Source organism: Zingiber officinale, chromosome 2B (genome assembly GCF_018446385.1).
Source record: "Zingiber officinale cultivar Zhangliang chromosome 2B, Zo_v1.1, whole genome shotgun sequence".
Lineage (NCBI taxonomy): Eukaryota > Viridiplantae > Streptophyta > Magnoliopsida > Zingiberales > Zingiberaceae > Zingiber > Zingiber officinale.
This window is the reverse complement of record NC_055989.1, coordinates 43126336-43198424: the sequence shown is the minus strand read 5'-3', so window position 1 is coordinate 43198424 and position 72089 is coordinate 43126336. Positions and strand designations below refer to the sequence as shown.

Here is a 72089-nt window from a genome sequence, read left to right as displayed (position 1 = left end):
AAGAAGTAGCAAAATTAGTTTTTGCTTTCCTTCTCCTTAGCCTTTTTTTTCTATTTTATTTTTATTTTTATTTATTTATTTATCCTCATCATTCATGGTGAAATAAGGGGGAATGAATCCCCTTAATTAGCCTCTTTTATTTTCGGCAAGAGAAGAGAGAAAGAGGGAGAGAAGGAAGGAAGGCAAGTTGCCTTTCTCTTGCTCTTTTCTTGTTTTCTTTTGGCTAACTTTTACTCTCACCCTTATCATGAGTTTCCCTCCTTTGCTATCAATATCTTCTCTCTATCCCAATTGGTTTCTACTAATTAATTCTATAAATTATAATATAAGAGGTTCAAGGTTCAATCCTTGACCTCCTCTTCTTTTTATTTCATTTTATTTCTTTTTGCTTCAACCCACTTCCTTTTATTTTTCTAAGGAAAAAATCCTACATTCATATGTTTATCTTAAAAGCTTAGTGGGTGTTACAGAACCATCAGAGCAAAGCTGCCCCTTTTCCTCAGAGACTTACAATGCTCAAGAAAGATGAAGAATTTGGCAAGTTTTTAGAAAAAGTTAAGGAAATTTGTGTAGAGGTACCTCTTATTGATGCTATTCTTCAAATGCCTAGATTTGCCAAATTCCTGAAGGATCTCATGTCAAACAAGAGAAGAAGAGGACAGGTTGAGACCATTGCGCTTAGTGAGGAATATAGTGCTATTTTGGAGAAGAACACTTCCCCAAAACTAAAGGACCCAGGGAGCTTTTATATTCCTTGCAACATAGGAAAAGAATTTTTTGAAAAATATTTTTGTGATTTGGGGGCAAGTGTTAGCCTCATTCCCTATTCAATTTGTAATAAATTAGGTCTCAAAAACATTAAACTTACTGCTATGGCACTTCAACTTGCCGATCATTCCTGCAGGTACCCTTTGGGTATTATAGAAGATGTACCAGTAGAGGTGGATGGGAATGTTATTCCCACAGATTTTGTCGTATTGGACATGGAAGAGGACCCTAGGATTCCTATCATATTAGGAAGGCCTTTTCTTGCTACAGCTGGAGCTATAATTGATGTCAAAAATCATAAGCTTTCTTTGGTGATTGGTAAGGAAAGGTTGGAATATGATTTATCTAATATCTCTAACCATGTCTCGTCTCTTTTAAATGCTTGTAGCAGGACAAGCACTTATAAACTTGAGGAATGGAATTTCCATCCTCATGGAAGGCCACCAAACGAAGGAGACAATGTGGTGGAAGATGTTGGGAGAAGATCTCCCAACAAAAACGAAAGTTATATCTGTCCTCCAAGGGCGAGGAAAAGAAGTGAATGATCAAGTTTGGTCGAGCTAAAGACCTTAAACAAGCGCTTCTTGGGAGGCAACCCAAGGGTTCTTTTGGTTAGTTTTGATTTGTATTTTAATTTCTTTTAGTTTGATGCATTCTTTTGATTTTGTTTTCAGGTTAGGTGCAAAACAGAGCCCGGCCGTGTGCTATACACGGCCAGGCAAAGGTTGCAGAGAAGGGAAGTGCTTGGGTCGTGTCATCCAAACACGGCCGTGTAAAGAATCCCGAGGAGAAAAAGGTCTAGGCCGTGTCCCAGACACGGCCCGTGTCTGGAATCCAGAGAAGAAAGATGGACACGGCCGTGCGAAGAATCCAGAGAAGGAAGAGGGGGAGGCCGTGTGGATCTGCACGGCCCGTGTAGGAGAGTTATTTAAGTCTTCTTTCTACCTTACACGGCCAGATCTTGGCCATGTTCCGCACACCCCCAACTCTCCAAAACATCTCTTTCTCTCCCAATCTCTTAAAAACTCCTCTCTAATCTCTCAAGATCTCTTAGATCCGGATTCTCCTCCTCTCTAAGACTTGGACTTTTTGTTCTTCTAACCTAAGATCTTTGCTCTTTGAAGTTTTGTTCTTTGAGTTCCATTTTTTCCAACCCTAGATAATTCTTCCCCTATCTAAACTTATCAAGATGTCCAACATTTTGAAGAAACTTCGCAAAGGAGGTGGTGGATCCAGTGGAGACAAAGAGAAGGAGCCATCAAGGGACAAAGGAAAACAACCAGTGAAGGGCAAAGGCAAAAGGACTTCACGCAACGAAGGTAATGACAATGAATTCAATATTGTGTTTAGAAATGATGATCAAGTAACTAGATTTGCAATTCTTGTCAATAGAAAGATAGTGTGTACTAGATATATGGACCCAACTGTTCTTGATATGCTTGAAATTAGGGAAGATGTAGATTTGATGATTGGGTTTTTGGATTGGAGTGATATTAGATACACACATTTGCCTACATATCCTCGTCTTGTTTTGGAATTTTTAAGTTCATTGGATGTCCATTTTACTAATGAAGATGATTATTTTGGAAAAATCTCATTTAGACTAATGAATCAAGAATTTCTATGGGCATTTAGTGACTTTAATTCTTGTTTTGGATTAACCACCGGTAGCCCTCGTAGGTTTGATCCAAGGTTTAATTGGAATCATTTTTGGAATGCAATAACTGGGTTAGATACACCTTATGAGCCTTCAAGAGCTAAGGCCTCCCATATGCAAAACCCCATCTTTAGGTATCTACATAGAGTCATGAGTAAAACTATTTTTGGTAGGGGAGAGAGTGATGGGGTGGTTAAAAAGATAGAGATTTATGCTTTATGGGCTATGCTTTATAAGGTTAAATTTGATTCTGGTTTTCATTTTGTTCAAACCTTATTAAGATCTGCTAGGGCATCATTGGGATCAATTGTTTTTGGTGGTTTGATTACCCGAATAGCTTATAATTTAAATCTTGATGTTGATGGGTTGGAAATAATTCATGGTAATGACATGATTGACATTGATGCATGTCTTGATATGAAAATGATCGTTCGGGATAAGAATGGTTTTGCGTTTCCTAGGAGGAGTGGTTCTCCTTTACCCCTTCCTTTTCCTGAACGAACTACTATTCGTAACCCGGCTAATTGGGTAATTTCTGAGTTAGATTTTGAGGATAACCCTTCTATACCTGGAGACACTGAGCCACATCATGAGCCCTCGTCATCTGGACACCCGCAGCCTTCTAGTTTTATGGAGCCTGCTAGGCATTCTTTTGCATATGGCACGGGATCTTCTAGGTTTGATTTTTCAGATTTTCGTACGTCTCTAGAATTACTTCATGAGAAGCAAGATGCCCAACGAAAAATGTTGGAGGGGCGCTTCTCTTTATCTGATGATCAGTTTAGGGAGGTACAAAATCATTTTCAGTTTACGAGGAATTTTCAAGGTCAAGTGGCTGAGTTTGTGCAGGATTATGATACTGATCAGGCTAGGATGAGAGATTTTATGCAGAGCATGACACTTACTAGCCAACAAGTAGATGCTTTATATGAGTATCATAGATCCTTGGATGAGATTCCAGGTTTTCCTAGTTTTCCTATTGGCCAACCACGTCGTAGACCTCCTTTCCCTCGTCCACCTCCTCTACCATATTGATTTCATCGGGACGATGAAAAGTTTAAGTCTGGGGGGGGTGTCATGTACTGTTTAGTTTGGTTTTCAGTTTTTAGTTTTTGTTAGTTTTTCATGTTGGTTCATATTTTCATTGCTTGTTGCTTTATTTTTCTTGTTTTTGAAATAATCATGGCAAAAATTTTTTTGAGAACATCAAATCTTCACTTATATGCTTTCTTGGATTCAAGTGAAATGTTAGCACGATTATTATCTTGATTCATGATGTTCGAATGATGCTAGTAGTAAACTTTGTGTAGTTCTTTTTTCTATCTTGGGAAGCATTAATAAGCTAAGAATCTTATGGTGATGAGTTTTAGTTTTGGTTCAACCTTAAGGATTTTATCTTCACTACACTTGTGCCTGATGCTTGAATAGTTGATGTCATTGAAATAGTCATGATTCATCTTATTTGCTTAGTACTTGATTTCCATGGTGATTTCTCAACTTTCATTTTGGTTACTGGATGAGGCTCAAATCATTAAAGCTCATTTGGAAAAATCAAAATATCCCAACATGTGTGCTAAAAGTACATTTGTGAATAAGTTTTGCACAATGCAAACACTTATAAAAAAATAATAATAAGGGATATAAAAAATAGTTGTCATGAGTGGAATCTAGCAAGTCACCCCTTTGAGACCGAGTTAGGTTACTGGGGAAATGACTGTTTAGCTTCCCTTGAGATTGAGCACACCTTTGAGACCTTGGGTTAGTTGAGAAATATGAACCAAGTGAATGGTGAGTAAGTGCCTATCACTGGTTACTTGTCTTTCACTGGAAACATTAGGAATTCAAATTTGATGACGACTTGACTAGGACATGGATTAAAACTTGAAGGGTGTTGAGTTACTTTTACACTGTGCACAAGATTCTTATGCTTGAACCATACTTACTTGTTTCCATGATCACGCTTGTTAATGAAACTTTTTGATAGAGTTAGGAAAGTGCACTAGGTTTTATGAATGTGTTGTAGAACATATGAATTTAGACTGCAGCATTTTGCTTGAGGACAAGCAAAGGTTTAAGTCTGGGGGTGTGATGTGCGTAGATTATATACTCTTTTATGCATGTTTTTACGCACATTTACATACTTTGAGCATGCTTGATCTATGCATTTTTATACTTCCAGCTTTCCTTTTAGCATATTTACTCTTTTGGTTCGGAGATCTGCTTTTTGTGCATTTTCTGTACACAGGAGTCGAAATTGGTGAAGATTATGCGTCCTCGGACAAGCTTGGAAGGAGTTGAAGGGAGAGAGCATCAGGCTGTGTACCACACACGGCCGTGTAGTTTTAACAAGAAGGGAAGAGGACATGGCCGTGTGAATCTCACACGGCCGTGTCTTGATTTGAAGATATTAGAGCAGATGCCTTACATGGCCATGTAGATCTACACGGCCGTGTGAGGTTTCCAGAGGCCAAGCAGGTGGTGGTCGTGTGCACCACATGGCCGTGTAGCATTTCCAAAGAGCAGAAGGGTCATGGCCGTGTAGATCTACACGGCCGTGTGAGGTTTCCAGAGGCCAAGCAGGTGGAGGCTGTGTGCACCACACGGCCGTGTAGCATTTCCAGAGAGTAGAAGGATCCTGGCCGTGTGAGTCACACGGCCATGCAGCTTTGGCAGAGAAGGAACTGGACATGGTCGTGTGAATCTAACACGGCCGTGTCACGGGGCCGTGTGGCGCCCAATTTCCTCCTCTATTTAAACCCTCCTTCATGAATTGAAAGGGGATCTCTTCCCCTTTGGGAGAAGGCAAGATTTGGTGGTATCCTCCCATTCTTGGGAGGATTTCTGGGCGATTCGAGGGGAGTTCTTGACGATTTCGACTCCGGAGCGAGGATTGGATCCGAAGATGAGGCTTCTTCGTAGATAAGTTTTCTCTTTTCCCCTTTTCTTGGTTTCTTGGATTGGGGATTTAAGAAATGCTTGTAATCTTCATTTCTTCGGGTATTCTTCCTCGATTCATGGAGTAGATCTTGTATTCTAGGATTAAGGGAGTATTTGTATGATGGATTGATGTAATCTCTTATGGATTTGCCAATTTCTTGTTTCAATGACATTGTCTAGCTTGTATCAATTAGATCTTGAATGATAGATGGTGATTTGTGCTTAATTCTCATTCTTGATTGATTGTTTGGATTTCTTGTGGACTTAGTAAAGATAAACTCTCACTCGATCATCCGAGGGATCCACGTGACAGGTGCAAGCCCGTGTAAGGACGTTTGAGAGATAATCTTGAAGAGGAAATAAGAATATTCAAGAGAGTAGGATGGATCTTGTGATTAGTTTCTTGTATCTTGATAGATTAATAAGTTGTGGGCTTCTATGTTGATATCCGAGGAAGGCATAGTAATATGTGCGCTTCTATGTAAGGACAACGTAGGTTCACGTCTAATTGATCATATTTAGATACATTTCTCAGTCCTTAGCCGGTTATCTATTACAAGAGAGAACCGGCAACTTTTGTAACACCCGCCCTCCCTGCTAACCCTAAGGGACGGGGCTACGATACTCTACGTACGTATTACAGCGGAAGACTTAAAATTATTTTTCTCAACTTATTTCAAACCGAACTACACTAACATGGTTTCATAACATGATAACAAAATCAATAAAAACTTAACATCAAGTCACCAATAGTGTATTACATTTCACAAAACCAAAGCATAGTTCTTAAAGGTTTTAAAGCAGGTTCTTAATTAGTTGCCTTGCCATCGCCACACACATCTTCGTCGCCCCTCCTGCTGCTCCTTTAACTCATCCAGATTTTTCCTTTATCTGTGGTACAAGGAAAGTAAGCTATGAGCACTCATGGTTCAGTAAGTTCCTTTCCTACTCACTAAAACCAAGAATCAGCACATAATCAAGAATGTATCAACATGTCATAATCTCAACTAATCATGGCATAACCTAGCATTCTATTCAAGCATATCACGCATCATAATATAATCACCACTAGTCATGGCATATCAAACATCATCATGGCTGAAACATATACCTAGTGCATTGCATAAAACATAGCTAGACATGGCATAACAACCAAGTATCATGGTATATCAAAGCATGGCCGAAACATGTATATCAAAGCATCATAACTATGGCCGAACATGTACATCAAGGCATCATTATATCCATGGCCAAAATCTATATATCAAGCATCAACATATCCATGGCCGAAACATGTCTATAAGGTATAGCATGAACATAACATAATCATACCTTATCATGGCATATCATAATCAAGAGCATAGCATGAAACATAGCATAATCATAAGGTGTATGCAATATGATTTTGGAAAACATGTATCCGAAAAACATGTGTATGTCTCATGATCTTTAAAATCATTTTCTTTTACATATATATACTTGAAAGTAATCTCAACATAAGGGGGATCCCGGCTATGTACCACTTACATATTGCGCGCAACCTTGTAGGTCCAAGGTAGCAAGTCTTGAACCCTACGAGGCAAACATACTAGGCCCTTAGTCCTAGGGGCACTTAGGAGCCCATCCCTAACGAGGTCCTTAGTCCCCGGGGCGCTTATGGAGCCCACCCTTGGTACAAGCCACTCACACATAAAGTAAAGTACATGTCATACATATCATGTATCATAAAAGCATGCATCACTTAGGCACACATCATATCATAAAGGTATGCATCACTTAGGCATACATCATGTCATAAAAGTATGCATCACTTAGGCATACATCATATCATAAGGTATGCATCACTTAGGCATACATCATGTCATAAAGGTATGCATCACTTAGGCATACATCACATCATAAAGGCATGCATCACTTAGGCATACATCATGTCATAACAATATGCATCACTTAGGCATAGATCATAAAAACATGCATATCTTAAGCATAAAGCATATCATCAAGCATGCATGATTTAACCACATAGCATATCATGAAAGCATGCATATTTTAAGCACTAAACATAGCATTAAAGCATGCATAATTTAACCACATATCATAACATAAGCATGCATATTTTTAGCACAAAGCATATCATATCCTAAAAGCATGCATATCATATCATAAGTCATAAATCACAAGCATACATATTAAGCATAAGGGTGTATCTTGTAATTATCCTATCATAGGAAACATGGTATCATATTCATCTTGGTTCTAAGCTTCCTAAACCCTTGTGGCCGAAACCCCTTTAGAGCTTAATTTAGGTTAAACACAACATCCAAGCATGTGGCACCTAAATTATCATCATAACATTTTCATAGGAAGCATTATAAACATGATTAACTTAGTTTATAAGTTCTTCAAGTCCCTAATTTCATGTGGCCGAAACCTTAAGGTGTGAAACAAGGTTCCATATGACAAAAAAGCATGGACAACTTTAAATCATATTTATAACATTTTTACCAAGGAACAAGGTAAACACATTTGACACATTTGAATTAGTTCCTAAGTTCTTTAAGCCCTTAACATATGTCATGGCCGAAATTTAACAAGTTCTCATTAGGGCTACAAACAAGCATACAAGCATGTGAACTTGGACTAACCTTATGTATAAATTCATACAAGGCATCATACAATAGTTATGGCCGAAACATACCCTAGCATCATTTTAGGTCATAAAACAACATATAGCAATTGAACCTTGGCTTTCTACTTATCATATTTCATGTAGAGTGACATGAGCATATTTAATTTAAGTCCTAGGGTCCCTAGGGCATCTAAACCTTCATGGCCGAGACTTACAATGGTCCACTTAGGTCATGGAAAAATTATACAAGCATGTGACACAAGCAATAGGTTATCATATTTTCATAAGAAGCATTTTAACACCTTTGGTTTAAATTCTAAGGCCTCTAGGTCATTTAAACCCTACTTGGCCGAAACTCATCAGTGTTTAAACTTGCTTCAAATAACATAAAAACATATGAAGTCATACGAGTTTCATAGCATATGTAAAGACAAGCATAATGAGTATACATATGAATTGTGTCTTAGGCTTTCTAGGTTTCTTTTTCTCTTTTTCTTTTATTTTTTTCTCATGGCCGAAACCTACCATTCTTTAGCTAGGTTCTTAAGTGGCCTAAAGCATGAAAAACCTAAGTAAGTTTCATGGCAAAAGTTACTAAAAACATATATACAAATTGGTTCATGAATAAGCTAGGACCCCTTGTGGTCATACATGTTATATGTCATGCAACTAATTTTTCTACACCCTAATTAAGCATGAGGGCATTAAACAACTTTCATATCTAAATAGCACAGAGGTCTTGAGCATACTAAAATTTTTTTTAAGCTTTTCTAAGCTATCCATCTCATCATGGCCGAAAAACCTAAGAAGGAGTTCATGAAATTCTAGCAATATTCAAGCATACAAATCCTTTAAGATCTTTGTATTCTATCACATGAGCATGGTTATTTAAATTTAAAGGTCTTCCTAACCCTAAACCCTTTCTTGACCGAATCATATGAGTGGGTTTTCTTTTAGTTTCAAATATCTTCTAAGGAAGAAAAACTAATACATGATCCTTAATATTTCATAGGGAGAACCTTGTACTAGTTGGGTAAAACAATAAATTTCCCTAGCCTCTCAAGAATATTTTTGGCCGAAATTCTAGGGTTCAGTACTCCTCTGATCAAGCATCATATAGGTATAAAAGCATGAAGAAGAACCCCTCTACATAGCATAGAAAAATCTATCATGTAGTGAAGACTAGTTTAAACATCATTAGATTTTTGAAAGCCCTTCTTGGCCGAATTTTCTCAAACTTGTTTCTAGGTTTTAAAATCTTCATAAAATCCGAAAAACACTTAAAATGCCTTGTACCATAGGTGAGGGGAAGCTTACATCCTTTTCGCTTGTGGATCTAAGGTATGGTGAAGAAGAAGTAGTCTCTTCTTCTAGTTCCTTTCCCTTGATTCCTTTGCTAAGTCCTCCTTGTATCTTAGGCTTTCTTAGGGAAAAACTTGGCTTTGGGGCCGAAGATGGAGGAGAGGGGACTGTGGTGTTCTCGGTGAGGAAGAGGAAGAATGAGAGAAAATGAGAGAAAATAGAATTTTCCCTTTACATATTCTCTTTTATGTTAAGGGGGAAGAGGTAGCAAACTTGGTTTTTGCTTTCCTTCTCCCTTAGCCTTTTTTTTATATTTCTTTTTATTTTTATTTATTTATTTATCCTCATCATTCATGGTGAAATAAGGGGGAATTAATCCTCTTAATTAGCCTCTTTTATTTTCGGCAAGAGAAGAGAGAAAGAGGGAGAGAAAGGGAGGAAGGCAAGTTGCCTTTCTCTTGCTCCTTACTTGTTTTCTTTTGGCTAGCTTTTACTCTCATTTTTATCATAAGTTTCCCTCCTTTGCTATCAACATATTATTCCTATCCCAACTGGTTATTACCCATTAATTCTATGAAATATAATATAAGAGGTTCAAGGTTCAATCCTTGACCTCATCTTCTTTTTATTTCATTTTATTTCTTTTTGCTTCAACTCACTTCCTATTATTTTTCTAAGGAAAAAAAAATCCCACATTCATATATTTATCTTACAAGCTTAGTGGGTATTACAGTACCCCGTACCTCATAAAAAGTTCATCCTCGAACTTTAAAATAGTTGCATCAGGTGGCACTGAACTTTCGGCTGAGTGCATCAGCCACTTTGTTCGCCTTTCCGGGGTGATAAAGAATCTCGCAGTCATAATCTTTAACTAATTCGAGCCATCGGCGTTGCCTCATATTCAGGTCTTTTTGCGTGAAGAAATATTTCAGACTCTGATGGTCGGTATAAATCTTACACTGAGCTCCATATAAATAATGTCTCAATATTTTGAGAGCGAAGACCACGGCTGCTAGTTCTAAGTCGTGAATGGGATAATTCTTCTCATGTTCTTTAAGTTGTCTAGAAGCGTAGGCAATGACTTTGCCATCTTGCATGAGTACAGCTCCAAGTCCTGTGATGGAAGCATCGCTGTACATATCGAAGCCTTTGTTGATTTCCGGAAGAGTAAGAATCAGAGCACTGGTCAGTCTCCTTTTTAATTCCGCGAAACTCTTCTCGCAAGCTTCTGTCCATTCATACTTGGTATTTTTCTTGGTGAGGGTTGTCATAGGGGCTGCAATTTTGGAGAAATTCTCTACGAATTTCCTGTAATAACCTGCTAGTCCAAGAAAACTCCTGACTTCGCTGGCATTCTTTGGTCGGTTCCAGTTATTTATAGCTTCGATTTTACTTGGAGCCACCATAACTCCATCTTTAGAGATGACATGACCTAGAAATATTACCCGGTCAAGCCAAAACTCGCATTTGGAGAATTTTGCATATAGTTGTTTCTCTTGAAGGATCTGTAGTACAGTATTCAGGTGTTCAGCATGTTCTTCTGGGGTTCTTGAGTAGATAAGTATATCATCAATGAAGACAATTACAAATTTATCAAGATATGCCATAAATACTCGATTCATCAGGTCCATAAATACTGCAGGAGCGTTGGTTACTCCGAAAGGCATAACTATGAACTCATAATGTCCATACCGAGTTCGAAATGCTGTTTTCGGTATATCATCTGGTTTCACCTTCACTTGATGATAACCGGATCGTAGATCTATTTTTGAGAAAACGGTCGCACCCTTCAGTTGATCGAACAGATCATCGATCCGTGGAATTGGGTACCGATTCTTGATCGTCACATTATTCAGCGCTCGGTAGTCTATACACATTCGCATAGACCCATCCTTCTTCTTTACGAATAGCACTGGAGCTCCCCATGGAGAGTGACTAGGACGAATAAGTCCCTTGTCGAGTAATTCGGATAACTGTTCCTGAAGTTCCTTTAATTCAGCCGGAGGCATACGATAAGGTGCTTTTGAAATCGGCTGAGTACCAGGAATCAATTCGATTCCGAATTCTATCTCTCTGTCAGGGGCCAACCCTGGTAGTTCATCTGGAAATACTTTTGGATAGTTGCATACTACTCTGACATCTTCTAACTTTGGATCTTTGATTTGATTGGTATCAACCACTTGTGCTAGAAACCCCATACATCCTTTATCTAACATCTTTTGTGCTTTAATAGATGACAATAACTTCTCTGTTCCTTTTGATTCTCCGTGAAATTCAAACTCTGGTTCATTTTCGGGTCGGAAAATCACTTTTCTTTTGCGGCACTCGATTGATGCGCCGTACTTACTAAGGAAATCCATGCCCAAAATTATGTCATAATCCTGCATATCAAGTACTATCAGATTGCAGTAGAGTTCTCTGTTTGCGATCCGAATAAGTACTGCTTGCAGCATATAGTCCGATGGCATAATCTCCCCGGATGGTAAGGTTGTTAAGAACGTGTCCTCTAGAGTTCGAAGTGGTATGTCTAGATTCTTCATAAAAGGCGTTGAGACGAACGAGTGTGTTGCCCCGGTATCAAATAATACTACAGCATACTGATTGTAAATAAGTAGCTGACCTGTGACAATAGTAGAAGCATTCGCCACGTCTTCCTTGGTAAGAGAGTAGACTCTAGCATTGGTCATAGTGGGAGGGGCCTCCAATCTTCCTTGGCTGATTGAAGTCCCTTCTATGGCAGCTTGCATCTGGTGAAGCTGTGCGGGGGCACTCCTGTTCTGGAAGTTCTGCGAAGGTGGTGCTTGGGACTGAGTAGGGCAATTTCTCGCCAAATGACCTTCCCCTCCGCAGTTGTAGCACTTTTTGGTGCTCAGAAGACATACTCCAGAATGCATCTTCCCACATGTGGCACACTGAGGGTACTTAGTCTGCTTATTGGCCGGACCACCTTTTGTTTTATTCCACTGTTTCCTTTTTCCACTTGAGTTTCCTTTCGATTCAGTTCTAGTACTGTGCGATTTTTGTCCTCCGGTCAGTGCTTGGTTCTTGCCCTTATTCATTGCTTCCTGATAGTGCTCAGTAATCAGGGCGCTGCTGACCAGCTCCTCTGCAGTCTGCGGTCTATTAACTCCGCCGGCTACGTTCAGAGCTATCTCGGGTTGGAGCATCTTTAACATCAACCGGACCCTTTCTTTTTTAGTACGGACCAGTTCTGGGCACAATCGAGCTAAGCGGTTGAACCTCTTGACGGCTTCATTGACTGACAGATCACCTTGCCGGAACTCAGTGAACTCGTCATAGTGCTTGTTGGTTACTTGCATATGGAAAAATTCCTCTAAGAACTCTGTCTCAAAATCTGTCCACTACATTTGGTTTATTTGCCTTTTCGCCTTTAATCTGTCCCACCACATCCGGGCATCTCCGGTAAGACAGAACGACGCGCATTTGACCTTCTCGTGTTCAGGCCAATCCAGTAGTTCCATTATGTTCTCCACGGTTTTGAGCCAGGCTTGCGCATCCCATGGTTCGCAGTTTCCCGAGAATGCTTCCGGCTTAAGCCTTTGCCACTGAAGTAGATAGGCCTCTTGTCGGACCATCGGAGTAGGGGATGCCGGGGGCACTGGTGCGGCTATAGGTATAACAGGTAGTGGATTCACCGGTGGGGTAACTGGGTTGCCTTGCTGACCCATTAAGGTAGTGATCAGCTGTTGTTGTTCTGCGATCTGATGCTGGAGGTCTGCAACTACCTGCGTCATATCTGGTGGAGTCACTGTCCCTCCGGTTCGGGCATTACGTGTCCTAACCATGTTTATCTAAAAGAAATAGACTAGTGTAAGTGGTTATCGATTTTAGCCAATCTAACGTACTGGTTTGTTTCTATTTATTTGTTATGGTATTATTCCTAACCTACCAATATGTAATCCTAATCTAATTTATAACTAAAAGCATAGAATAAAGCATCAAACATGAGCAAGTAAAACATAGAATAAAGCATCAACAATATAAGGAAAAATAAGGAATATAATGACAAACAATGTAACATAAGGAAATCAAGCATAAGCAATGTAGTAAAGAAAATAAAGCATAAGTTATATAATCATGAAAATTAAGCATATAACAAGAATATTAAACATAAGCATATAACAAGTAAATTTAGCATAAACATTCTTACTTGGAGCGGCAGGTAGGAGGCTTGATGTGTGTGTAGTGAGCTGGCAATAACTTTGCTCTGATACCAACCTGTAACACCCGCCCTCCCTGCTAACCCTAAGGGACGGGGCTACGATACTCTACGTACGTATTATAGCGGAAGACTTAAAATTATTTTTCTTAACTTATTTCAAACCGAACTACACTAACATGGTTTCATAACATGATAACAAAATCAATAAAAACTTAACATCAAGTCACCAATAGTGTATTACATTTCACAAAACCAAAGCATAGTTCTTAAAGGTTTTAAAGCAGGTTCTTAATTAGTTGCCTAGCCACCGCCACACACATCTTCGTCGCCCCTCCTGCTGCTCCTTTAACTCATCCAGCTTTTTTCTTTATCTGTAGTACAAGGAAAGTAAGCTATGAGCACTCATGGCTCAGTAAGTTCCTTTCCTACTCACTAAAACTAAAAATAAGCACATAATCAATAATGTATCAACAAGTCATAATCTCAACTAATCATGGCATAACCTAGCATTCTATTCAAGCATATCACGCATCATAATATAATCACCACTAGTCATGGCATATCAAACATCATCATGGCCGAAACATATACCTAGTGCATTGCATAAAACATAGCTAGACATGGCATAACAACCAAGTATCATGGTATATCAAAGCATGGCCAAAACATGTATATCAAAGCATCATAACTATGGCCGAACATGTACATCAAGGCATCATTATATCCATGGCCAAAATCTATATATCAAGCATCAACATATCCATGGCCGAAACATGTCTATAAGGTATAGCATGAACATAACATAATCATACCTTATCATGGCATATCATAATCAAGAGCATAGCATGAAACATAGCATAATCATAAGGTGTATGCAATATGATTTTGGAAAACATGTATCCGAAAAACATGTGTATGTCTCATGATCTTTAAAACCATTTTCTTTTACATATATATACTTGAAAGTAATCTCAACATAAGGGGGATCCCGGCTATGTACCACTTACATATTGCGCGCAACCTTGTAGGTCCAAGGTAGCAAGTCTTGAACCCTACGAGGCAAACATACTAGGCTCTTAGTCCTAGGGGCACTTAGGAGCCCATCCCTAACGAGGTCCTTAGTCCCCGGGGCGCTTATGGAGCCCACCCTTGGTACAAGCCACTCACACATAAAGTAAAGTACATGTCATACATATCATGTATCATACAAGCATGCATCACTTAGGCACACATCATATCATAAAGGTATGCATCACTTAGGCATACATCATGTCATAAAAGTATGCATCACTTAGGCATACATCATATCTTAAGGTATGCATCACTTAGGCATACATCATGTCATAAAGGTATGCATCACTTAGGCATACATCACATCATATAGGCATGCATCACTTAGGCATACATCATGTCATAACAATATGCATCACTTAGGCATAGATCATAAAAACATGCATATCTTAAGCATAAAGCATATCATCAAGCATGCATGATTTAACCACATAGTATATCATGAAAGCATGCATATTTTAAGCACTAAACATAGCATTAAAGCATGCATAATTTAACCACATATCATAACATAAGCATGCATATTTTTAGCACAAAGCATATCATATCATAAAAGCATGCATATCATATCATAAGTCATAAATCACAAGCATACATATTAAGCATAAGGGTGTATCTTGTGATTATCCTATCATAGGAAACATGGTATCATATTCATCTTGGTTCTAAGCTTCCTAAACCCTTGTGGCCGAAACCCCTTTAGAGCTTAATTTAGGTTAAACACAACATCCAAGCATGTGGCACCTAAATTATCATCATAACATTTTCATAGGAAGCATTATAAACATGATTAACTTAGTTTCTAAGTTCTTCAAGTCCCTAATTTCATGTGGCCGAAACCTTAAGGTGTGAAACAAGGTTCCATATGACAAAAAAGCATGGACAACTTTAAATCATATTTATAACATTTTTACCAAGGAACAAGGTAAACACATTTGACACATTTGAATTAGTTCCTAAGTTCTTTAAGCCCTTAACATATGTCATGGCCGAAATTTAACAAGTTCTCATTAGGGCTACAAACAAGCATACAAGCATGTGAACTTGGACTAACCTTATGTATAAATTCATGCAAGGCATCATACAATAGTTATGGCCGAAACCTTACCCTAGCATCATTTTATGTCATAAAACAACATATAGCAATTGAACCTTGGCTTTCTACTTATCATATTTCATGTAGAGTGACATGAGCATATTAAATTTAAGTCCTAGGGTCCGTAGGGCATCTAAACCTTCATGGCCGAGACTTACAATGGTCCACTTAGGTCATGGAAAAATTATACAAGCATGTGACACAAGCAATAGGTTATCATATTTTCATAAGAAGCATTTTAACACCTTTGGTTTAAATTCTAATGCCTCTAGGTCATTTAAACCCTACTTGGCCGAAACTCATCAATGTTTAACTTGCTTCAAATAACATAAAAACATATGAAGTCATACGAGTTTCATAGCATATGTAAAGACAAGCATAATGAGTATACATATGAATTGTGTCTTAGTCTTTCTAGGTTTCTTTTTCTCTTTTTCTTTTATTTTTTTCTCATGGCCGAAACCTACCATTCTTTAGCTAGGTTCTTAAGTGGCCTAAAGCATGAAAAACCTAAGTAAGTTTCATGGCAAAAGTTACTAAGAAACATATATACAAATTGGTTCATGAATAAGCTTGGACCCCTTGTGGTCATACATGTTATATGTCATGCAACTAATTTTTCTACACCCTAATTAAGCATGAGGGCATTAAACAACTTTCATATCTAAATAGCACAGAGGTCTTGAGCATACTAAAATTTTTTTTAAGCTTTTCTAAGCTATCCATCTCATCATGGCCGAAAAACCTAAGGAGTTCATGAAATTCTAGCAATATTCAAGCATACAAATCCTTTAAGATCTTTGTATTCTATCACATGAGCATGGTTATTTAAATTTAAAGGTCTTCCTAACCCTAAACCCTTTCTTGAACGAATCATATGAGTGGGTTTTCTTTTAGTTTCAAATATCTTCTAAGGAAGAAAAACTAATACATGATCCTTAATATTTCATAGGGAGAACCTTGTACTAGTTGGGTAAAACAATAAATTTCCCTAGCCTCTCAAGAATATTTTTGGCCGAAATTCTAGGGTTCAGTACTCCTCTGATCAAGCATTATATAGGTATAAAAGCATGAAGAAGAACCCGTCTATATAGCATAGAAAAATCTATCATGTAGTGAAGACTAGTTTAAACATCATTAGATTTTTGAAAGCCCTTCTTGGCCGAATTTTCTCAAACTTGTTTCTAGGTTTTAAAATCTTCATAAAATCCGAAAAACACTTAAAATTCCTTGTACCACAGGTGAGGGGAAGCTTACATCCTTTTCGCTTGTGGATCTAAGGTATGGTGAAGAAGAAGTAATCTCTTCTTCTAGTTCCTTTCCCTTGATTCCTTTGCTAAGTCCTCCTTGTATCTTAGGCTTTCTTAGGGAAAAACTTGGCTTTGGGGCCAAAGATGGAGGAGAGGGGACTGTGGTGTTCTCGGTGAGGAAGAGGAAGAATGAGAGAAAATGAGAGAAAATAGAATTTTCCCTTTACATATTCTCTTTTATGTTAAGGGGGAAGAGGTAGCAAACTTGGTTTTTGCTTTCCTTCTCCCTTAGCCTTTTTTTTTTATATTTCTTTTTATTTTTATTTATTTATTTATCCTCATCATTCATGGTGAAATAAGGGGGAATGAATCCCCTTAATTAGCCTCTTTTATTTTCTGCAAGAGAAGAGAGAAAGAGGGAGAGAAAGGGAGGAAGGCAAGTTGCCTTTCTCTTGCTCCTTACTTGTTTTCTTTTGGCTAGCTTTTACTCTCATTTTTATCATAAGTTTCCCTCCTTTGCTATCAACATATTATTCCTATCCCAACTGGTTATTACCCATTAATTCTATGAAATATAATATAAGAGGTTCAAGGTTCAATCCTTGACCTCATCTTCTTTTTATTTCATTTTATTTCTTTTTGCTTCAACTCACTTCCTATTATTTTTCTAAGGAAAAAAAAATCCCACATTCATATATTTATCTTACAAGCTTAGTGGGTATTACAACTTTCTACAAGTGTTTGGCAATTGAGGGATAAGAATTGGTGAACCATTTACATTCAAGAAATCTTACAAAGAAACCGAAACTCCTAGAATCTCCCTTTATCATAACCCAAAACACTAAACTCTTGTTTGTTGATCTTTAATATTAGATTTGTTTACCTTCACTTTGCATTTGAAACAATTGGATAGTTGTTTAGTTAATTCACATTGAGACATTTCTAGTGCTTATTCCAGTCCCTGTGGATACGATAATCTTTTATATTACTTGCGACATTTCCGTACACTTGCGGAGCGTAACAAGGGTCTACATAAACTTTCGTGACTTGAATAAGGCATGCCCGAAGGATTTCTATCCATTGCCCCAGATAGACCAGATCGACCACAATATAGAGGTATATGTCAACGACATATTAATAAAATCTCCAAGAGCTATTGATCTTTGCACAGACATCAAGGAGACCTGCCAAACTCTGAGGGCTTATGGAATAAAGCTGAACCTGAACTAGTGCCTGTTCAGTGCCAAGAGCGGTCGATTCTTGGGATACATCGTCATCGAGCGGAGGATCAAAGCCAATCCAAGCAAGGTCAAGGCTCTACAAGATATAATGCCACCATGCAACTTGAAGGAAGCCCAACGGCTAATCAGGCGCATTACCTTTCTACCCATATTCATATCCAAATCATTCGACCGGGGCCTACCATTCTTCAAGGTGTTGCGTCGAGCGACAAAATTCTAGTGGGATGCGGAGTACGACAAGGCATTCGAAGAGCTTAAAGATTATCTCAACTCCTTGCCCATATTAGCTAAGCTGAGCATAGGAGAGCCGCTCTGGATCTATCTATCATCCACTGAGAATGTGATCAGCTCGGTATTAGTTAAGAAAAATGGGCAAGAGTAATAGCCCGTGTATTTTTTAAGTCATATATTGAAAGACGTCGAGTCCCGCTACACTGGTATGGAAAAGTTAGCTTACGCTTTGGTACTAGCTGCTCAAAGACTCTGCCCGTACTTCCTCTCCAATCCAATCTTCGTGATGACCAACGGTACCTAGGGTAGAGTCCTCCTCATCCTAGAAGCATCCGGTCGGCTAATCAAGTGGAGAACTGAGCTAAGTGAGTTCGACATCTAATACCATCCCCAAACGACAATAAAAGCTCAAGCCTTGGTTGATTTTGTCACAGAAATCCAGAGCATCGAGTTAGAAGCCGCTTGGAGAATATATGTGGATGACTCTTCCACCCGACAAGGCAGCGGGATTGCCATCCTGCTCATTTTACTAAGGGAAGACCGAATGCAACTTTCTGTTCGATTGTATTATCGCGCCATCAACAATGAGGTTGAGTATAAAGCCTTGATAGCCGGCTTGCAAGTAGCGACACATGTCGGAGCCACAAAAGTCCTCATTCACTTGGAACCCCAGTTGGCTGCCCAGCAGCTGGCGTGTAACACCCGTAAATTTCTTTTCCTCCAAAAAGAGCAAAAAGAAATAGAAGAAGAGAAAAAAATAAAATATGTGTATAAATGACCCGGGCTGGGATTTGAACCCTAGACCTTTGATTTAAGATTGGTTTAAGTAGCCATTAAGTGGTGGCAAAGCATCACATTGGGAAATAGGAAACAATTCATTATATGTTGACTTGTGTGAAGAGATGCTTCAACTTCCACTTAGTATAAAATGGGAAGGGAAGAGAAGAAAACCTAACTCCTCATTTTCTCCTCTCCTCTCTAGCCGAAACCTTCTCCGCTTTTCCTCTTTTTGGTTTTCGGCCAAGAATCCTAGGGTTCCAAGGTGCTAAGTTCTTCAAGGGGAGAATCTAGGAGAAGAGATTTCACAAGGATTAGGGCGCGCGGGAAGGGTGCCTTGGAGATTAAGGCGTACAAGCAAGGATTCATCTTTCCTTCCCCCAATAATAGTAAGATATTGTGAAAGGATGTAAGTACTACTCACCTGCAGTATAAGTTGTTTCGATAATACACGTGGTGCTATGTTTTTATGCATGTAAGGAAGATACATGTTGGGTTATGTTTAATGCATGATAAGGAAGATGCATGTTATGATTGTAGGATGCCCTCTTAAGTTTTGGGATTAAGAGCATGTTTAGAGTATCTTGAATTGCTTCCCATTTAGTTTTGGGGCTAAGAAGCATAATCAAGTGCCCTAAAGTGCTTCCCTATAAGTGTGAGGGGATTAAGCGCACATAAGGTGTTTGTTTAAATGATAAACAAGGGCAAGTACAAGAAAGCGATATTTAAAAAAAAGTGTTTTACTTTAAAATGGCATGTACTAGACACAAGGTCCATGGGTGGGCTCCTAGATCTCCCCTAGTCTCCTAGATCACCTAGTAGTAACTTGATAGGTTCGGGATTAGCTACCTCGAATCTCATTAAGGATGCGCGCAAAGAGGTACAATGTCGGGCCCAAGCAAGTTATTATTATTTTCACTAGTTATGTAATATAAAGTTTTCAAACTTCGTTGTTGTCTTAGTGGAAGTTTTCCCTAAGGTTGAGAACTTGAGTTATAAAGTGCAGCATTGATAAACTCTATAATATGGCAAGATTCCTGTTTTCATTACATTACTAGCATATTTTTAAGTTGATGTTTTACATGATAAACCTGTTTAAAAATACATGCTATGCACATATCTCTGAATTATGCGTTTTAGCATGAATTACTATCAAGTGCATGTTTGTGTTTTCCCCAAGCAATTTGAAAAGCATGTTTCCATTGTTTGTGTTTTCATAAGCAGTTTTTGAAAAGTCTATTCTTGTTTTAATGTTTGTTTTGTGAGTAGATGGTACTTACTAAGTATTCACTTATAGATTTGCATTTCCTTATACTACAGATAAAGGTAAAGGAAAGCTCGAGTAGGAGGAGGCGGCAGGAGCGATGTTTTGTGTATGTGTGACGGAATAATGGAAGAAGATCTGGGAACTTGTGAATATCTGAATATGTTAGAACTGATGCTAAAGAAATTTCTTCTTTTCGCTCTATAGGAAATACTATCACTATTTGCCTGAGATGAGTTGTTAAATTGACAGTATAAGGGTGGCGAAGAGGGAGAGCCCTAGGGTCTCTCCAAAGGGGAGAACAAACCCTTTTCTAGAGTGGGGTGTGACCTCCACAAGGCTCGTGTCACGGCCATGTGGATTCACATGACCCCCTACTTCCTGCTCTCGGCCAAGGTGACACGGCCGTGTGGATTCACACGGCCGTGCACCTCTTCCTCTCTGCCAAAGGTGACATGGCCGTGTGAATCCACATTGCCGTGCACCTCTTCCTCTCGGCCAAGGGGACATAGCCGTGTGGATTTACATGGCCGTGCACCTCTTCCTCTCGGGCAAGGGGACACGACTGTGTGAATTCACACGGTTGTGCACCTCTTCCTCTCGGCCAAGGGGACACGACCTTGTGAATTCACATGGCCATGCACCTCTTTCTCTCGACCAAGGGGACACGACCGTGTGAATTCACACGACCATGCGACTCTGCTTGGCTCCAGGTCATGTCCTATCAGTCGAAACAAGTTAGAGTAGATCAATGGACTGAGCAATACATAATGTGTAAGAATGTCAAAATTTAGATATACAGAAAGGGTAACGTCTGTCTTATATGAGGTAAGGGTAGAAGGTCGAGCGTTGTATGGCGGGGGCATTCGAGATTAGCAACCCTCGACTCAAGTTATATGTAGAAGCCTTCGAGAAGTTAAAGATAAATTTTCAAGAAGTCATTGTAAAGAAGATTCCTCAATCGGACAATCAAGCAATAGATGAACTGACTAAGTTAGTTAGTTCATTATCACTGGTCGTGATCAGTCGGTCGATCGAACAGGTTTCACTGGTGGCGCACATCGATCAGATGGAGGGAATTATCTTTCTGAGCGACTGAAGAACGCCATTAATTGAATTTCTCCGATCGGGAAGTACGCAGCCGACCAAGAAGCGACGCATCAATTAAAGAAGAGGGTCGGACGGTTCACTTTGGTCGGAGATCGGCTATACAAAAGAGCCTTCTCTAGGCCCTTGCTCAAGTGTGTTGGACCAGAGGACGCAACATACATCTTGCAAGTAGTGCACCAAGGATCCTGTGGAAGCCATCCGGGCGGCCATCCACTAGCTCAAAAGATTCTCTTGGCCGGGTACTTCTGGCCAACTCTCCAAGAGGATGCCGCTCGGATGACAACCTAATGCCGCACTGATCTACCGAAGAGATGAAGTCATCCATGGTATCTTGCTCGTTCGATCAATGGAGCATGGACATCATGGGACCATTTCCCATGGCAACAGGCGAGCGAAGGTTAATGGAGCTTGACTTGGTGGATGAAGCACGTGATAAGGCTGTCGTTCGGCTAATGGCTTACCAACAGTGGATGAGGTAGAACTACAACAGGAGGGTGATCCCGAAGTCTTTCCAGGTTGATGATCTGGTATGGAAGAAAGTCAAGCTAGTCGGCGATGTTACCAAACTCGAGGCACCATGGGTGGGACCTTACAAGGTCATGTAGAAACTCTGCTTAGGGGCCTATTACTTGGAAGATGAAAATGGGAGATGACCCAAGTGGTCGTGAAGTGTGAATCATCTTCAATCCTACAGGCCCAGGTGAGAGGTACGTGGGCAAATATAAAAGTACTTATGCATATGCCTTCTGAATGTAGGGCCAACATGAATAAAATCAAAGTTTTTTAGACTCTTAGCCTGATCAGGCAAACTTAAAGTTGAGTGACGACTATAAACCCCTGCCTCCATCAACGGTCGAGTGGCGACCTTAAACCCCTATCATCATCAACGGTCGAGCGGCGACCTTAAACCCCTATCATCAATGGTAGAGCGGCGACCTTAAACCCCTGTCTCCATCAACGGTCGAATGAAGACCTTAAACCTCTGTCTATGTTAGTGGTCGAGAGGTGACCTTAAACCCCTGTCTACGTTAGCGGTCGAGCGGTGACCTTAAACCCCTATTGTCATTAATGGTTGAGCAGCGACCTTAAACCCTTGTCTGTGTTAATGGTCGAGCGACGACCTTAAACCCCTGTCTACGTCAGTGGTTGAGCATCGACCTTAAACCCCTATCATCATCAACGGTCGAGCGGTGACCTTAAACCCCTGTCTGTGTCAGCGGTGGAGTGACGACCTTAAACCCCTGTCGTCATCAATGGTCTAGTAATAACCTTAAAACCCTTATCTTTATCAGTGGTCGAGCAGCGACCTTAAACCCATATCTATGCTAAAACAGTTAAGCGACAACTTTAAAAACAAAATGGATCGACCGGCTAAGTAGATAATCTGTTGCCAATCAGAAGAAACACAAGGCCGCATGAGTTTACGTGATTCTTGAAAATTGAGCTGAAAAGTTAAAATACTAAGAAGAAAATAATGGGAAGAGAACAAAGGTTAGCCGGATGGACAAGCATTCATTGAAACTTCAAAATTTTTACAAAGGCAAAACGCTCAAACTGGCTCACTCCAGATAATCTAAGACATCATCGGGTAGCGACTTAGTCAGTTTGTCCCGACTGATAACCTTTCTTGATAGAGCGGCGGGGAGGTAGCCACCTTCCCTGAGTTGGCTGAATGTCCCTTCAATCGCTAGTTTGAACATACGAAGAACCCGATCGACAACTTTGTCATTAAAAGCATCCCAATGGATGTAGGCTTGCTTCATAAGATCAAACCTACTCGACTCGTCTCCCTAATAAGTCTCTAGGGCCACTCGAGAGACCTCCAGCTCTTCCTTCAACTTGGTCAACTCTTCATCCTTGGCGTCGAGCTAGACCGTTGCTGCAGTCTGCTTGGCTGATCATCCATCTCACTTGGCCTTCAACACAGTTCAGCCTCCTTCAGATTCTGAGCTAACACCCGATACTCTTTATTTTTTATCTCTAGATCTACATTGGCTCAGAGCTTTCTGGTGTTGGCCAAGTGGATTTTTGACTCAAAGGAGGCAACTTGTTTATTAAGATGAGCTAGCTGGGTCGCCTGCTCAGTGCTCTTGCCTTTGTCCACCTTCACTGCTTGGTGCTCTTGTCCAGATTGGATCTTAGTTGAGCCATCTCAGCATTTATCTGCTCTAGTTACATCTGAGAAGCAGATGATTGGTCGCTCGACGCCTTCAACTGCTTGACTTTCTGTTCCAAAAATGTGAGCCTCTGACACATGACCAGACTCTCCACCTAATACTCCTAAGAACCAGAGAAATATAAGATGTGATTGGAGATAAATTAAAAAATATACAAAAAACTTACCCCAGTGGACATCTGGGCATGGTTGTCCGCGAGTGCCCCTGGAGGCATGACCCCTGTGCGGGCTGGGCGTCCACCCATATCTGTGCGAGCAGCTCTTGAATGATTATTTGGTGCTCGGGGCTCGGGATTTAGTGTCGTTCGACTCACGCCATTCCTCAGTCGGAAGATGGATAATTGCTGTTATGTTTCATCGGCTGCTCAGGGCAGATTGGGCTGAGGTGGCTCCGCTAGACGATCGAGACGTTGACGCCGGTTGGATTCCAGACTTTTGAATCTTCGACGGTGGCATGAAGGCAACTGGCGGTATGCAAATGGTTCCCTGGGGCAGACCAGAAAGGGATGTTGTCTGATCATATGATGTAGGGGGAACAGTCGCCATGACGGGAGCTGGCGTCGAAGTTTCAACCCGTTCAGCGGAGGGAAGGCGCGGGCTAGTTCTGGTCGGGGTCCGTGCAACGGAGGAAGCGGAGCAGGATGTAGCCTCCTCCCAATGCTTCTTGCAGCTTATCAGTGGCTCACCAGAAGAGGCTGAGCCCGACGTCCCCTTAACCAGAACCACCGGAAGTCGAGCGGGGGGAGGATTTGATGCACCAACCACTCCACCGCTGGGTGTTCGGCTAGCTATCCCTTTGTTCACTAGTGCTAACGCTCCTTCGCTCTCTCCGAGTTGGTCTTCTTGCGAGCCAATCGGTCTCAAACTGTGACTCTCCAACTCAGCCATGACCGCTGCATTGATCTCCGCATCCGCAAGCTTGGCTTTGTCAGTCAGACGTGCACGCAACATGACTTGAGCTGCAAAAGAGAAATAAAAATCAGTTAGATTCAAAAGTTAAGAAGGAGCATACCTAGGCTGGACGGAAGCTTCGTGCGGGTCGGGCTCAAGCCGAACACTTAGAGGACTCCCTTATGCAGCAATTTGTGAATATGGTATATTTTTTCCCGACCAATTGTGAAGCTGCATAGAGGTAGTCCGATCAACTCTTGTATTTATTGAGCTCTGGAGGATTTGGCGCTTCTAATTGCCATCTGGTCGGGAAGTCTGGTCGCTCGGGAAAGCGAACAAAAAAATAGTAGTCCTTCCAATGTTTATTAGATGACGACATCTTATCAAAGAAAACAAGGCCCACTCGGGCTTGGAAAAGAAAAGTTCCTAGCTCGGACAACTTGAGATAGTAGAAATAATGGAAGAGCCAAGGAGCAAGGGGAATGCCATGCAGGCGGAATAGAATAACGACCCACACAACAACCGAAAGGAGTTCGACACTAGTTGATGTAAGGAGATATGAAAATATTTACAAATGGTTGAGAAGAAAGGGTGGATCGAGAACCGCAGACCGGCGGTAAATTGGTCCCTGAAAAATGTTACGAAATCGGGCGATGGTTCGTCCGGGTGGTTAAAAGCAGAAGGAAGACCGATTTGATAGTTAGGTGGAATTTCATATGTAGCTCTCATACTCTCCGCATCGCCTACGTCGAACCTAGACTCAATGGACGTGTACCAGTGTCTAGGGACGATGGTGGGAGGCTGAGATGAGCTTGCCATCGAAAGAACAAGATCGAAGATGAACGATCAACAAACACTAGACTGAATCGATTGAAAACCTACAAGGAAGATCACGCAGAATCGATCAAAGAAGTGGAAGATTACCGGAGTATAGGAGGATCACTGGTGAATAAGCGATATGCCACAACGGCGAAGCTCGAAGACGAAGGCACGAAGTGGAGAAGATGACGACACATGCGAGGCTTATAAACCTCACAGTCGATCGTTCTCAACCGTCCGATCCAAGGTTTCAAAAACCTAGAATAAGATCTAATCATGGAATTCAAAGGGGCGCTAGTCACGTCAGCAGAGGATATCCGTCTATCTTGTTAGGCGTGCAGCAACAGAAATAGAGACACGTGACATGCGGTTATCGGGTAGCATTTATTGAATTTAATTTAAAGGGATGGTCGCGTGCTCGACCATAATTGTCAAGGATTTATATGGGCTTCGAGAAATATGGGTGACGTCAGCGATGACCAAGACTGCTCGAAGAAGCGCGTTTGGAGAATTCTCCAAGTATCGCCGCTCATTTCCCCGCGCTACATAGAGAACATGTTACTAGACACTCTGTTTGCCATGGTTAGACAATGACTGAGCAACGCTAGTTGATGCGCCGATCAGACAGTAGGGACCGAACATTCCGATCGGACGTAAAAATCACCAAGGACCAGTTGTTCAGTTATTCTGACCTATAGCCTCCTTCGACTAAATTTGAGGGGGAGGCTTGTGATGCGACGATAAGGGAGGGCCCACCTATCACGGGTCAATTGACACGGTGTTGGTTAAAGTCAAGGTGGTTAACGTCGGGCTTACGGTTATCTCGATCAGCAAAGGAGTGGCCGATTAGACATCACCCGACCGGTCAGGGCATCATTATCCGGTCAACAAGAAAACGAGCCGCTCAGATCACCGCGCAAGGAGTGACATTATATAGGAGGAGACAAGAAAGCAAAAGAGAACACACCGTCTATCATTAAATATGAAGAAGCCAAGATAAAGAAGAACACTACATTTATCATCAATGCACAGAAGTCAAGACAAAGAAGCCTTCCTGTGACAATTAATAACATTAAATAAGGGTAGATGAACGATCACAGAAAAAGGTATAAAAGAGTACGTCAGGTATGAAAAAGGCAAGATTTATCATTTTCTTGATTACTCATTCTCTTCCTGATTTTGACTTGAGCATTGGAGGACCAACGCCAGGGACCCTTTCCCTGGATTGGTTCTGTTTTGCAGGATTGAAGTCTTAATCCTATCAGCGGTCACCCCATCCCTGGCTTTCCAGCTTCCTTCATTCGGACAGGATCAACCCATTTGTAGCTTGCAGAAAGACTATATAGGATCGAGATCGACACTAGCTAAAGAAGGGCAAATAATGTTAAGAATTTTTACAATAAAAATAATAGGCAGATAGAATGAATTAATCAAAGTTTTATAACGGAAATAATAATTTAATTTAGACTAATTCAATTAAGAAAGAGAAAGGCTATATTGAAATCTAATAGTATAAGCATACATATTGATTAACCAAATTAGAAGTACAAAATTTGATTAACCAAATTAGACACGCAACAGTTAAAAAATTTGATTCTAATTTATAATTTATAATTTATAATTTATAATTTCTTAAGCACAATAAAAAGATTAAGGCAATACTAAAACAATATGAAAATATTACTCTAGGTGTTGCCGATCAGAAATTAAGTATATGTCATAGCATGTCGTAGCACAGAAAGTGAAAGGAGCACTCAAAGCACTAGACAGAACTAGATGATTGAGCAAAGGATGAATTAAAAGCTCTACCTTGAAGCTCTTTATATAGTACTCTTTCGCTCACCTGTAGCCCTCTTGGTCACTTATACAAGTGCTGATGTTGCTGCAACTTCTAGCTGTAAGATAATGTTAACGAAGCTTCCCAATAGCCAGGATAGGGGTCAAACTTCATCTTGACCACAATGTTGGGTTTTTGATAACGTTGCTATACGGTTGGCTTAAAGCTGCTCGGTCGCCCATATACTCGGTCACCTTGTTTGGACCCTACGAAATTCCTTCATTGAGAGTTATCACTAGGTTGTTGCCTCCAGACTCCATATGTTGCTTGAAATCATCTAGCATGCTTTCTTACAGTTGTTGTTGGTGCAGAGCGGACCGGCAAGAGGGCGGGTGAATTGCCTGCAAATAAAAATTACTCTCCTCAAAGCTTTTCAACTCTAAAATAAAGTAACACTTAATAGCAGAAAGAGAAGTGAAGACAGAATCTTAACCTGGTTACAACCAAGAGGGTTGTTAATTCAGGGCGATGGAAAGCGCAGTAAGAAACTATTTCTTTGAAGGCGGAGAAGCCTTGTACACTTTGAGAGCACAGAGGTTGCTTAAACAGTAATTACAGAGTTGAATTTCGTTCTTAATCATTGTAGTTCTAAGGCTGTCCGAGACCCTCTTTATATAGGGGTTCTCGAGCTTATCAAATCACCTGATCCTTCGGGATCAGGTGTGACTCGAGAGGGATCGGTCGACCGATCCCCAGGTTCGGTCGATCGAACCTGCTGTATCTGCCTATTCTTCCGTCCAGGTATAGTCTCTGTGGATTGAGCTTAGGTTCGGTCGACTGATCCTTTTGTTCGGTCAACCGATCTTTTTGTTCGGTCGACCGATCGGCCAAAGGTCTCCAGCTGAGTTGGCCCGATCAAACTGCTCGACTTGGTCTTTGGATAATCTTCGGTTCGGTCAACCGATCAGGAGGTTCGATCGACCGATCAGCTTCACCAACGATCAGCTTCTGACGTGGCATTCGACGTGTCTGCTGCGGTTGGCTTCGGTTAAAGAAGGGTTCGGTCGACCGATCATTGGGTTCGGTCGACCGATCATTAGGTTCGGTCGATCGAACCGTTGATAAGTCAACTTCCAGTTGACTTGCTCCGGTTCGGCTCCTTGGGTGATTGCGGCCATCCGGAATAGGGCTCACCCGAACCCAGTTCCCGGCCTTCTCCTTGAGCAGGCTTCCGTTCGGCTTCTCATCCATCGAACGCCGCGTACGTTCTTCTCGCTCCACCGGAGTACTCTTCCGCAGCTCTCTCGTCCTTCGGACCCACCGAGTCCGTTGGCTCCCTTCCCGTGCCATCCTTCTCGCTAACTGCATCTTCCGCTCGACTTCCTGCGCTCCTAAGTTCCTGCACACTCAGACACAGGGTTCAGACAAAACGCAGGACCTAACCAACTTGGTTGATCACATCAAAACTACCACGAGGTCCAATAATCTCCCCCTTTTTGATGTGCATCAACCCAAGTTCAAGTTATGGTTAAAAATAGACAACCGTAATTTTAAGAAAATTACTAAACTAACAAGTATAGCATAAATTTGCAATAAATAAGATTGCAACATAGTTTAGAGAGAAAACAGATTTTAAATTTCCTAACTCCCCCTAAACTTGTACTTTTCTCTCCCCCTTTGATCACAGCAAAAACGGGGAAGCAAGTTCTTAAAATAGAAAAAAATTTCTAAGCAAAATAATTTCTTAGAATTTTCAAAAGGAATTTCTAAGTAAAAATGAAGAAATATTTTTAAAGCATTATTCAAGTGTTATGAGAATTTTTCTAAGTTAAAATATATATTTTAAAAATTTCCAAAAATCCAAAACTTAGTAAAGCAAAAAAATGTTTGTACACTTTCAAAGCATTTTAATTCTACTTTTAATGCTTTTTCAGAAAGTTAATTAAATATTTTTGTTTCAATATTTCAGCTTCCAGGTCGTGGCGAGGCACTAGGCCTTCTTGGTTATTGGAGCAACAACCACTTCCTTATACAAAGCCTTCATAAAGAAAATGTTTAATTTTCTCTCTATAAAGCTTTTAATTTTAAGAGATTAGTTTAGCACAGATTTTGGAACCCAATAGAGGTTCCTTCCTACTGAATTAATCAGGAATTTAGGTGGTACATAGTTTCTTGGTATTTTCCTAATTTGACCCTGATGATGTTTAACATACCAGTTTAATTTTCCATTTAACGTTATTTTTGATTTTGGAAAAATATTTACTTTTAAATATGCATAAGATTTCAGTTCTTGAATTTCATTATTTAACTTTGCATTTTCTAATTTCAAATTTTCATTTTCCTTTTCAAATTTATCTAACTCTTTAGAAAGTGCTTTAATAAAACGAAAGGGCTGAGTAGAGGTAAGATTGCGTACCTGACTTACCTGATTTGGAGAGGCTCCCCCTTCACTGCAACTTTCCTCTTCTGATGTTCCTCCCCCTTCTTCTATGCTCATCTCTGAGCTTGACTCTTCTTCTGGTTGATGGTTAGCTAGTAGAGCTAATCCTGAGAATACTTTGACTTCTGACTCGGAGGATGAAGAGTTGTCCCATGTCACCTTCAGGTTTTTGTGCTTGGGTCGAGTTGGCTTCTTGCTTCTTTCCTTATCTTTCTGTTTTCTCTTCAATTTTGGGCAATCATCCTTGATGTGCCCTTCTTCGTTGCAATTGTAGCACCGGACTGTCCTTCCTTTTTGATGACGTTTACTTGACTGCGATCTAAACTTGTTAGATTTAAAAAACTTATTAAAACGTCTTACCATTAACGCAGCTTCGTTTTCGTCGATTGACGCTTCAGAGTCGGGATCATCCTGTTCAGCTCGTAGGGCAACGTTGAGGTTCGACTTCTCTACTGGATTTTCTGTAAGTCGAGACTCGTGAAGTTCGAAAGTTGAAAACAGGTTTTCTAAACTACTTACCTCAAAGTCCTTAGAGATGTAGTAAGCATCTACTAAGGATGCACATTCTGAAGTCCTCAGGAAGGCATTGAGCGCGTATCGGATGGAATCCCAGTTCGTTACTTCTTCTCCAAGGTTTGTTAGCTGCATTATCAGCTCCTTGATTCTCGCTTGGAGTTGCGCTACCTTCTCGCCGTTGTTCATCCGGAGGTTTGTTAGTTGTGTCCGGAGGATGTCGCGACGCGCCAGCTTCGCTTCAGAGGTACCTTCATGAAGCTCCAGGAATTTCTCCCAGAGATCTTTCGCTGAGACGTAGCTTCCGATCCGACTTACCTCCTGAGGTGACAGAACGCTGAGGAGGTGGAATTCAGCTTTTCCGTTGGCGACGAAATCAACTAGCTCCTTCTTGCTCCACGTGTTTTCTTCTTTGTCTTTAGGAGCTGTAAAATCATATTTCATAGTAATTAAAATATCGAAGTCTGTTTTAAAGAATACCTCCATTTTTTGCTTCCATGTAGCGAAATCTCCGTCGAACTTCGGGGGATGAATATTCGCGCCGGCCATTGTCTTGATCTTAGTGCTTCAGACGGCGGTTAGTCCTTCTGAGGCTGTCAGGCTCTGATATCACTTGTTGGTGCAGTGGGGACCGACAAGAGGGGGGTGAATTGCCTGCAAATAAAAATTACCCTCCTCAAAGCTTTTCAACTCTAAAATAAAGCAACACTTAATAGCAGAAAGAGAAGTGAAGACAGAATCTTAACCTGGTTACAACCAAGAGCGTTGTTAATCTAGAGCAATGGAAAGTGCAGTAAGAAACTCCTTCTTTGAAGGCGGAGAAGCCTTGTACACTTTGAGAGCACAGAGGTTGCTTAAACAGTAATTACAGAGTTGAATTTCGTTCTTAATCGTTGTAGTTCTAAAGTTGTCCGAGACCCTCTTTATATAGGGGTTCTCGAGCTTATCAGATCACCTGATCCTTCGGGATCAGGTTTGACTCGAGAGGGATCGGTCGACCGATCCCCAGGTTCGGTCGACAGAACCTGCTGTATCTGCCTATTCTTCCGTCCAAGTACAGTCTCTGTGGATTGAGCTTAGGTTCGGTTGACCGATCGACCAACGGTCTCCAGCTAAGTTGGCCTGATCAAACTGCTCGACTTAGTCTCTGGATAATCTTCGGTTTGGTCGACTGATCAAGAGGTTTGGTCGACCAATCAGCTTCACCAACGGTCAGCTTCTGACGTGGCATTCGACGTGTCTGCTGCGGTTGGCTTCGGTTAAAGAAGGGTTCGGTCGACTGATCATTAGATTTGGTCGACCGAACCGTTGACAAGTCAACTTCCAGTTGACTTGCTCCGATTCGGCTCCTTGGGTGATTGCGGCCATCCGGAATAGGGCTCACCCAAACCCAGTTCCCGGCCTTCTCCTCGAGCAGGCTTCCGTCCGGCTTCTTGTAACACCCCACCCTCCTCACTACTAGTCTATGAGGGCGGAGCGCTACTGGACTACTAACTTTACTTAACTATCCTTGTTCATATGTTGATAGTAATTCCTAAAACTCTCGGAGAACTCAAAACATACAATTAACTAGCAGCGGAAGACTAAATGACTCATCTAATACATTCTACTCAACTCTTTGTTAATAAATTCTTATGCTAAATCCCAAGGCTTCTATAGTCCAGGCATCACACATCCATCCGCACCTCCTTGTCGCCTTCCTTTGCTATAACTTTTCCTTTCCTTTATCTGCAGTAAGAGGAAATGCAACTATAGGCAAAATTGCTTAGTAAGCGCTGTCTAACTCACAAAACTCGAATATGCATGTGAATAAAATAAATCTAAAACTGAATGCTTTAAAGGAAATACTACACATGCTCATCTAATAACAAAAGAACAAGACATGCTGAAATGCTAAACATGTAAAGCTTATTTCACTTGTTCAAAACTTATCCATTTATACTTCAGAATAATAAGTTTAACTGAACTGATACATAAACTGAGCTAAACTGATACTAGGCTAATGCTGAATCTGAACTGTATTCACGTAACTAATTTGTGAAGTTTTGAAAACTATTTTCATAATAGATAAAAATAATAATCATGCTGCTGATGGGCCCGGCAACTGTACTTGCTATGCGCGCATCCCTAACTAGACCCGAGGTAGCTAGTCCCGAATCTAGTAGGGTTTACTAGGTTATCTAAACCTAGGGACGACTATAGGAGCCCAACCCAAGGACAACTGAGAGTCCAGCATACTAGGTTATCTAAACCTAGGGACGACTATGAGAGCCCAACCCAAGGACAACTGAGAGTCCAGCATAGTGCCACTGATAAAAGTAAAATACTGATTTATAAGCTGATTTATCTTAATTACTTCTTCTTTAAATGCCTTGGCATTTTAACGAGCACCTTGTGTGCCAAAATCCCTAAAGTCTTGACTTTGGGATCTACTTAAGGCATTGACATTTTTCTTTCTTTTCTTTATCTTTCTTATACTTGTTAATACCTCTAATAAAAGAATGCTTCTTTAAAAACTGAAATATTTAAACAAATTCTAACTTTGAAATGCATAAACAAAAATCTGCATACTATGCTAATCAAAATTCTGCATACTATACTAATCAAGATTCTGCATTCTATGCTACACTATTTCTGCATACTATGCAAACATAAATTCTGCACTATAATACTTAACCAAACTGCACTATAATTTTTTTCTTTAAAAACTGCACTATAAGTTCCACCAAAAATCTGCACTACAAGTTCCACCAAAAATCTGCACTATAAATTTCACCAAAAATCTGCACTACAAGTTTCACAAAAAATCTGCACTATAAACTTTAAACAAATTTGCACCATAAGCTCTTAAGAAATCTGCACTACAAGCTCTAAAGAAATCTGCTCTAAAGAAATCTGCATTTTAAACTCTAAGAAATCTGCACTATAACCTTACATAAAAATCTACATTATAAGCTTAATTAAAATCTGCACTATAGGCTTAATTAAAATCTGCACTATAAGCTTACATAAAAATCTGCACTATAAGCTTAATTAAAATCTGCACTATAGGTTTAATTAAAATTTGCACTAGAAATTCCACCAAAAATCTACACTATAAGCTTAATTAAAATCTGCACTACAAGCTTAATTAAAATCTGCACTATAAACTTACATAAAAATCTGTATTATAAGATTAATTAAAATCTGCACTATAAGCTTAATTAAAAGTCTGCACTATAAGCTTAATTAAAATCTGCACTATAAGCTTAATTAAAAATCTGCACTATAAGCTTACATAAAAATCTGCATTATAAACTTAATTAAAATTTGCACTATAAGCCTACATAAAAATCTGCACTATAAGCTTAATTAAAATCTGCACTATAGACTTAATTAAAAATCTGCACTATAAGCGCTTCTCATGCTTCGAATTCAAGAAGAACAAAGGTCCGAAACTACTCCTACTGTAGGTGAGAAGCACTTACCTTGCTTCTTGGACTCACAACCGAACAAGAAGGGCTTCTAGGACCTTGGTCAGCCGCCGGAGACAATGCCCTACTCCCTTTTGTTTTCTGCCCGAGCTCCACCGTCGCACGCAGAAGAGAAGGAGAGAATGGTTTAGGTCACGGGAATAAAACCCTTTCCTAACTTATCTTTTTTATAACCTAGTATTTCTGTTAACTCCTTAAATAAATTTTTATTTTTTTTCTAAACAGAACTGCTGCTTGGATTCTTGGTTAGCCAAATCTTTGACCGGGTCAGAGGTCATGGGTTCGATTCTTCAGCCGAACCCTTTTTCTCCTATTTATTTCCTATTTATTAATTACTGCTTAAATAAATTTCGTTCCTTCTTTTAATCAGCATCGCTCGCTGGAACACTTGGTCAGCTGTGCTTTTGCTAAATCAGAGGTTGCGGGTTCGATTCCTTAGCCGAACCCTTTTATTCCCATTTATTTTCCGTTTTCTATTAACTATTACTTAAATAAATTTCATTACCCTTTTTAATCAGCAACCTTCGCTGGGACACTTGGTCAGCCACGCGTTGCTTAAGGTTTGGCTCGTGGGTTCAAATCTCGGCTACAACCTTTTTCTTCCTATTATTTCCTGTTATCAACTTCTACTACTTAAATACATTTCATGCTTCTTTTAATCAGCAACGACTGCTTGCACACTTGGTCAGCCGGACTCGCTTAAAGCTTGTCTCGGCTTGGACATTTTTTTGTCGAAACTTCTTTCATTTAGTAAAAATACCAAACGACCTCCAAAAATTACATAAAAATACTCTAAAAATTTCTAAAAATATCTAGAATATTTATAAAGTATTTCTAAATATTTTTAACCAATATTAGGACTCGTAATGAGGAATTTTGGGTCGTTACACTTCTCGTCCCTCGAACGCCGCGCACGTTCTTCTCGCTCCACCGGAGTAATCTTCCACAGCTCTCTCGTCCTTCGGACGCACCGAGCCCATCGGCTCCCTTCCCGTGCCGTCCTTCTCGCTAGCTGCATCTTCCGCTCGACTTCCTGCACTCCTAAGTTCCTACACACTCAGACACAGGGTTCAGACAAAACGCAGGACCTAACCAACTTGGTTGATCACATCAAAACTACCACGGGGTCCAACAGTTGTTACACGTAATGAGTATGATTTAGAAAATGAAGTTACTCACACTTACTTGACTAGATTAACTCGTTTAGTTCGAGTTTGCCAAGCAATTAGCCTCTAACTGATTCCACACACTTGGGCTTTTTGTTAAGCAATCAGCCTTTAGCTGATTCCACTCACTTGGACTTGAGTTGCCAAGCATTATCACTTAGATTTGATTTACCTAGCCTCTAGCTAAGAATTTGTTTGCCAAACCTTAATCACTTGGACTTGATTCACCTAACTTCCAACTAGGAATTTGTCTGCTTGGTCTCAACCAAGACTTGAGCTCATTCCTAGATCCATCAGAACTTGATCACTGCCTGATTCACAACTAGGACTTTAACCCTGTCAAGTATCTTGCACATGTAGACTTCAAATCATGATACTAAGTTTATCAATTATTTCTAGAAAAACTTATGGGGAAAAGTAGGAACATAATTAAACTTTAGCAGCGCCTACCATTCCAGACAGATCATTAGACCAAGGTGGTGAATCAGAGTTTGTACAATATTTTGAGGTGTTTGGCAAAATCTAAGCCGAAGTAGTGAGATTTTGCATTACCTCAAGTAGAATTTGCCTATAACATATCAGGAAACAGAACCATATGTTTAACTCCTTTTGAAATTGTCTATGGGTGGAACCCATTTGGGGTACTACATTTAGACTTTGTCTTACGTATAGAACGATTTAGTCATAAAGTAGATGAGATGACAAAGTATCTTCTGGTATTTGTAAGTAGGCTAAACAGGTTATTCATGAGAATAATACCAAGTACAAGACTTGGGTTGACAGGTATCGTCGTCAAATACTTTTTGATATTGATAATTTTGTTTGGGCTGTATTAACTAAGAATCGATTTCTTGTTGATGAATATAATGAGTTTAAAGATTGGAAGATTGGGCCGTGTGAGATCTTGCAGAAGATTAATTATAATGCATACAGGTTATGCTTTCATAGTCACTTGAATACTTCTGTTGTTTTTAATGTGAATCACGTGAGTCCCTGTTTCGTGTCTGATGACACTACTATAAACTCGAGGGCGAGTTTTTTTCAACTTGGGATGACTGATGCAAGAGGCTCCGAATAATTTTTATTATTGTTTTAGGATTGTTTTTGCCTTTTTACATCTTAGGATTTTAGGTACAATTTTTTTGTCATAGGTTATTTTTTTTCATTTTTATATTTTAGGATTTTGGGTCAATTTAAATAATTTTTTAGTTGATGTTAGATGATTATTTTTTATTTTAAATCAATTTATTTCGGTTAAATCTATTGACCATTTCTCTACAGTTTAGCAAATTTTTGTATTTTTTAAAATTTCTCCTTAACATTTGGCTCTTGAATAATTACTATTCATCAAGTTAAGTTGATTAAATTTATCTTTAATTGTTCTATGCGTGTGGCGTAGTGGTAAAAGGACAACTAAAAGATTAGGGTTTGAATATTTTAATTTATATTTTATTTTAAAAAATATCTTGTTATTAAAAAAATTGATCATGTTTTAGGGGCTTGTTTTTTAAAATTTACCTCCCTGAAAGGACGACCCTCAATCAAAAGCCTCCAACACATAAAGGAAACCGAAAGAAAAAAACGAATGCGATAACTAATCAATCATCTTCTACCTTGTGTCGGAACTCATGCGAGGAGCAAGTATTCTCTTACTTATCTCCAGGTCTGTTTTCCTTATCTTTAGTATTTTTTTTTCTTAAACAAAAATAAAATCCAAGTTTGAAATCCAAGCAATTCAGGGCATCAAACGAGTCTGAAAACGATGGAGACGGCCAGCTAGACAAGAAAAAAAGAAAATTAAAGATAAGATAATGACAGTAATATATAGGATATTCAAGTGTGGAAAGAAAGGAACAGCATTAGCTTGAATTATTCTCTTCTGGACAGAGATGATAAGGCCAAGAAATTGGCCACCCTCTACAATTATTCCACTGTTCTCTATAAAAATATCTCTCCTTCTTTCCAGCAGGAATAATAATCTTGCGTTATAATATTCAGAGCTAGGCATCTGCAGAGAAAAATAAGTGGATGCCATTATGAGTTCCAGGGTGTAACGTAACAGCGACAGCAGACAGAGGGGGAGAGGAATCACAAAGGAGGAGGCATAGGGAAGGAATTTAGCCCGTCGAATTTCCATCTTTTTAAGTCAAACAGTGGAGAATTAAGCAGACACAAATCAAGAAGTGGATTTTTTTTTTTTATAGTTACAAAAGTCAAAGAACACTCTTATCTTGTTCAAATATTAAAAGGGCCATCTATTTTATTTGTTTGTATTAAAAAAACATTCCACCCTATTGTAAAAAATATAATTGTTCTTCAATATATTATTTAAAATTATTATACTATTTTTATTATTATTCCGTCTATTTCTCCTATTTAAATTTTAAATCGATCAGAAGTATTACAACAATTATAAAATTTTAGTTGTTATATATATTATAGTAATTATGGATCATAACTATTGTAATTATAATAATTGTAATTTATAGTTGTAACAGCTACAGTTTCATAATTGTTATAATAATTGTATCATCTATAATTTTATAATTACTATAACTATAACAGTTATAACGTATAATTATAGTAGTTACAATTTCGTAGTTATTATAACTACAATAATTATAACAGTTACGGTTTCGTAACTATTATAATATGTAAAATACCTTAATAAAGAGGATTAAAATTTTTCAAAGCTTTCAAAAAGACTTTAAACAATATTTTTAGGCTTAAGACTAGGCTATTATGAGTTACACATGATAACAAATATAGATATATGAACGAACATCAATTTGATATATTCTTTGTCCCGTGATTCAACTTAAGTGAAATGTTATGACCTCTTAAGGCTTATTTAATATTCATGTTGTAGTAATTATAATTTCATAGTTGCTACAATTGTACAGTAACTAACAAACTTTAGTTGCTACAATTGTATAACAACTATAAATTTGTAGCTATTACCACACACACCCCCAATTCAAGATTTAAATGAGAAATATAAAACTAGAGATAATAATGAGATTAATATACTTAAGGGTACTTGGGGAATTGTATATGGGGTGAGGGTGTCCTCGTAAAAAATCAAAGTCGGGGTGTGATAATTTCAGTCCTTTTGTTTTTATCATTTTTTTAACTTTTTTTAAAATTTAAAATTTATTTTTTATATTTTATTTTGTATATTTATGAATTTGTTGGTCGTCTTCCTCCTCGGTTATGATAGGATGGCAGTTTAATACCGCAAAGTCAACGTGGTCGTCGAGTTCTAGCGCCAGCGCCGCTCACTTCCTCATCTCAATTCCCAATACCACAAAGTAACTGCGTGTTTTTTTTCCTTTCTTTTTTGGGATAAAAATTGCTTCTTCCGATTGATTGAATGAGTTCGAAAGAGTCGGGGAAGGGAGCGCCGGAGGAAGCTGATCTGAGGGAAAGACAGCGTGGCATGGCCCCTCAGCCCAGCAGGGAGGCGGAGCAGGTGGGGGCGGCGGAGAAAGGAGAGCAAAGGCGGCTGCTTGCGCCGAAGCGGAGCTCGAACAAGGACCGCCACACGAAGGTGGACGGCCGTGGGAGGCGGGTGCGTATGCCAGCCCTCTGCGCGGCGCGGATCTTCCAGCTGACTCGCGAGCTGGGGCACAAGTCCGACGGAGAGACAATCCAGTGGTTGCTCCAGCAGGCTGAGCCGTCGATCATCGCCGCCACCGGGTCCGGAACCATCCCGGCCTCGGTCCTCGCGTCCTCCGACGCCGCCAGCCTGGTTCCCTCCTCCTCTGCGGCCGCCGCCGGTCTCCACCAGAGCAAGCTCCATGAATTAGGTTCGGAAAGGGCCAATTGGGCCACGTTCGGCTTCAGGTCGCACCCGGAGCTGTGGCTGCCGCCCGTCGACGGGTTCAACGCCGCTTTGTTCCAGTCTGCGGCGGCGATGGGGGCCGTGCCTTTGGCGTCAAATTTGCCGAGGATTGGGTTCGCTGGCCTGGAATTGCCCGGAAGCAGCATCAATCCCATGAGCTTCACGTCGCTTCTCAGCGGGCAGAAGCAGGCGATGACCGGATTGGAGCTCGGATTATCACAACACGCGCAACTTGGTATCCTTAATCCTCCCCACTCCTTCACCCAATTCTATCACCACACAGGCCAGGGCATCGCCGCCGCCACCGTATCCGCAGGTGATCACTTGCACCAGCAGGATCAACAAGAGGAAGATCAAAGGCAGCAATCTCTCACTCCGAACGAAAATTCAGAGGGGTCAGAACAGTAGCAGGCACTGCAAAGTATTGAATCTTTCTCTTTGCGCCCCCTACTCGATTGCAAGTCAAAAAAGAAATATTTTCAAATATTGGGTTCTTGGATTTGGGATTGCGAGTTGCCTTTGATTTTGGACGAACAGTCAAGCCACCATCCATTAATGGTAATTGTTTCTGTTAATATCGATTTCTCTGTTGATCAGTTAAAAGTCATCATAATTTGGTCGCAGGTGCATGCATGCAGCTGAAGGTGCTTCATTTTGAGGTTTGTATATAATCCTTGGAAAAATATTGGTCTTTTTTTTTCACTATATAAAAGTTTACCATGCATGTTTGTACTGATTGTATTAAATTTTTACTAAAAAAAGAAATTCAACATTTAAATGTCAAGTTTTAGCTTTATATATACTTTTTTTCCTTTTAATTTATCTATAAGGAAACCTTAGCATAATAATAAATTTATTACTTTATATTTATCTATATAATAGATTCTTCCTCGAATCTACCTAATGGAAGTTTCATTCAGTGAGCTATCTTTTTTATCTATATAGTAGTATGAAGAAGAATAAACTTTACACTTATGCTGTAGCTTTTGTTGGATTTACTTAAACTATTTATGTTATTTGTAGGGACATTGTTTCTTAGCTTGTAAGAAAACAGCAAAATCATTCGTCTTTTATCATTTACCATTGTTCTATTATGTCTTGGAGAGCTCCACACCATTTAAATGAGAGGTGGAATCATCAATTTAGGTTGATCCGTCGGATTGATCGGCGCCATCAAATAATTTTTCTGGGTTGAATTGAAATTTTATCAATCCATTTAAAAACGAGCTTAAACAGACCCACTTGAGCGAGTTGTGGGTTCAGGCGGGCTAGCCCGTAGTGGGCTTAGGTTGACTTGTGTGTTGAGAAGATTTTATATATATATATATATATATATATATATATATGGGCTCATGGATCGGCCTCATCTAACCCGTAATGTATCTTAGATTGGATTGAATTGAAGATTTTCTAAACCCTTCGGCCCTGCCATGAATCAATTCGTCTGACAACTTTAATGAGAGCGTCTAATTAGTCGTGTAAATTGTATATGCTACCACTCTTTGTTGGAAAATGATATATTTGTAGAAAAAAATAAAAAATATGAGAAAATATAGGAAAATATTTGAGTTGCTATAATAGAGCTCTATATATTTTTTTAAATGTATTGATACGAATTGTAACGGGCTGACCCAGGAGTTGACGTTACGGTCAAAGTCAAGGTGATATGGTGGTCAAAGGCAATGAAGAAAAACATCTCCTCACCTGGCTTTAATTGGCTGCCCAGCGCTAAGGCTCACCGGATTGGCCTGGTCGAATTCAAGTCGTGCGAAAAAAAGTCAGCTGACCCTTAAGCTGATCAAACATAAGAGATTCAATGCTTTACTCCTGAACTAAAGAGACGGCGTATTCGGACACTGAATAGCCGATCGAGTTTAAGGACAACCATACTTATAGATCGACTAGAATGACCGACCCACCTCATAGTTGACCGGCCATAACAGGTTTTATGGATCATACTCGTGTCCTATGTGCATAAGTTTAAGGTGGCTTTATAGATCTGGTTGGAATTCTAAGTGCACTTTACCTACAAGTTATTATACTCCCAGTCATACAAAGGGCCTACCGGGCCTAAGGCACTTTGGCTCAAAATATCGATCGAACCTCTCATAACACAACTTCATTTCTCTAGAGACTTGTTATAAGCTTGGCCTAACAAAATATCGACCAGGCTTAAGACGGTTAGTTTCATATTACTAACCAACCGGATTTCCAGCATGCACAGGTTATCATAATATTTCTCAAATAGACTCCCAATATGTCCAAGGCATTATATCATTCCCCAAACATATTTCTAAATAGTTTTCAATATATAACATAACAGCTTAATAAGAGAACAGTCATAAAAATGACCGGCATTATAGGTCATCTGAGATATACTCAGCTGATAACATGATCAGAGAATCTAACAACCTCTTAGAATAATAACTATATGTCAGAGAATATTCTTCTAGAATCTTCTTCAAGGACCATCCTATCTCTATCAACAGACCATTTATAACAGCATATTCCTTTAACAATCTGAGCAATGACATAAATATAAACGACAAAAGATGTATATATGTGGGCAAAGGGAAGATTCTTCAGACAATTATTACACATTGCTTAGGTTGCACACATTCCTTTATATAACAAACTATGACACACTATGCCACCTCATAATTGCGGAGGTTATGTGAGGTGGAATATAAAGGGGGAGTCCTCTCCATGGAGAAGGTACATTCTCTGAACATCTGCAACTTACTCTCGTGCGCACGTTCTCTACTCACCCTTCTGGACTTGCACTGACTTGAGCATTGGAGGACCTTCACCAGGGACTCCCCTTGGTTTCTAGGTGCTGATATTTTGTTGGATTGTCTCCGTGTGCGCAGGATCAAGAGGAAGCTTTTCTATGGAGTAAAAAGTCTTTTACCAGCCATTAAGCCACCGTTCCTAGTGCGTCATCTTTGTAGTTTTCAGACAAGATCAAATTTAGCATCGTCTATGGGAACATCCACCTAAATCTGAAGATCAGAGATGGAAGAAATCGGATGACTTACTACCGTTACCCTAACACAAGAAGATCTAGATATGCTTATCAATGCCTGGGCATAAAAATTATTACAACAACAACAACAAGTAGCTACCAGTGGCATTCTGTCGTCACCTAATCCTGTTGCATCAACAACATCCCATCAAAAAGAGAGAGGAGATAGGGAGGAAGGACCACCTCATTTACTGCTGGCGTCTCACTCACTAGTTCCACGCCATCGAGCTCTCTTTCACACGCCGCTCGAGCACATGGGCAAAGAAGAACCACACCAAGAATCCTCTCTAGAAGCACTTGTCTGAGATAGATGCAGGGGAAAAGTTCCAGCAACATGTAGTTCCCCTGAACAAATTAGCACCCCCTTTTTTTAGAGGATGCTGGAAGATAAGTTGCTGAAGAATTACCAATCCTTGGTGATAGGAGAATACTCAGGATCAACAGACCCTGAGGATCATCTCCTCAAATTTGAGCATGTCGCCCTCCTGCATCAATATACTAACGGTGTAAAGTGTCGAGTGTTCCTTACTACACTCGTTGGCTCACCTCAATGATGGTTCTAGCGATTGCCAGTCGAATCCATCTGTAATTTTAAGGATTTTTGCAAGATTTCCCTCCACCACTTCGTTAGCAGTCGCCGATACTAGAAGACACCCCTGAGTCGTTTCTCCCTTAAGAAGGGGCCTAAAGAGACGCTTAGGGTCTATATCAAAAAATTCAATCAAGTGGCTATAAATGTCCCCACAGCCCACCGAGATTCTGGTGAGTACCTTCTCCTAAGGGCTCACTGATAATGACTTCTCTTCTTCTTGGTTAGGAGACTTCCAAGGAACTTCGATCATTTGCTAGATCGAACGACTGAATTCATTAATGTCGAAGAAGCGTAGACTGCCCGGAATAAAGAAGTCACCGCACCAGTTGTGATTCTAGCACCTGAGCACCAAACATGACCCGTTCCACCACACAGAGGACCCCAGATAGGTACCTAGCCTCGTCATCAAGAACCACGACCCCAGGCCATGTAGGACATGGAAGCCGAGTGGGGAAGATATCCCGACCCCCCTTGGGGAGCTCTGTGATGGTGGTGTAAATACTATCAATTAGCCACTCATGACACCCAAGATTGTTACAATTTGACAAATCGCTAGAACAACAATCAAAGATTTTGCTAGCACTCCTTGTTACCCAATTGCCGCCCCTATCAAAGGCCTAACGGATAACCTAGAAGAGATCGGTGAGAGGTTGAGTGGCACCAAAGAACACCCCTATCGCCAACAAACTATGTGATCACCAAAGTTTAGCTAGAGCTCCCGACCCGACAGGAGGAGAATCATAATAATGTCGCCTGGGGTTATATTCGCATGATTGCCAGAGGTCCAACTGATTAAGATTCCAACTATGCAAGAAAATCACACACTCACCTCTTGGAGATTCATGATGTCGGCTGTAGTACAAAACTGGTGGCTGACCCTAAAATTAGTTTCGGGTCTTAAGACTTAGAGTGGATGAAAGTCCCCTATGATAATGCTCTAATGATTATGGTTGTTATACCAATTATAACATTTATCGTACTTTCATCGAGATAGGTAGCTTAGTTAATATCATCTTCAAGAAACATTTGAGTAGCTGCAAATAGATCCGAACGAGCTAGGTTACAGACCGTAGGATGGTCAAGTCACTTGAGTAGAGTCGTCGGATAGTAACAATAAAAAGGCAGGCTAGGTTACGAACCATAGGATGGTGAGGTGAAGTGATGAGTATAGGGAAAGGTGTGCATTGATCATAATGAGAGGGCACATGTGTTACCAATAGGAAGCACACTTTGATAATTGATGTGACAGGTACTTCGCCCAAAGCGTTAGCGATTTACTGAGGTGAACTTTGATTCTTGTGCAAGCCCTTAGGGAAGCTCGGTTGCCCTTCAACTTGATCAAGTTTTTATGGCTTTCCTAAAGGGATAATAATCAGACGTCCAACTAAACTCATTCTGGACTAATTTTAACTTCGAGCAGAGTTAAGCCCAGATGAATTTGGGGCTAAGCGATTTCTAAAAATTGTGTCCCTTCCTTAAACCTCACCTCATTATAACTCGTTTGGACTTGGGCCTGAACAGATTTAAGCCCAAACAATTTCAAGTTTTGCCTCAATAAACTAAAAGAGTATCATTTGACTATAGCTCATTCGGACATGGGCTTGGACAGATGTTTGCGATCCTTAGTTTATCACATACAAACGGTAAAAACAAAAGCCATTAGGCAATAAAATATCAACAAACATGTGACACATTTGGCAAAACTTAGTTGTATATACAACCAGTAAGAATACCTAATTTTGTCATTAATCAACAAGAAATATAAGTGCAAGGAAAATTATAACAAATTGGTAAATAGACCAGGCAGACGATTCTTAATCAATCTCATATGATCTATAAAACGAGTAAGGGCATCGAAAGCTAGATAGCCACCCCTCTTTAATTGCTCCATCGTGTCCTCAGCTCTAAGAACAAGAGCTTTGTTAATGGAGCTAGCAATGGATGTGTGGAACTTGCATGTTTGAAGAAGGGCATTTTTTTCTTATTACAAATATCTCATCCTCCCCCTGCTTGGTATCGGTAGTTCGCCAACTCCGCCTGGGCAATAGTTAATGCAACAGAAAGACCCACCTGTTGGCACTACTCGGAATTCCATTCTGTTTTCCTTGTACAAAAATTTGTACAAACACAGAACTTTTCTTAGCAACCCATGTGCTTTTTAGAAGTTAAACTTGGATTGCAAACGAAACTTAACATTATTAATCCAAGTTCAACCCATGTGTTCATCAGAAGTTAAACCATACTACAGAAGTTGATTAAATATCGATTTCAAGGATTGACTTCTAGGTCATTGGCGAGGCACTCAACCTTCTTGGGTATGAGATCATCCACCACTTCCTAGTCAAAGCCTTTCAAAGAAATTGAATATTTAAACTCCTTACAGTAAACCCTAGGTTAAACTACAGAGACATCAATCAAAGAACAAGATCATTGGTCTCTTGTATTGGTACTTCAGGATCCATACAAATGAAAAATAAACTAGTACACAGCGGAAACAATTAGCTAGTTATACCTTTCTTTGTAGCTTAAAGACCTCTTGATCTTCCGTTGTATTCCTCTCCTCCTCTTGGACGTCATGTGGGCGACGATCTACCAAGACGCAAAAACCACCCAAATCATTCTTTCTTCCAAGACTTTCGACCACCAAGGGATCAAAGCTAGGAACACCACCTCTTGTTCTTCTTTCTTCCTTGCAACCCGCCGGCCACAAGATGGTTGAAGTCTCTTGATGCCACCGGCCTTAGGTGAGAAAGCAAAGGGAGAATAAGAATATGAGGGGGCCGGCCACAAGGAGAATAGAAGAGGAATAGAAATAGTGTAGATGATTATTTCCTCTAAGGCACCATCTATCTTCTTTTATAATCCTTGGTAATGGTTAAAAGAAAAGATTTTAACAACAATTAAAATCTCTCTTTTAAATTTCCTATTGTGGATGACTATAAAAGAAAAGTTTTAAAATTAAAAATCCCCCTTTTAAACATTGTAGATGGCTAAAAAAGGAAAGATTTTTAAAATTAAAACCTTTCTTTTAAATCATGGTTACAAAAAAGGAAAGTTTTAACAAAAATAAAATGTCTCTTTTAAACCATCGTAGATGACTACAAAAGGAAAGATTTTTTAAATTTAAAACTCTCTTTTAAAACCATGTGGATGTCTTCAAAAAAAGGAAATTTTTAAAAATTAAAATATTCCTTTTAAAACATTGTAGATGGCTACAAAAAGAAAGATTTTAAAAAATTAAAAACCCACTTTTAAACCCATCTTGGTCGACCCCTTGCTTGGGCACCAAGCAAGGATGTGGCCGACCATAAGGATGACTTGGGTGGATGCGAGACTACAATAGGGACCTAGAGGAGGAATTGATTTTGACCTCTTGATGATCTTGAGCTTCTTGTGTTCAACCCGAACAACCAACTCAAGTTCATCAATAATAACTCATACCACTAAATAGTTATTATTGAATTACCGCACCAATCCTATATCACATTATGAGCTCCTTCTTATCATAAGTGTGTTAATCTTCCTATGTTTAAGATATCGAATGCCCATTAATTAAATGAGTTACTGACAACTCACTTAATTAACATCTAGCTCCAAGAGTAGTACCACTCAACTTCATTGTCATGTCGGAACTAAGTCCATATGCAGGGTTTACATGACAATCCTTATAAGCTCCTCAAGGAGACATCATCATCCTAATAAATAGGACACAATTTCCTTCTATAATCAACAACACACCATATAAATAATATTATTTCTCAACTTATCAGCCTATTGATTTAATGAATAAATCTCACCCTTTGATAAATTAAAGAAATAAATACTAAGTACATGTGCTTGTTATTATATCGGGATTAAGAGTATGTACATCCATAATAACAGAGGTTCTGTTCTTTTATGCAGTCATTATAAAAGGAACAACTTCAAATGATCCTGCTCTATACACACATAGTGTACTAGTGTAATTTTATAGTCAAGATAAATTAGTACCAAATTACACTACAACCATTCCAATGGTTTGTCCTAATCTATTTTGGTTGTGATCTTCTATTTATAATTTATAAGGAACTGATAACATGATCTTCTGTGTGACACCACACACCATGTTATCTACAATATAAATTAAATGGACAACTACATTTAATTAAATACAGACATTTGACCAATGTGATTCTCATTTTAAAATAAATGTTTATACAAAAAGCTAGACTTTTAGTAGATATTCTAACAATCTCCCACTTATACTAGAAGATTATGCTGCCATACATCTGATCCCCATCCCCTCAACATGCCCATCTAAAGCTCTCGTCGGAAGGGCTTTAGTGAAAGGATCTGTCAAGTTATCTTCTAATACAATCTTGGTGACAACAACTTCTCCTCCCTTTATGATGTCTCATATCAGGTGGTACTTGCATTCAATGTGTTTACTTGCCTTATGGCCTCATGGTTCCTTCGAGTTTGCTATTGCACCACTATTATCACAATAAATTGTGATAATTTTGGGCAAACCAGGAATCACTTCTAAGTCCATCAAGAAGTTTCTGAGTCATACAACTTCTTTGGCTGCCTCAGAGGCTGCCACATACTCAGCTTCCATGGTGGAGTCCGAAACACATTTCTACTTAACACTCCTCCATGCTATGACTCCACCTCCCAAAGTAAACACATACCCTGATGTCGACTTACTATTGTCTCTATCTGATTGGAAGTCCGAATCCGTGTAACCCACAGGGAGCAAATCATCTGTCTGGTAAACTAGCATATAATCTCTAGTCCTTTTCAAGTACTTCAATATATGCTTTACGGTAGTCCAATGTCCTTGTCCTGGGTTACTTTGATATATGCTAACCATGCCCACGAAAATTGATATCCGGTCTCGTACATAGCATCACATACATTAGGCTTCCTACAGCCGAAGCATAAGGAACTACCTTCATGTCCTCTATTTCCTTTGATATTTTAGGAGACATCTCTTTAGATAAAGGTATTCCATGCCGAAAAGATAGAAAACCTTTCTTGGAGTTTTGCATGCTAAAACGAGCTAGAATAGTATCGATGTATGAAGCTTGGAATAAGCACAACATTCTTTTCTTGCAATCCCTTATTACTTTGATCCCAAGAATATTTCCACATTCTCCCAAATCCTTCATATCAAACTTCTTGGACAACCATACCCTTACGTCTGACAACACTTTGACATTGTTGCCAATGAGAAAAATGTCATCTATGTATAGTACAAGAAATACCACCACGTTTCCGTCACTCTTCTTGTATACACAAGACTCATCTGGACACTGAATAAATCCATAAGACTGGATCACTTCATTAAACCGGATGTTCCAAGATTTCGAATCTTGCTTCAGTCCATAGACTTGTACTTCACAATTCCATCGCTTACAGTGTATATTCCACTGTCCTTCTCCTCATCTTTTAGTCTCCACTTTTGCAATTGCTCATCACCTGACTGACCACTGTGGATGAGATCCAATAGCGTAGACTGTACAGTCAGTAAATTTAGTCTCGGTGCTCCGCCTGCTGTATATACCTCTAACCCAAGACTTTGAATCTCTCGCTGCAGAGGCCCTGGAACCGACAAACATGCAATCACTGCAATCTTCCTACTTAGAGCGTCAATCACTACATTAGCTTTCCCTGGATGGTAGTTCCCCGGATGGTAGCTGATCTCGCAGTCATAATCCTTCACCAGTTCCAACCATCTTCGTTATCTCATGTTCAGCTCTTTTTGCGTGAAGAAGTATTTCAAACTCTTGTGGTCGGTGAAGATCTTGCACTTCTCTCCATACAGGTAGTGCCTCCAAATCTTGAGTGCAAACACGACTGCTGCTAGCTCGAGATCATGAGTAGGATAGTTTTTCTCATGCACTTTCAGCTGTCTAGAGGCATAAGCGATAACCCTGTCATTCTGCATCAATACTGCGCCTAGTTTATTTCATAACCTGGCCTAAGACACTTTGGCTCAAAATATCGATTGAACCTCTCATAACACAACTTTATTTCTCTAGAGGATCATTATACGCTTGGCCTAACAAAATATCGACCGAGCCTAGGACGGTTAGTTTCATATTGCTAACCAGACAAACTTCCATCATGTACAGGTTATCATAATATTTCTCAAATAGACTCCCTACATGTCCAAGGCATTATCATTCCCTGAGCAGATTTCTAAATAGTTTTCAATACATAACACAACATCTTAACAAGAGAACAGGCATAAAAATGGCCGGCCTTATAGGTCGTCCGAGATATACTCAGCTGACAACATGATCAGAGAATCTAACAACCTATTAGAATAATAACTATGTGTATGAGAATATTCTTTTGGAACCTTCTTCAAGGACCATTTTATGTCCCATCAATAGACCATTTATAACAATATATTCCTTCAACAACCTCAGCAATGACATAAGTTATAAACAACAAAAGAGATATACATGTAGATAAAGGGAAGATTCCTTAGACAATTATTACAAATTGCTTAGCTAATACACTTTCCTTTACCTAACAAACTCTGGCACACTGCTATTTCCAGAGCATATCCCCAAAATAAATTTGGTAATTCTAAATAACTCATCATCAATCTAACCATTTCCATAAGAGTCCTATTCCTTCGTTCTGCCACACCATTCTGTTGGGGTGTACCAGGTGCAGAAAATTGGGATTGAATCTCGGTCTCTGATAAGTAATTCATAAACTCTCCAAAGAGGTATTCGCCACCATGATCAGATCGTAGTGTCGTGATACTTTTACCATGACGTTTCTCCACATCAGCTTGTACTCTTTGAATTTATCAAAGCATTCAGACTTACGGCGCATCAAGTAAATGTACCCATATCTCGAATAGTCATCTATAAATGAGACAAAATATTCGAAACCACTTCTTGCCTGGATAGACATAGGACCACACAAATCAGAATGAACCAGTTCTAACACATCTTTGGCTCTATACCCCTTGGCCTTAAAAGGTCTCTTGGTCATTTTCCCTTCCAAGCAAGATTCGCAAGTTGGAAAGTTTTCCAACACTAATGAACCCAAGAGTCCATCGACTATTAGCTTTTGAATCCTACTCAAGTTAATATGACCAAGCCTTAGATGCCAAAGATATGTTTGGTTTATTTCCAAAGGTTCCTTTCTCTTATTCGAATTAGAAGATGTGCTATTAATTTCCATTTGTTGCTTTGTGGGTGAAATTGGATTTAGAGTATACAAATTACCTAGTAATGTACCAGAATAGATAATAACCCTATTTTTCTTGATAACTACTTTGTCATCAAAAGAAACAGAATATCCATCCACAAACAGTTTAGAAATTGAAATTAAATGCTTTCTAAAAGTTGGTACATAAAGATAATTTCTCAAAACCAAAGTTCTATTCCCATCGAATGATAAGTAGACGTCTCCCACTGTAACATCCGCCACTTTCATAGCATTTCCCATGTAGATGGTTATCTCTCCTTCATATAGTCATCGAGTTTCCTGGAACCCCTGCAATGTATTGCAGACATGATCAGTGGCTCCTGTATCTACACACCAGGTACTGGTAGATAACATCGCTAAACATGTTTCAACTACTAGAGAATAAGATATACCTTTATTGTTCTCTTTCCTACGAGGACAGTCTGCCTTCCAATGTCAAGACTGCTTGTAGATGAAACAGTTGCCCTTTAGCTTCTTCACTCTAGCTTTTGGTCTAGTACCTAGAGATCTATTCACCTTCTTTGCTGAGCCAACCTTTTTCTTCTTCTTCTTGCCTTTCGACTTAGAAGTAGAAATATTTTCAGCAAAGTGAATTTGAGAATTATGACGAAATAACCCTTCTGCTGCCTGAAGCTCTGTCAGTAGTTCCACCAATGAATAAATCCTTTTATTCATATTGTAGTTCAGGCGAAACTGCTCAAAACTTTTGGTTAGCGTTTGGAGAATAATATCGACCTGGGTTTCCCCATCGATTTCGGCTCCAAGGATTTGTATTTCATTCAAGTAGGCCATCATCTTTAGGATATGATCCCTTACGGGTGTCCCCTCAAACATGGTGGCTACATTAAATTTCTCATAGCCTCTTGCCTATGAGCCCGATTCTGGTGTCCGAAGAGTTCCTTGAGATTGTTCATCATGTCATAGGCAGTTGGCAAGTCCTGATGCTGATGTTGCAGCACATTTGACATTGAAGTCATAATGTAACACCGCTCCATCTCATATGCCTTTACCCATTTCTTATGATACTCAATCTCCTCTTCACTAGAATCACTATTAGGCACATTAGGGCAGGCCTCTAACAGTACAAACTTATAGCCTTCAGTAGTTAGGACAATATCCAAGTTTCTTTTCCAATCTATGTAGTTGGGACCAGTAAGTTTGTTCTCTTTCAGAATAATAGCCAGTGGGTTGAAAGTCATCCTAAGAATCACAAAATAAGTTTTGGTCAAGACTTTAGAATTTAGAATAATATTGAGTCCTCAAACAATATTATTTAAATTCACCAACACCTCAAAACACCGTGAATTTTGTATGCCATGTTAGTGTGGACGTATACAAATTCAAACATTTGTAAGAGAAGGTTTTACCCATTAATTTTATTATCTTGTCATCCTAACTTTATGACAAATAAAAATAATAGTTGATTTTCCTTTGATCACACAAATAATAGTAGTGACTCCATTGGGGAGGATACTATTAAATGTGCCTAAGTGTGTATCATTACTTGATACTTAGTCTATTAAATAAGATTGTGCCACTTCAGTTGGAGAAGATCACACACTCCTAAATAATTTCCTATAATCATCCATTAAGGAAGTTTGATCTAGTGATCTGCAAACAAACTCATCCGTTGTGGAGGAAGGCACTCAGAGCCAACACGCAAGTTTGTTTGCATCACTTACAAACCAGTAATGGAGACCGTGGAATTTATTTAGAATTCCTCTCCCACTTAGTTATTTAAGGTGAGGAATTTTAACCATGCAAGCACACATCACACACATGACAGTAAGTAAAAGCAATAAATATGAAAATTAATTTTCCAACTATTATGACTTCTTCCATCACTGTCCTTTGTGTGCTACTAGCCCTAGGGTTCATGTCGTCAGGTCCATCGAACTTCCTTTTCTACTGCACCTCTGGTCCTCTAATAGTACCACGCTTCGCAAGGATATGATCCGCAACAAAAATAAAATTTTACATATATCGATCCTATATTCCCGAAGGGAATGTACATGAAGTCTAGATCGAACAAAAATGTAAAATCCTAGGGCTAATACAGCTCCTGCTGTATTTAATAAATACAATCATGCACACACATAAAATGCCCTTCACATGTCCAAGGGTCCAATCACACACAATCACATTAGGCCATAATAGTTGGATCTAGGATGTTTGCAACCACAGAGTTAATCTATTTGCACATCCTACTATTATCCTGCCTAAAATATGTATGACATGTGCATAATTAAACAGAAAAACCAAACACACAGAGGCAAATCCTAGCTCTGATACCAATTGTTGGTTGCTACTTGGAATATCGTACCGGTTCCCTTGTACAAAAATTTTGTACAAGTCCCGAACCTTTCCTAACAACCTATTGTGTTCTTTAGAAATTAAATTTGAAATCGCAAACATAACTTAACATTATTGATTCTAAATTCAACTTATCTGTTCTTAGAGGTTTAGACTTGGATCGCAAACGATGCTTAACATTATTAATCCAAATCCTCCCATGTTACAAATTTGATTAAATATTTATTTCAGAGATCAGCTTCCAGGTTAAACATGGCGAGGCACTAGGCCTTCTTGGGTATGGGATCATCCACCACTTCCTAGACAAAGCCTTTCAATAAAATTCAATATTTAATCTCCTTACAGTAACCCTTGGTTTAACCATTAAGAACAATCAAATCACAAGATCAAAAAATAAAAGAAACACAAAATCGAATCATAAATTTGAAAATTAACCTAGAATCGTTAGGCTCTTGTATTTGGTATTTCAAAATCCATACAAAAGATGAACTAGTTATGATGCGGAAAAAAAACCAGTTATACCTTTTGTAGCTTATAGACCTCACGATCTTCTGTCATGTTCCTCTCCTTATCTTGGACGTCGTGTGGGAAATGATCTACCAAGATAAGAATCCACCCAAGCCTCCTTTTTCTCCTTGCAAGTTTCGGCCACCAACAATCTCCTAGAGATGAAGAACTTCGGCCACCAACCAAGCTCCAAGGGATGCTAAGAAACAATGTCTCCTATCTCTCCTTCTTCCTCTAACAAGATCCGACCATCAACAACTCCTAGAGATGAGATGCCGTTGACCACCAAGGAAGAAGTATAGGGAAAGAAGAGGACTGACCACCACCAAGGAAGGAAGGAGAGGAATAATAGATGTATTATCTCATAGGGCAACCCCTCCCTCTCTTTTATAATCCTTGGTCATGGCAAATAAGGAAAGTTTTAAACATAATTAAAACTTCCTTATTTTCCTTGCCAATGACTAAAAAGGAAAATTTAATTAAAACTTCCTTTTAATCTTTCAATGGCTGGCCACATCATGTGCACTAAACAAGGCAAGTTTTAAACATAAAATTAAAACTTCCTTATTTGTTTCCGAAAATTTTTAAAATAAAAATTTCTCTTTTAAATTTCCTTTATGGTTGGTTATAAAAGGAAACTTTTATAAATTAAAATCTCCCTTTTAAAACATGTGGATGATTACAATTAAGGAAAGCTTTCTCCAAAAATTAAAATCTTCCTTTTAACTACAAATAAGGAAAGATATCAAACCTTTCTCTTAATCCTTTGTAGAAACTATAAAAGAAAAGATTTAATTTTTAAAACTCTCTTCTAAAATCAAGGCTTCCACATAAGGAAAGATTTTTAAAAATAAACTCCCTTTTATTTTTTTATGTGGCCAACCACCTAAGCTTGGGCTCCAAGCTAGGCCGACCACATCTTAATCCCATCCAAGGCTTGGTTTGGCCGACCCTTGCTTGGGCACCAAGCTTGGCTTGGCCGACCACCTAAGGATGGGTAAGAAGGTGGGCTTTATAATTAAGAGGCTACGACAGGGACCGAGAGGAGGAATTGGTTTTGGTCTCCCGATAAACTTGAGCTTCCCGTGTTCGCCCTGAATAACCAACTCGAGTTCACCAATAATAACTCATACCACTAAAGAGTTATTATTGAACTACCACACCAATTCCATATTACTATATGGGCTCCTTTTTATCATGAGTGTGTTAATCTCTCTGTGTTTAAGAAATCGAATGTCCATTAATTAAATGAGTTACTGACAACTCACTTAAATAATATCTAACTCCAAGAGTAATACCACTCAACCTTATTGTCATGTCAGACTAAGTCCACCTGCAAGGTTTACATGACAATCCTTACGAGCTCCTTTTGGGGACATCATCAACCTAGATTGCTAGGACATAGTTTCCTTCTATAATCAACAACACACACTATAAATAATATTATTTCCCAACTTATCGGACCTCTTGATTTATCGAACTAAATCTCACCCACTGATAAATTAAGAAATAAATATTAAATATATGCGCTTGTTATTATATCAGGATTAAGAGCACACACTTCCATAATAACAAAAGTTTTGTTCTTTTATGCAGTCAGTATAAAAAGAAACTACCTTAAATGGTCATACTCAATACACTCAGAGTGTACTAGTGTAATTTTATAGTCAAGATAAACTAATACCAAATTACACTACGAATATTCCAATGGTTTGTTCTTATCCTTCTTAGTCGTGAGCTACTATTTATAATTATAAGGAACTGATAACATGATCTTCTGTGTGTGACACCATACACCATGATATCTACAATATAAATTAATTGAACAACTACAATTAACATATAAATGTAGACATTTGACCAATGTGATTCTTTATTTAAAAATAAATATTTACAAAAAGCTAGGCTTTTAGTATGCACTCTAAAACTTCCTTCGAACAGCCGCCTCTTCCCCTTGAGAATAAGTTTAGAACCCCTTTTATAGGGTAGGGCACAAGCGCGACACGGCCCGTGCCACGCCCGTGCAGGATTGCACGACCAACTCCTTCTTGGTTGCGGGTTATGTGACACGGTCGTGTGAGATCCACACGGTTGTGTTCTTCTCTGGCTCTAGATGCTTCACACGACCATGTAGGGTCACACGACCATGTTCTCCTTCTCCACTAGATGTGTTGCACGACCGTGTAGGGTCACACGACCATTGTCGGTTAGCCTTCTTCTTTGCTCCCCGGTACGTCGGCGATCACCGTTTTTACTCCAAAAGTTATCTCTGTCCACACAGATGCACACAAAGAGCAGATCTCTGAAATAGAAGAGTAATTATGCTGTAAACATGATAAGGAGTGTAACAATGCATAAATCTATCATGAATAAAATACGTGAATGTGTGTCGAAACATGCATAAAAGATTATAAGATCTATGCACATTACACCCCTAGACTTGAACCTTTGCTTGTCCTCAAGCAAACTGCTACAATCTAAATTCATGAGTCCTTATAGTATTTTATAATCCCTAGCGCACTCACCTAACTCTGTCAACTAGTTTCATTGATAAGCATGATTATGAAGTAACCTAAGTATGACCTAAGCATAAGTTCTTTGTCCTCAGTGTAATAAGTGATTTAATCTTTTCAAGTTTCAATTTTCTTTCCTAGTCATGTTGTCATACAATTGAGGTCCTAATATTTCTAGTGATAGGCACTTACCTGGCACACACTTGGTTCATTTTCCTTAAATTACACAAGGTCTCAAAGGACTACTTGGAATCAAGAGAAACATAATATTTATTTCCCCAATAACCTAACTCGGTCTCAAAGGGGTAAATTATTAGTTTCCACTCACGACAACTATTTTTTAATCCCTTATTCAAACGATTTTTTTATTATTAGAAGTGTGGCACTAATCACAAATGCATGTAAGATGAATGCAAATGTTTGGGATTTAGATTTTTTCAAATGAGCTTCCATGATCCAAGGTAGCCTAGTAACCAAAATGTAAATAAGAAATCACCATAGGAACAAAAGTACTAAGCAATTTGAATGAATCATAACTATTCCAAAATGCATCCACTATTCAAGCTTAAGTAAAGTGAAAGTAAGATCCTTAAAGTTAGGCCAAAACTCATACTTATCTCCGTAATACTCAGCTCATTTCATGCTACTAGAGATAGAGAAAAGAGGTGCACTAAACATACTAGTACTACTATCTCTGCAACAATATGAATTAAGAAATACACGTGCTAGTCATTTTACTATCGGGCAAGTCAACAGATAAAGTTGTTAGTTTGATGCTCTCAATAATGCCTCAAAAAAAAAATGGAAAACTGGAAATCAAAATAGAAATGCAATTGGAAAGAAAATAAATTAAAAGTGCAAGTAGGTAAAACAAACTAAAAATGTAGAAACTAAAAAAAAAAAATGAAAAGACACGACTCAGGTTGTGCAGACACAACACCCCCTCCCCCAGACTTGAACTTTTCATTGTCCCAATGAAACTAATATGGTGGTGGGGGAGGGGAAAAGGGGGTCCTCGTCGTGTGCTGGAGGGGAAACGAGGCATACCAGGGGGATGGCCAATATGTTGATGGTATTGGAAAAGAGAATCTACTTGTTGTCTAGTAATATCCGTATCATCCATAAAATTCCTCATTCTCTCCTAGTCAACCTCATAATCTTGCACAAATCCGGTCACTTGGATATGAAAATCTCTAGTAAACTAAAAATGATTTTGTACCTCTCTGAACTGGTCGTCAGACAACTTGAAGCGACCCTCCATTATTTATTGTTGGGCAGTGTGCTTTTCTTGAAGAGAGTCCAAAGAGGCACAAAAATCAGAAAAGTCAAATCTAGAAGGACCCATACCATAGGCAAAAGAGTTCTTAGCAGGTTTTGGATGTCCGGATAGTTGTGGGGGTCTAGACGACAAGTTCTCTTGGTGGTGTTTAGTATCTCCTAAGAGGGGGAAACGAACTCGGGTACTTAATCAATGATAACCCAATTAGCGGGATTACGAACTGAAGTGCACTCAGGGCAGGGAAGGGGTAATGGAAAACCATTATTTCTAGGAAAGGAAAACCCATTCTCATCCCTACATATCATCTTCATGGCTAGATAAGAATCGATATCGATCTTGTCATTACCATGAATGACCTCTATCCCATCAAGGTCATAACCCAGATTTATAGCTATTTGAGTGATTAAATCACCAAAGACTATCATTCCCGAAGATGCATTTCCTGCTCTCCAAAAGTTTTGCAAAAAGTGAAACCTAGAATCAAAATCAACTTTATTAAGCATAGCCCAAAGAGAATAAAGTTCCACCTTTCTAACTACCCCAATCACTATCATCTCTACCAAAGATTGTTTACTCATGATACGATGAAGGTATTTAAAGATAGGGTTTTGCATTCGAGATGCCTTAGCTCTAGAGGGCTCATAAGGGTTCTTTGATTCGTTGATTGAAGTCCAAAACTCATTCCAGATAATAGATGGATCAAATCTACGGGCACCACCGGTAGGTAGACCAAAACAAATGTTAAAATCACTAAATGTCCATTGGAATTCCCTGTTCATCACTCTAAAATTTATGTCTCCAATGTAATCATCCTCAGAAGAAAATTTGACATCAATTGAGCTTAAAAATTCAAGGACTAGGCAGGGATAGGTCGGAAGGCGTATGTACATAATGTCATTCCAATCAAAAGAACTAATCATCCAATCTATATCGTCACTAATACCTAACATCTCCATAGTAGTTGGATCCATATATCTAGTACACACAATTTTTCTAACGACAAGTAAATCATATCTAGCTTTTTGTTCTTGATTTCTAAAAACCATATAAAACTCATTGTCATTACCTTCGTTGCGTGCCACCCTTTTGCCTTTGCCCTTTGATGAAGTAGCCTTTCCTTTGCCCTTGTCTCCTCCCAGTGCATCTCCTCCGCTAGATCTGCCACTCCCTCATCGGAGCCTTTTCAAGAGGTGAGACATGATTTTCAAGGTGAGTTGGAGGAAGTTTTTGTGGGTGGAGGTGGGTCTTGAAGAAATAGGAGGAGGAAGAAGAAGAAAAGTAGGGAGATGGTTTCTTCTTTTCTTGAATTTGGGCTTTTTGATTGAATCCTAGATCTAGATCTTGAAAGAGATGAATCTTAGATCTAGGTATTTGAGGTTGATGAAGTGGGATGAGGGAGAAAAAGGAATTGGAACAAAAGGAGATGGAAATTTGGGTAGGTGGAGGTATTTGACGGTGCACATGGGTGTGGCACGACTCAGTTGAGGGTATCGCCGCATGACCATGCCATTTGGCATGCCCTCTCCCTTTTCCTTCTTGGCCTCGGTCACACGACCATGTTAATTGATATAGCCTGTGTCTTCTTCCTCTCGGGTGGTCTCTCACGACCGTGTCAATTGACACGATCAGCTCCATTCTCTGCTCTGCCAAAACCACACGGCTATGTGAGTTTACATGGCCCGTGGCATTTCCATTTCTTCCAGCATCACACGACCATGTAGTGGCACATGGCCGACCTCTTGACTTGCGTAGTGGTTGGATTTTCTCCTCTTTGACTCCTCCGACGCCTTCATGCCCATGAAATAATCATGGTTAGCTCGTGAGGCTATGCACAACCTGAAAATAAAGAATTAGAAACAAATGAACTTAACTAAGAAAACAAAATACCAAACCGAAAACTAATTAAACGAAAACCCTTGGGTTGCCTTCCAAGAAGCGCTTGTTTTAGGTCTTTAGCTCGATCCCATCTCGGTTAATGTGGACTAAACCCATGGAAACACGACCGTTCCCCTCCTAGGGTTAATACTTCAGTTTGCTCCTTCATTCTTGCTCATGTAGGGCATATGTACTTGTAATAATTAGTCAAGGACAATCTCTCCAATCTTGCCGAATCCTGTATTACTTCAGGCGGCCTCCTATGGAAACGACATTCCTCAATTTTATGAATATCTGACTTGCTAAAATTTTCCTGAAAAGAAGGGACATGATTAGGAGAATCAGATAAATCAAATTCTAATCTTTCCTTACCAATCTCCATGGATAACTTGTGGTTCTTCACATGAATGATGGCTCCAGCAGTCACAAGGAATGGTCTTCCAAGGATGATTGGGATCTGGGGATCCTCCTCCATATCTAAAACAACAAAGTTTGTGGGTATGATGCATCCACCCACCTCCACTTGCACATCTTCTACTATCCCCATAGGGTATCTACATGAATGGTTAGCTAACTGTAGTGCCATAGTAGTAAGTTTAATATTCCTGAGACCTAGCTTGTTACAAATAGAATATGGAATAAGGATGGCACTCACCCCCAGATCACAAAAAGCCTTATCTATAAATTTTGATCCTAATTTGCAAGGTATATAAAAACTTCATGGATCCTGGAGTTTGGGGGAAATGACTGTTGTGCGCAGTGCGCTACATTTCCCTATCAATGCTATGGTCTCGAAATTGACCTTCTGTCTTCTATTGGATAGAATTCTCTTCAGAAATTTGGTGAACTTTGGCATTTGGTGAAAGACATCAATAAGAGGTACCTGAATGCAAATCTCCTTAACCTTTTTTAGGAACTTGTGGAACTCCTTGTCCTTTTGGGTTGTTATTAGCCTTTGGGGGAAAGGAATTCTTTGACTTTGTGGCAAAAATGGAAGAGTCCCTTCACCCTTCTTGGTGATCTCTTCTTTGTTTTTGGTCTGGACCAAATTCAGTGTGAAAGGAGAGGGCTCTTCCTTTGAGTCGATTCCTTTCTAAGTAGTCATTTAGGGATCTCCCAGAGTCCATTCACTCCTTAGCTCAATGAGGTTGCAATGTTCCACTGGGTTTATATTAGGCTTTCTTGGCAATGCTCTTGGTGCTCTTGAAAAGGACTGAGCTATCTGAGCAATTTGGCTATCTTAAATCTTTTGGTGCTTCTTAAAGTTCTCCATTCTTTTATTCAATTACTTGAGATCATTTTTCATTTCCCTTTGTTCAGCAAGAACTTCCTCAAGCATTTTTTCTATCCTGGATAACTGATAGCCTTATGAAGGCTGCTATTGTTGATAGGTTTGATGCCCAAGTTGGTAGCTTCGCTTTTCCCCTGTAGATGTTCCTTGGTCTTTATTACCCCGGTAAGAAAAATTTAGATGAGTCCTCCACCCAGGGTTGTATGTGTTGGAGTATGGATTGTTCTGCCTTTGGCTGTAATTGACTATTGCATCACATTGCTCAAGTTGATTTATTTGTGCAGATAATGGCCCTAGGGGATAAGTTTCTTGAGCATGGTCCAAACTTCTGCAGGTCTCGCACACACATATAATTGCATTGGTCATGTTGTTCCCCATGGCCTCAAACTTTTTGGTCAGAGCATCCAACTTTGCAGACATGAGCGTGACTGCATCTACATCAAATTTTCCTGATGCCTTGATTGGATTTCCAGAGAAAGGGCCTCCAGATCTTTCAGATGCCCACTGATGATGGTTCTGAGCTACATTTTCTATTATGTCTTCAGCCTTATCTACGCTTTTGTTAATTAATGCCCCTCCTTCTACAGAATCAAGGGATGCCTTCGTGTGATAGTTGATACCATTATAGAATGTATGTAGTGTTGGGGTTGTAAGGTTGCAAACATAGTCCCATATTGGAAACACATGGGAAAGATCATGGGTTTATAAGAGAAAAGATATCTCCATTGGTATGAGGCCTTTTGGGGAGAGCCTAAGAGCAAAACCATGAGGGCTTAGCCCCAAAGTGGATAATATCATGCTATTGTGGAGATATCTAAATTCTTTTCGATCCTACAATTGGTATCAGAGCCCGGACTGCCAGAAGGTTTAACTACCGACTGTGCACAACAGCTATGGTCTGATTGAGCCATGTGGGTACAATATTGACCTAGAACAAAGAAAGTGGGGGCTCCTATGTTTGGATCAAGAGGACCAGACACCAGACAGGAAGTCCTAGTTGCGACTAGGCAAGGAAGTCCTAGTAGGTCGGGTGGACCGAGGGGCAGGAAGACCTGGTGGGTCGAGGATCGGACGTGGGAAGCCTATGGTCCTTTTTTTGAGGGGGGGGGGATTGTTGGGGTTGCAAGGTTACAAACATAGTCCCATATTGGAAATACATGGGAAAGATCATGGGTTTATAAGAGAAAAGATATCTCCATTGGTATGAGGCCTTTTGGGGAGAGCCCAAGAGCAAAACCATGAGGGCTTAGGCCTAAAGTGGACAATATCATGCTATTGTGGAGATATCTAAATTCTTTTCGATCCTACATGTAGCACCAACCACTTCTCAAGCCCATGATGGGGACACTATTAGAGCATACTCTTGAATCTGTCCCATGCTTCAAATAACGACTCTGAGTTTGTCTGTCTGAAACTCACTATTAAGTTCCTCATGTGAGCTATTTTGCTTGGTGGGTAAAATTTATCTAGAAATCACTGCTCACACTGTTCCCAAGATGTAATACTATTCGTTGGCAAGGAATTAAACCACTACTTGGCTCTGTCCCTCAAAGAAAATCCAAAGAGAAGTAGTCTCACCGTTTCTGGTGGAACTCCATTCACCTTCATAAAAGTGTTCCAAGTGTTGCTTCGGGTCATCATGTGGTCCTCCTCCAAATTAACTTTGGTGAACCATGTGGATTATTGTAGGCTTTATCTCAAAGTTGTTAGCTTCAATTGGTGGTCTAGTGATGCTAGACCGAAGCCCGCGTGCATAGGGTGTTGTGTAGTCTTTCAAAGGTTTGTCATCCATCTCAGATGCTTCTTGTTCTACTTGGAGTCTTTGCAAGTTTCTTCTCCTCAGGAAATTTCTATCAATCTCTGGGTCAAATGGTAGAAGATTTTCTGAAAGATTAGCTCTTCGCATGCAAGAATAAGATATTGAATATTCTATATGCAATAAGAAAATTAAGATTGTTTTTTTCAAAAATAGATAGTAAAATAAAAAAATGAAAATTATAGAAAAAAACAAAAAGTAAAATGCAGAGAAAAACAAAGAAAATATGATTTAGTCTAACTCAATATGATTATTGCTAATGCTATAATCGCAGTCCCCGGCAACGGCGCCAAAAACTTATTACGTACTGCAAGTGCACGGTTACGTCATTAGTAATACAAAAGATATCGAACCCACAAAGATTGGTTATAAGCATTAGCTATCACTCACATAGAATTAGATAAACTATCAATGGTCATTAGTTATCTATTGAGAAGGAAAGATGAACCCTAGAAGGAAGATGAAAGAGCTAGAGGTAAAGTTGTTTATCTCGATTTAGGGAGTATTCTAGGAGTTTGGTTTCATTGTGGTGTGTACTAATGTGTCATGATCTACCATTTTCCTATCTTCAATTAACGTGCCCTTATATGAAGTTAGAGACATTATCTCTAAGTATTGAGTAGAGATGATCCCTGTGAAATTCAGTAAGGGTCAACCCTTGTCACGAGGGCACCTCGGTCATAGATCACAGGAACACATGACTAGTTAATAATAATAGACATAAAGATATGAGTTTAGCGCGGTTTCCTACTTCCTTATGAATGGCTTGCTTCTCCTTTCAAGGGAATATCCTAGACGTCCGTGAACGGGTTACCACTATCACTAGGGCCCCTCGGGTATACGATCTAAAGTACTTTCTCTACAAGATTTACATCCCTACACAAACATTCAATTTACATGGCAATCAAACGCGAGCAATTCTCATGCATGTCAAATAAAATAGATACAAGAGCAAGTCAATATCATATAATAGGTAAAAGGCATAAACATGAGTTGTTACATTATACCCTTAACCACAACTACTCCCTAATCCTGGAACAATGTGTTGGTGCGGGAAGCATCCGACGATCGAACTCGAGTTTTGATAATGGAAAAAGGATTCAAAGTTAAGGTGTGTTGTTATCTGATATGTTGATTGAGCTTTGCAGGAAAGTCCTAGCTGCGGTTAGGCAGGTAAAAAAACCCTAGGGGGCGGTAACCCTAGGTCCTAGGGGGTGGTAACCCTAGGTAAAAAGTCTTGGTCGGTCAGAGCTTCGGGAAAAAACCCTAGGTGGCGGTAACCCTAGGTGGAAATCCTAGTGTCGCAAACCAGGTGGAAGTCTGGACGAGTCGTGGAGCGAGCGTATAGTAGAAAGTCCGTAAGCATCGAGCGCCGAGCAAAAGTCCAGTCGATCTGGAGGATTGCACTACCAACATGTAACTTCTCCTGAGGGGAGTAGGTGAGGACGCGTTCCTTAGAAGAGGGAATAGTAGGCGTCGGTTCGACCTAGGGTTTCCAGTCGGAAATTCGAAGTCAGAACCGGACAGTCCGAAGACTGTCAAACTTAAGCTGCTAATATATTTTGTTTAGTTCTAACTCTGTTTTACTGGAAACTAATAGTTTTGTGCAGGGGTAGAATTGACCGGGATCGATCGACCGAACCTTGGGATCGGTCGACCGAACCCCCAAGCTAGCAGATCAGATTTCCAGAGATTGGACTAGGCTCGACCAGAGGATCGGTCGACCGAACCCTGGGATCGGTCGACCGAACCAAGGATCATCAACGACTGGAACATGCCCGGTTGATCGGGTCAGAGAAGCGGATTGGTCGACCGAACGACGGGATCAGTCGACCGAACCCCGGATGAGATTTGACCAGATCAAAGCGAAGCGAGCGGATTGGGTGGATCAGATAGGATGAGATCGCTTGATCGGTCGACCGAATGCAGGGATTGGTCGACCAACCTGCCTCGGGTCAATCCTGATCCCAAGACTTGGGGATCTGGATCAACATCACAGAGCCTATAAAAAGGAGCCTCGAGAAGCAGTCAGATCATCAAACTCGAATAGAAGAACTTGTGATCTTGTACGCAGCTCCGAAAGCTTCAACTAGACTCTGCTACTCCGACAATCGACAACTACTTCGTTCATCTTTGTATTTGTCGGTATAATCTTTTAAAGTTTAATACTTGTACTTATTTTCTTGTAAAAGATTTGTGATATTATAGTTGTTGTCCACCGAAAGCGATCAACGATCGCGGGCCTTGGAGTAGGAGTCACCCTAGGCTCCGAACCAAGTAAATCTTGGAGTCTTCTGTGTGTTTGTTATTTTATCTATTTCCGCTGCTACTTCTCGAGTGTTTTACGAATCCGAAATGAGTGAAATCCACGAGCGCTATTCACCCCCCTCTAGCGCTTTCGATCCAACAATTGGTATCAGAGCGGGGTAGCTTTGATTTGGTGCAACCACCAATCAAGCAATTTTTCATGGTATTTTTAGTTTTTCGGAGTCGACCGAAATTAGTATAATTACTTTATTCCGATCTATTTCTCGTTTGAATCTATTTTTGCTCGAAGTTGGTGCAACACCACTCGAGTTCGTTCTTCCTTTATACATCCCGTACTACTAATCCAAGACCTAGTATTGGAACAGATTCCCTTTCTTTGTGTGCAGGTTTTAAAATGGCGCTTCAAGAAGGTTATAGCACCTCTCGACCACCGCTCTTCACCGGAGACGACTTCGGGTACTGGAAGGGCCGAATGGAGGCATATCTCCAGACTCATTTTGAAGTCTGGATGATCATCAAAACCGGGCTCCAAATACCAACTATCGGTGCCAGCAAGCAACTACCATACGAGGACTGGGACGCCACACTAATAAAGAAAGTAGAAGCAAACGCAAAAGCAACCTGCATACTCTAGTGTGGTCTGACAAAGGAGGAACTCAACAGAGTAGGACCATTCTTAAGTGCAAAGGAGCTGTGGGAAAAGCTAATCGAACTACATGAGGGTACATCAGAAACCAAGGTAAGTAAGCGAGATCTGCTTTTCAATAAATTATATAATATTAAAATACAGGAAAATAAGACGGCTAATCAACTCCACGCCCGGATACAAGATCTACTCAACGGGCTTCACGCGATCGGACAGAAAGTGGAGAACCGCGATATATTGAGGTATGCTTTAAACGCCTTCCCGAGAAATGCCTTGTGGGCATCCATGGTAGATGCTTACAAGGTCTCTAAGGATTTATCTTCCATTAAATTAGATGAACTCTTTTCTGAATTTGAATTGCATGAACAGACTAATGCATGACCGGTCGAGAAGGGTATAACTTTAGTTGCAGGTAGTAGCAGAATGCGCGAACCGAGATCAAGGCGCAGAATCGAACCAAAGTCAGATGAAGAACCTGACTCAGAAAATGAAGATGACGAACTTACAACTGAACTCGTCAACCTGGTAAAGAAACTTTACAAGAAAAAGAAAGGTTTCAACAAGAAGGACCTGAAGAAGGAAATTCAAACCAAGGAAGTTCAACCAAAGGTGAAGTTCGAGGTAACGTGTTACGGGTGCAATCAGAAGGGGCACATCAAAGCCAACTGTCCGAACCAGAAGGATCCAAAGAAATCAAGAAGGAAGAAGGCCTTGAAGGCAACCTGGGACGAGTCGTCCTCGGAAGAATCCGACGATGAAGAACTCGAATAGACGAGTTTTCTTGCATTAACAGCCCGGGACTACACCAACGAACCTGGAAACGAGGATGAATCGGAAGCCAAGTCCGAGAGAAGCCACAGATCTGTATCCGTTTTCGAAGGGCCTGACTCCACTGTAAGTATCCCGCGTTTACACAATTTAGTTAATTATTTATTATGCAAATTAGCAAAATCAAACATTAGGATCAAGTCACTTCTAAAGGAGGTAACAATCCTCAAAGAAGTGACCAACTTCGAATCCTTGCCTGACCCAGTTCAGACTGAAAACTCAACTCAAGTCCGAAAACTTGAGGAAGAAAACTCCAACCTGAAAACTCAGGTTAAGGATTTGAAGAAAATGTTGGAACGATTTTCTTTGGGCTCCAAGAATCTTGACCTAATTCTTAGAGCCGTTTACAACAAATCTGGCTTAGGTTTTAAGACAAAAAAGAAATATCGATCCTATCTAACCTTAGTCAATAGATCAAATAAAAAGGTAGTCCAAGCATGGGTACCTAAGTCCAACTTGGTCAATCAAGTTGGACTTGGTCAATATTGGGTCCCCAAGGATCAAGTCAATTACCTTAATAGACCTTATCGAGGCTATGACCCAGGGGGAAAGAAAATTTATCTTAATAAATAAATAAAGGAATATAATTAAAACTAGAATTAAGTAAAAACAAGTTAAAAATAAATTTAATAATATAGGGAGGCTCCAAAATAGCTGACACCTCCAAAACTAACCTACCCGATAGGACAATCCAAACCAAGCTACCCGGCAGGGTAATTAGGGTTAGAATTAACAGGGTTAGGTTTAACTTGACCTACGGTACTGGTGAAGTTTTGGATGATAGTACGTTAAGGAAACTTAATCTATGCATGTCTAGGAAGATATGGCTTCGACTTAGTGCATTTGGCTAAGTGGAACTGACCGAAGCTACCCTTTACGGATCCTAACTAGTTAGACCAAGGTTTTGTATTAAGTTCAATGGATATGACTATTTGGAAAACTTTGAAGGCATGGTTACTTTAATGATGTCCAAGTGACTCACCATAACCCAAAGGTTTATCCAAAGAATGTCTGTTTGCTGAGCCCAAAGCTAAACCTGAATCTAACACAAAGTTAAATCAAACCCCAAAATTAAACCTAATTCATCTCATAAAATTATAGGATTCCCTGATTTAAAAATTTAGATCGAGTGAGATGATTAAGGATTAAATAAATCAAATTAATAAAATTAAATTAAATTAAATTAAATTAAATTAATAATATTAAAAACTTATTTAAAAATCTTTTAAAAACTTATCTTTTAAAAATTTATTTAAAATTCTTTTAAAAACTTATCTTTTAAAAACTTATTTAAAATTCTTATAAAAATATTTTAAAAACTTATTTAAAAAATCTTTTAAAAAAAACTTATTTAAAAAATCTTTTAAAAACTTATTTAAAAAATCTTTTAAAAACTTATTTAAAAAAATATTTTAAAAACTTATTTAAAAAATCTTTTTTTAAAAAAAACTTATTTAAAAAATCTTAACTTAACTTGACTAACCAAGTGAAAATTGTTGCCCTCTAAGTAAACAGTGAATAACTAATGGTTAGACATGTGGTTAAGGAATTGAAATTACTCATGCTTGGACTGTAGGACTATTTGAATGTTTGTTGTGAAAGTGGCCTTAGCTAAAATTATTTAAATCAAGGAGTTTCAAAATCATTCTTTGATCTATTAAACATTTTTTTCCTAAAAGTTTTCTCATCTATTTTTTCAAATCCTTTTTGCTAAGTTATTTTTCAACTCTCCTTTAGCCAAATCTTTTGCTAAAATTAAATCATGAAAATTTTAGTTTAAATTGTACAAAAAAAAACATTCTTGCAAAATTTACAAAACTTTGACTAAGTATTTTTCAAATGATTTCTTTAACTTTTACAAAAATCTTTCTAAGAAGCTAAGTATTCTTGCTAATTTTTTTTAAAACATTGACTAAGTGTTTTTTCAAAAGGCTTTTCAAACTTATAATAAGACCTTTTCACTTAGCCAAAAAGTGTTACAAGGAACATTATTCCAACAAGCTAAGTGTATTAAGTTAACATTAGCTAAGTTTTCCAAAATCAAATTATTTTTGATAAACATTTTTTTGTTAACTTAGCTAAGTTGTACTTATATTTTAAGCAAAAAAATTTCTAAGTCAATATTTTTATCTTTTTGAAAGCTAAGTTGTACTAATCTTTTAAGCAAATATTTTATTGCTAAGGCCAATAGTCACTTACGCTTAGAAGGTGTAACAATCCAAATTTCCTCATTTTGAGTCCTAATAGTAATTAAAAATATTTAGAAATCCTTTAGAAAAATTCTAGAGCTTTTTAGAAATTTTTAGAGTATTTTTATGTAATTTTCGGAGTTCGTTTGGTATTTTTACCAAAAGAAACAAGTTAGAGGCAAAAAGAGGTCGGGCCGAGGTTCGTACCCGAGACCCTTGGTTAACCAAAGCCTTAAGTTGTTTTGAATGACCAGGAACCCAGCAGGGCTGTGCTGATTAAAGAAAGAGCCTAAGTAATTTAAGTAGTAGTTGATAACAGAAATGTTTAAGTATTAAAAGGGATAAGTTAAGAGAAGAACTTAGGGTTATTTCCGTGACCTAAACTCTTCTTCTCTTCTCCCGATGGCGCGCTATTCTCTGTTGGGCGAAAACCAAAGAGAAGCTAGGGCTTCTCTCTGGCGACTGGCCTAGGGTGATCTCCGAGGGGTTTCTCCACCATCGCGATCACCTTGTCGAGGAGAACAAGTGGATGTGAAGAAGTAGCCGAGAGCTTGAGTTTCTCTGATGACCTAGAAGTTTCTTCTCGGTTGTGAGTCCAAGAACCAAGGTAAGTGCTTCTCACCTGCGGTAGGAGTAGCTTTTGGAGTTTGTTTCTTCTTGTTTTTTCGAAACATGATGTAGGGAGCAATGTATTTGATGTTGCTGCCGTGAATCTCAAAGGAAAGAAATATATTTGTTTGTTTAGTATGTGGTTTGTTTTCTTCAGGTTTTGTAGTTAGAAATTCGAATTTTGGTTTCATTGTATGCGGTATAACATTCCTGCCACAGATTATCTGTTAAATCCGAACAAGAACAACTATGAATTTCATATCCGCTTTAAAACTTGTTGTTGATTTGCTTAGTATGAATGATTTTCTTTTGGCCTTCAGAATATAATGTACAGGAATGGTTGCTAGAGGTTTAAGAGTAGTTTCAAGAATTGCCTTCACCTTTGCATTTTTGTTGCAGCATGCTTAAAGATCTCTATTTTTCTATAAAGTATAAGCTTTGCATAAGATTTACATAGGTTTCAAGCTTCAACAGGTTTTAGTGTTGAATGATGTATGTAAATGTAGCATCTTAGTTTAGACTTTTATTGCTGCAATGGGAACGAACAGCCTCACTGCCTAGTTTCGGTTTGTGCATATGATGAACAGAAATGATGTATATAAATGTAGCATCTGGATTTTTTTTTTGTACATATACATTTATGAGTAATTATAGGTAAAGGAAGACCAATGTCTTAATTTTGATCCCAAATTCCAGCATTTGAGGATCAACAACACGCCTAGTGCTTGAAGAAATGCTGAGGCATTATATATTAGAAGTAATAAAAGATAATAGATATTTTATTTGAAAAGGCTAGTACCCGACTTCCGAGGTTGTCGTTAAACAAATCCAGGTGACCAATTCCGAGGTTTTGCCTCTGGTAAGACCAAGGTCTTTACCCTCGTAGGACTGGTGGCTCGCTACCTCAGTTTGTATTTGGGATCGCGCAATAGTACTAAGCCTGGGCCCAAGAGATTATTATTATTTTGAAGTATAATAGTATAAGTTTTGGAAATAAATGAAATAAGGTTTACATGGGTTTAAAATCAGTAAGTTTGGTTTTCTTTTATTCTAGCATGTTGTTAAGATTTTTCTTACTGTTATGTGCTATTAGATGAGCATGAGTAGTGTTTCTTTTAAGCATTCAGTTCTTAGATTTCTTCCTGTTCATATGCATATTCGAGTTTTGTGAGTTAGATAGCGTTTACTAAGCATTTTGCTTATAGTTGTATTTTTCTCTTACTACAGATAAAGGAAAAGGAAAGCTATAGTGAAAGAAGGCGACAAGGAGGTATGGATGGATGTGTGATGCCTGGACTATGGAAACCTTGGGATTTTCTTAATGAATTTATTAAAAATTTTGTAACACTCCTACTATTCTGTGGGAGTGGGACGTTACTGTACTATTAACTTTTCTTAACTAGTGTTGCTCACATGTAAATATCAATACTTAAAACTCTCAAAAATGAGAACGGATATAATAAGTAACAGCTGGAAACATAAATAACTCATCTATACATTCTACTCAAGCATTTGTTTTCAACTAAAACTATATAAAAATCTGAACATGCATGCAACAATAATCCAACTCAAATAACGGAACTAATTTGAATAGCAATTTAAGTGAAAAAATTCTAAATACATAAGAGCATTCTATGAATAAATCATCAACATGAAAGAATAGTTCTAACAATGCAAAAAGACATAATCCACCTAAATTTTGCTAACAATCTAATTTAGGTGGATTATGTCCTTTTGCATTGTTAGAACTATTCTTTCATGTTGATGGTTTATTCATAGAATGCTCTTATGTATTTAGAATTTTTCCACTTAAATTGCTATGGACATTAGTTCCGTTATTTGAGTTGGATTATTGTTGCATACATGTTCAGATTGTTATATAGTTTTAGTTGAGAACAAATGCTTGAATAGAATGTATAGATGATTTATTTATGTTTCCAGCTGTTATTTATTATATCCTTTCTCATTTTTGAGAGTTTTAAGTATTGATATTTACATGTGAGCAACACTAGTTAAGAAAAGTTAATAGTCAAGTAACGACAACACCCTCACAGACTAGTAGTGAGGAGGGTGGGTCGTTACAAGTTGGTATCAGAGCAGTCCCCATTCTCCAGCATCACACACACATCAGTATTAGCCTTGCCGTCTTCATGTAAGAATATATTTATACTTTCTTTTATGCTTTTATTTTTATTATTTGCAATATAGAGGAATCCTTAGAAATAATTGCTTATATGTGCTTAAGCTAGATAAAAGTTCTTGTTTGTCTTTCTATATTTTTATATATATGTCTAGAGAGTATACAGACAATTTCAGGTTTTCTCTCTCTATATGACTAGATGTCAAGAAGAGGACGTCTCCATACCGCTCGTACTGAGGACCAAGCACAGGAGAACGAAGAGCCCAGAGCAACTGGACTAAATCTCTCTGAAGTTATTGCTCAACTCCAGAGACAAGTGGCAGAGCAGCAACAAGTGATCGTCAATCTAATGGCTAATCAGCAGCCAGTCCCTCCCACTCCCCCAACTATCAATGTGGAAACCCCAGTGGTGACTGAAGTTCCACCAGCTGCCTTGGAAGTCACCATAGTACCTAAAAGACAAGAAGCATATCTGATACAGTGGCTGAAGTTGAAGCCAGAAAGTTTCTCAGGCACGACTGAGCCTGGGATGCCCAGGCTTGGTTCAAGACACTGGAGAGCACAATGGAGCTTCTTGACTGGCCAGAAGTCGAGAAGGTCAAGTATGCCTCTTTCTGCCTATTTGGAGATGCTCATATGTGGTGGGAGAGAGTGAAGAGCAAGAGAGCAACCAACCAGATAAGCTGGGCTGACTTTGAGACAGAGTTTTATGAAGAATTCTTCCGCCAACAATCACCAATAAACATTATGAGGAGTTTATAGAATTCAGACAAGGTGACCTGCCAGTAGAAGAAGCAGTCAAAAGATTCAACGGGCTAGCTCGTCTCTGCCCAGAGCTAGTAAGTACAGAGAAAGAACGAGTCAGACTGATGCTCTGAATGCTGAGGCCAGAAGTAGCACTTAACGTGAGTAGTGGAACTCACCGACCACAGACTGGTGAATAGCTGGTCAGCAGGGCATTAGTCGCTGAGCACTATCTGAATAGCATCAAGGCACAACAAGCGCAGCTCAAGCGGGTCAAGATAGAGGACATGACAATAGGGAGTCAAAAACCCCAGGCAAGCAAGCAGAACTGGAAGGGCAAAGATAACAAAAGGAAACGATGGAATACAGGAGGCAACCAAAAGGGAGGTTCAATAAATAAGCAGGCCAAGTTCCCTCCCTATCCTAAATGTTGGAGAGTACATCCAGAAGCCTGTCTTTTGGGTATGACTGGATGTTATTCGTGTGGTCAAGAAGGGCATCTGGCTTATGCATGTCCTAACAAGCTCAAAGCACCTCAACAACAAACAGCGCAATACGGGAACAAGCCTCAGTTACACTACATGCCTGTAACTCTGGATGGACCTCAGCTCATTCAAGGAAGGTTGGAGGCCCCACCAGTTTCAGCCAATGCCAGAGTATTCTCCCTCACTAAAGAGGAAGCTGCTAGTGCCTCCACGGTCGTAACAGGTCAAGTAGCTACTGTACTATTTGATACTGGGGTGACCCATTCTTTTGTATCAGTACCCTTTGCCAAGGAATTTCAGGTGCCTACAGAGAGCATGAACTCTAAGTTTTTGACAACCCTACCTTCCGGGGAAGTCATAGAGTCCAACCAGTGGCTTCGGGCTGTACCAGTCAGAATTTCAGACCGAGATCTATATGTTAATTTAGTAGTCCTTGCGATGCAGGATTTCGACGTTATTCTGGGTATGAATTTCCTCAGTAAGTACAACGCTTCGGTGGACTGCCGCAGAAGGAAAGTGATTTTCAGCCCAGAAGGTGAACCATCCTTTGAGTTTACGGGAGTGCCGAAGAGGAAGACCCAGAAATTCCTCTCTTCCTTAACAACTCAGCAAATGTTAGCTAAAGGGTGTGCTGGTTTTCTTGCATACATTGTGAATATAGAAGAACAAGAAGGACCCAATCAGGAAGATGTTCGGGTAGTTTGTGAGTATCCAGAGGTATTTCCAGAAGAGCTACCTGGACTACCTCCCAACAGAGAAGTAGAGTTTGAAATTGAGTTGGTTCCTGGCACCAGTCCAATTTCAAAAGCTCCGTACCGGATGTCTCCAGCAGAACTGAAAGAGCTACAAGAACAACTTCAGGAGCTGCTTGACAAAGGTTTCGTTTGCCCTAGTCATTCACCATGGGAAGCTCCGGTGTTGTTCATTAAGAAGAAAGACTGATCTATGTGGATGTGCATCGATTATAGAGCGCTGAACAAAGTGACAATTAAGAACAAGTACCCTCTTCCCAGAATAGATGATCTCTTTGATCAGCTAAGAGGGGCCACCGTTTTCTCGAAGATAGATTTACGCTCTCGATACAATCAGTTGAAAGTGAAAGAAAGTGATATACCCAGAACAGCTTTCAGGACCAAATA

At 39.4% G+C, this 72089-nt stretch overlaps 1 protein-coding gene and 1 pseudogene across 3 annotated transcripts; both read left to right on the top strand.

Annotated features, from left to right (window-relative positions):
* Window positions 1-37977: 37977 nt before the first annotated feature.
* On the top strand, window positions 37978-68910 carry LOC122045613 (transcription factor TCP20-like). Of its 3 annotated transcripts, none has more exons than XM_042605908.1 (3): window positions 37978-38082; window positions 38158-39173; window positions 39240-39399. In XM_042605908.1, the coding sequence occupies exon 2, from the start codon at window positions 38211-38213 to the stop codon at window positions 39021-39023; it is 813 nt and encodes a 270-aa protein (XP_042461842.1). In that variant the 5' UTR covers window positions 37978-38082; window positions 38158-38210; the 3' UTR covers window positions 39024-39173; window positions 39240-39399. The 3 variants fall into 3 exon arrangements, with proteins under 3 accessions (XP_042461842.1, XP_042461840.1, XP_042461841.1); XM_042605907.1 differs by adding an exon at window positions 68809-68910 and having other exon boundaries at window positions 37984-39173; window positions 39240-39274; XM_042605906.1 differs by having other exon boundaries at window positions 37979-39173.
* LOC122049928 lies at window positions 60556-60627 on the top strand (annotated as a pseudogene).
* Window positions 68911-72089: the final 3179 nt, after the last annotated feature.

What these genes read in the sequence shown, in the direction of transcription:
- LOC122045613 (XM_042605907.1), top strand. Translation starts at nt 38,145, where the DNA reads ATGAGTTCGAAAGAGTCGGGGAAGGGAGCGCCGGAGGAAGCTGATCTG.